The sequence below is a fragment of the Eschscholzia californica genome, unplaced genomic scaffold (genome assembly GCF_041429995.1).
Source record: "Eschscholzia californica isolate CP2 unplaced genomic scaffold, dmEscCali1.0.p SCAF_4, whole genome shotgun sequence".
Classification (NCBI taxonomy): Eukaryota; Viridiplantae; Streptophyta; class Magnoliopsida; order Ranunculales; family Papaveraceae; genus Eschscholzia; species Eschscholzia californica.
The window spans coordinates 27,006,747-27,068,313 of record NW_028238461.1 but is presented as its reverse complement, the minus strand read 5'-3'; the positions used below and the strand labels follow the sequence as shown (position 1 = coordinate 27,068,313).

Sequence of the window (61,567 nt, the reverse complement as noted above, 5' to 3'; positions counted from 1 at the left end):
TATACGCGGGATACGGCCAGCACCTTACTGCGTTCAGGTGATGGCTAGCAGCTTGTCGTCCTAACTTGAATGGATTATGAATCCTAAGTTATACACGGGATACGGCTAGCACCTTACTGTGTTCAGGTGACGGCCAGCTGCTTGTTGTCCCAACTTGAATGCTAATTTACATACGGGATACGGCCAGCACCTTACTGTGTTCAGGTGACGGCTAGTTACTTGTTGTCCCGTCTTGGATGGGTTTCCAATCTTTACAAGTGATACCACCGACACTTTATTGTGTTTTGGGATCGTCTAGCGACCTACTGTTTCTCTCCAGACAAGTAATTAGATGCCCTTGTAGTGAAATGACATTGATATTGATAAAGTTTAAAACACAAGTAATTGCTGGATAAATACTTGAGATTTTATTTCTAAATTTTTGTTTACATCGGAAGTGATATCTTAGATTTAAGAACATTACATTGAACTTGAGGAATAAGTGCGGGACTTTGTTCCTTCTAAATTAATTTTGATGAACAGTACGTTGAACTTGTTGTTGTCAAATGAAGAAATGTTCGTCATTCAACTTAGGTGCCTGGTGATTTTAGTTGCCTGTTGGACAGGTGAGGGTTGTTTAACCCGTATTGTTCTTCAGTTTCTTCATAGTCTTCTTATAGTATCCTCATGCCCCCCAGTCGAAGTGCGGAACTCTTCTGGTGGTTTGGACTTCGACTCTGACGTCCAGCCTCTTATTGTTTTTGCTACTTTGTTGTGTCTTGGAGACAGTTCCTGTCATCACACGTAGATAGTGAGGGGTGGTTGTTGGCGTAGCCAACAACCCTCCGACGCCCAAGTCAGTAGGTGATCTTTTGGAAAAAAGGCAAAATAGGAGAAGTTTCAAGGTTAGAAGTAGTACCTTCGTAAGTGAATGGCATTCCAGCTATTGCCTATGTTTAGGCCATCTTTTGATTGGAGTTTGTAAGCTCCTTGTCCCACTACCTTGGTAATGAGGTATGGGCCTTCCCAAGTAGGGGCTAACTTGCCGGCTCCTGTTTCTTTAGTATTTTGAAATACTTTCCTCAGAACCCAGTCGCCAACTTTGAATGTACGAACCCTGACGTTCTTGTTGTAATGTTTGGCTGCTTTCTGTTGGTATGCGGCATTCCTGATTGCCGCCATGTCCCTTACCTCGTCTACTGTATCCAGGTTATGGTTAAGTAGTTCCCAATTGCTCTCTTCTGTGGTCCACTGGTATCGGGCAGAGGGAACTCCTGTTTCAGCTGGTATTACCGCCTCACAACCGTATGCAAGGGAAAATGGGGTTTCCCCAGTTGGGGTCTTCGAAGTGGTTCTGTATGACCACAACACTCCTGGTAGTTCATCTGCCCATGCCCCTTTAGCTTTCTTGAGTCGTTTTTTCAGTGAGTTCATTATCGTTTTGTTTGACGATTCTGCTTGCCCATTGGATTGAGGGTATCTAGGAGTCGAAAAACTTAGTTTGATTCCCCACTCTTTGCAAAAGTCTTGGAAATCGAAGCTGATAAACTGTGAACCATTATCTGTGACAATCTCCTTGGGAACTCCAAACCTGCAAATGACATGTTTCCAAACAAAACTTTTTACCTCGCGGTCTCTGATTTGGTGGTAGGCTTCGGCTTCCACCCACTATATCCATCCCCCATTTCATGAAAGGCCATGGGGATAGAATTGAACTTAACTTCTCTGGAGGGAGGTGGGAAGTTTGGGCGAACCTCTGGCAGCTGTCGCAACGTCTAGCATAGTCAGTAGAGTCTGCTCTCATAGTCGGCCAGTAGTAACCTGCAGTCAGTGCTCTGTTGGCCAGGCTGCGACCGCCATAGTGGTTACCGCATTCCCCCTCATGTAATTCCTTGAGGACATACTTGGATTCCTCTTGGGTGATGCATTTCAAGTAAGGCCCAGAGTATGATCTCTTAAGGAGCTGGCCGTCCATGATGCAAAACCTTGCAGCTTTGACTTTGAGCCTTCTAGCTTCATTTCGATCCTGTGGCAACTCATCGTTAGTTAAGTACCTGATTATTGGTGTCATCCAGGTCTCTTCTGCATCTGTAACCGCTACCTCTGAAGGTTTTGTTTTCCATACTGCCGGCCACTGAAGTAGCGTTAGGGGTATTGTCTGTGCATCCTTGGTTGGAATTGATAACCCTAAATTGGCCAAGGCATCAGCGTGCCCATTCTCGAGTCTGGGTACCTGTTCAAAACTAACCTCGGTGAACTGACTTTGTAGTTCTTTTACATGCGACACATAGGCTGCCATCTTCACGTCTTTGGCCTGGTAGGTTCCATGCAGCTGGTTAACTACGAGTTGGGAGTCTGATTTTATCACAAGTTTCTGGACTCCCATCTCCTTTGCCAGGTTCATTCCTGCGATTAGGGCCTCGTACTCTGTTTCATTGTTGGTGGCCTTGAATCCACACCTTATTGCTTGTTGGATTAGGTCACCTTCTGGGGAAGTGAGAACAACACCAAGTCCTACTCCATTCATGTTGCTCGAACCATCTACTGATAAGGTCCATTTGAGTTGGCTATGTTCCTGTAGATGGAGCAATTCTCCTTGTGCCTGCACTGAGGTGTTAGGTGTAAAATCAGCAATAAAATCAGCCAGTACCTGAGATTTGATTGCTGTCCTTGGCTGGTAGCTGATGTCATGTTCGCTTAACTCCACTGCCCATTTGGTCAATCTCCCAGACAGCTCTGGTTTGTGAAGAATATTTTTCATTGGGAAAGTTGTAACCACTACAATTGGGTGGCATTGAAAGTAAGGTCTTAGCTTCCTGGCTGCAGTAACAAGGGCAAGGGCAAGCTTCTCCAGCTGACTGTATCGGGTTTCAGCATCTAGCAATGACTTGCTCGTGTAATAAACGGGCAGCTGCTTGCTGTCTTTTTCACGAACAAGTACTGCACTTACCGCTGTCTCTGCAACAGCAAGGTACATGAACAACTTTTCTCCGTCTTTTGGTTTGGAGAGCAGTGGTGGGGATGTGAGGTATTTCTTCAGCTGTTGTAGAGCTTCTTCACATGCGGGTGACCACTCGAAATCTTTCCCCTTTCGCAGAGTGGTGAAGAACAGATAGCATCTCTCGGAAGATTTAGAAATGAATCGGCTAAGTGCCGCCACTCTACCTGCAAGCTTCTGGACGTCCTTGATGCATTTCGGGGAAGGAATACCCATTACCGAATTGATCTGATCTGGGTTAGCTTCGATCCCCCTTTGAGTCACCATATACCCTAAAAATTTTCCAGAGGACACACCAAAAGAACTCTTAGCGGGGTTTAGTTTCATATTATACCTTCTGAGTACCTCAAATGCTTGTTTGAGTTGTTCCAAGTGTTGTTCTGCTATTAATGACTTGACCAACATGTCATCGATGTAGACCTCCATAGTGTCGCCTAGCATGTTGGCGAACATTTTGTTTACGAGCCTCTGGTAGGTGGCACCTGCATTTTTTAGTCCAAAAGGCATGACTTTGTAACAGAATATACCTCTCTCCGTGACGAAGGCGGTTTTCTCCTGGTCGTTTGGATGCATAAGGATCTGATTGTAGCCCGAGAATGCATCCATGAAGCTCAAGAGTTCATGTCCGGCTGTGGCGTCTACTAGCATGTCGATGTGAGGTAGTGGGAAGGAATCCTTCGGGCATGCTTTGTTCAAGTCTGTAAAGTCAATACATACCCGCCACTTACCATTCTTCTTTTTAACGACCACCACATTAGCGAGCCAATCTGGATAGTGCACTTCTCTTACAGATCCGATGTCAAGTAGCTTCTGGATCTCCTCGTTGATTACTTTGTTGCGTTCTGGTGCGAATTTCCTTCTTTTCTGCCTGACCGGGGTATGGGAAGGGTCTACCTGTAATTCATGAACTATTATAGAGGGATCTATCCCTGTCATATCTGCATGAGACCAAGCAAAACAATCAGAGTTATCGGTTAGGAATTCAATAAGTTTTTCTCTGAGAGTAGGACCTAGCTGTGCTCCAATTTGGACTTTGTGCTCTGGGATGTTGGGGTTGATTTGGACTTCGTCTAACTCCTCCATGTTCGGTTGGTTAAGGTTCGAGTTAAGGGGCACTTTGTTTTGTAATTGCTACAAGGGCTTCTTGGGAGCCTTCATTGTATTCTTGTAGCAGTTCCTGGAAGCTCCTTGGTCTCCTTTGATTTCCCGTACTCCCCAAGGTGTTGGAAACCTCAATACTTGGTGGTATGTTGATGGTACTGCCCTCATCTCATGGATCCAAGGTCTTCCAAGGATCATGTTATAAGTTGATGGGCAGTCCAGTACCACAAAAGTGGTGCTAAGGTTAATCCCTCCTGCATATACCGGTAACACGATTTCTCCCAAGGTATACTTCTGTTCTCCACTAAATCCTATAAGGACAGTAGAACGTCGGCAGATGTTTGATTCTTCTAGTCCCATTCCTAGCAAGGCATGAAGAAACAAGACATTAGTGGAGGATCCGTTATCAACAAGTATACGTTTAACTAACACATTCGCAATAGTGAGAGAGAGGACGAGAGCGTCATGATGAGGGTTGACGAGCCCTGAGACTTCGTTGTCAACGAAGCTGATGGTTTGGTTGGTGAAAGTTAGGGTTGACGCCTCTGTCGAGTGGGCAGTTGGATTTGCTACGATTCGTGCACTTCTTTTGGCTACTGAGTGGCTTACTCCACTCACTTCCGAGCCACCTGTGATCATGTTGCAAGTCAATGTTGGGATCGGCTCCTCTGGCTCTTTGGGTCGGGCATCTCCTTGGGACATGGTTTTCTTGCCTTTATCTGTCAGTAAGTCGGTGAGGTGACCCCTCTTTAGGAGCTCAGCAACTTCAAGCCTGAGGGCAATGCAATCTGCAGTAGTGTGCCCATGGTCCGAGTGGAATTCACACCACTTGGAAGTATCCCTCTTGTCGCTTGGCGTCTTTGTCTTCCCTGGCCACCTTACCGTGTTACCCATCCCCTTCATTACAGCAATCACCTCACTTGGTTCAATGTTGAGGTTGTATTCTGGAATCTTGGTACGGATGGGTCCTTGGGGTTTCTCGTTTTGACGATTAGGTGGAGGGTTGAATGGCCTCCTGTTCTCCCTTGGAATCGGTCGTCTGGTTGGGAATGGATCATTGCTCCTGGCTTCTGACCGTCGTTCTATCTTCTAGAGTGACGGTCTCTTGACCTATCTTCCTGTGAATAGTATTTGTTCCTGTGGGCTTCGTCTTCCTCCCACCTAATTTCAACCCAGGCTCTGGAAAGGACATCTTCCATTGTTGTGCAATTGAACTTGGTGAGTTCTTTGTACAACTCCCCGTCTGGCAGTAAACCTTTCCTGAATGCATCAACTGCTGTCTCCTGGTTGCAGTAAGGAATTGAAACCTTCTCCCGATTGAATCTTCCCACATACTCTCTGAGTGGTTCACCTCTTCGTTGTTGGATTCGGTAGAGATCACCAGAGAGTTTCTCCAGCTTCTTACTGCTTGCAAATTGCTTGACAAAGGTGTCTGTGAGCTGGGCAAATGAAGCGATTGAGTTATGGGGGAGGTTAGTGTACCATTGCAGAGCTGGGCCAATCAGACTAGACCAAAAACTCTTGCACATACACGCTTCCCGCAAGTCCCTTGGAATCGCAGCAGTAAACATCCTCTGTTTGTAAGAGGCTATGTGATCGTCCGGGTCAGAGGTGCCGTCATACATCTTCATGTTGGGAAAAGTGAACTTTCTGGGCATCTCTACCAGAGCAATTGCATCGACGAACGGAGAATCGGCATAGCTTTGAGGAAGGCTCTTCTTGAAGGGGGTCGGGACTCCTGGAATTCTAGTGATCAAAGCCTCCATTTCAGCTAGCCTCTTTGCTAAAGCTTGCTCTAAAGGGGTACCTGTATGTGAAAACAGTAAGGTATTAGAAGCCATGGTGGGTTGAGTAGGCATAGGGAAGATAGTAGGCATAGCAATAGTAGAAGAAGAGTAAAGAGGAGCAGCCATGGTCTGCTGTGGAGTGAGAGTTTGTTGAAAGGTATGTGTTGGAGCTATGAATGGAGCACTTGCGGATCCTGTCCCTACTTGGCTGGTGGTGAAGCCTGCAGTAGTGTTGTGAGGGGGTGTTGGGCGATTGGATGGTCCTCCTACTTCAGAACCGTTGGGAGGTGGTCGATTGTCCCCTAAACTTTGTCTTCTTGGAACCACCAACTCGGTAATTCTTTCTTGCAGTAGCATGTTCTCTGCCCGGACAGTAGAGTTCTCCTCCTCCAAAGCTCTTAATCTTTCGGCGTTTTCTTGCAGCTGGGCAGTGAGTGCAGCAAGTTGTGATGAGAAATCCACAGAAGCATTGGACATGTCTCCTTCCATGGTACTTGTCTTTTCGGTAGTTAGTGGCTGGCCCCCTCCTTCTAGCGCCAAATTGTAGACTGTAAAATGTCTACGGGTCGGAAAGTCTGACAGTCAACGGGTCAACGGTCAAAGTCTTGTCGGGTCGGGTCGGATGCTTCGGGGACCGGCTACGTGTCGAAAAGAACCTGCACACAAAAAGAGAGAAGAGATCATGAAGCCTCTGGGACACCGGGATGGTGCCGGCCTAAGGGGGCTCCGACGGTCAAGTCAGATACTCGGTCAAATATAAATAAGAAAGTCAAAGTGAGCAATAGAAGGGTAACCGTCGTCGGAGTGCTTAGGTATCGCGGCTCGTGAAGTTGTCGGAACAGATCCCCACGGTAGTGATTTACTTACGGTAATTAAGAGGGTGATGGTAATGAAGTATTGTCGTTAACTCGCTGGTCGTAAAGGAGACTTGCAATAAGGTGCTGGTCGTAAAGGGATCCGCAATAGAGTGCTGGTCGTAAGTGGATCGGACGGTGAGGATGAATGAGGTTGATACGCCTAGCGTCTTATCGCTAGATGAATGATGCGATAAGGAGGTGGTGGTATTAGGATGGTGATACCGCCAGCTAGTTACTGTTGGGTGTTACCGTCAGCTCCTTAATGTTGGATGGGAGATACTCCAGACCAGAGGGCTCTTATGCAACAAGGTGGTGGTCGTAGGGTGTTGATACGGTTAGCTAGTTGTCGTTTGAATTGTGACTATCAGACCCCTATCTCCCGATTTCTAAGACAATGAGTCAGAGACTTTGAGAGGATTAGAAGATCTTTGAGATGCTTATGAGAGAGCAAGTGAGTAGAGAGAATGGATTAGGTTACTCGAGTACTGTTGTCGAATATTGGATGCCTTGGTCTGGTTGTAGCCTCTTGTATTTATAGTGGTAGAGGAAGGTCGTCTTGATGACGGTCAGCTCGTAACCGATGTAATTATTCTGTGACATTACTCATGGAAGTACGTTAAGAGATAGGGGATCTGACGTATCGACCGTCAGATGAGTATTCGAATCTCTTGGGGGACGGTCAGGATGTTACCGCGTGTGCGATAAGCTACTGGCCGGTAACGTCCATCTTCAAGTGGAAGATACGGAATATTCACCATTAATGCGGTTATGGATTGCGCGATAACCTTCTAGCCGTCCGATAGCTTAGTACTTGGAGGTGGTTATCGCGCGACACGTGTTAGATATGCTTAGTGTTAAGCGGGTATGGATCTGGTGATCATGCTAGCGTCTTGGGCCGTTACCGGGCCTCCTTATCAAGCCTCGCGGATTTTATCCTTACGAAGCGGTTGTTCATAAATTCTGCGGGCACCTCGTGGGGCGGATATTTGCCCATACAGCGTTATTGATATCATATTCATCAGGGATTGCATTCAGATTAGAGTTCTGCTGAGGGGAAATAGAATGCTGAAAGAGATTAAGAATATCCGTTGCAGTAGTAGTATTATCCGTAATGTTGATGTTCAGGAGATGTGAGGTGAAGATAGAGTGAATGTTATTAATCTCTTCTTGCCATTCACCATTATTATCTTTAATAGCCCTGATTTTGTTATTACGATTACGTTGAATGGCCTGTGAATGAAAGAATTTGGTGTTCTTGTCCCCCACCGAAATAAAATTATTTCTGGATTTCTCCTTCCAGAGATTGTCTTGGTGCAAATACAATTGCTCTAGCTGTTCATACAGATTTGATAGATCTTCTTTATTACTATTAGTCTGAATTCTATCTGTAATAGTCTTGATATTTCTCTCGATATTACCAAACACTTTTTTATTCCATTGAGTGAGGTGTCTACTTAGCTTCTTTAGCTCCCCTTGGATATTCGGATTAGAATTCCATTTGCCCGCGATGAAGTCATGGCAGTCCGGATGGTTCATCCAAGTACGCAGGAATTTGAACGGCTTGGGCTTACTATTATTATTATTATTAATATTAGCCAACAAGATGGGAAGGTGGTCTGATCCTACAGTCTAGGTGAGTTATACTAGAGAATTGATAGAGCGTCAGCTAATTAAGATTAGAAAGAGCTCTATCTAGTCTCTCTTGAATCAAATTCTCACCATATTGCTTATTGCTCCAGGTGTAGGGACTCCCCTGATAACCCATATCCATCAACTCCAGCTGACTAATAATAGATAGAATACTCGACATATGGGAGTCAGTAGCTTGGGACCCACCCTGCTTCTCTTGCTTATCTAGAATGTTATTTAGGTCACCTATTACCATCCAGGGCATATCCGCATCCACCTCAAGGGTCTTCAGGGTTTTTCACGGTTTAAGTTTATTCTTGTGGTAGGGGCAACAATAAAAACCCGTAATAAAATTGTAGCTATTATTATGAGGGTTGAAGATTTTGGCATGGATCATATTATTATCCGAGTGCAGAATAGACGTATTTAAGCGATGCTTCCAGTACATAACAAGACCACCCGCTTTGTTTATAGGATCCACGAAGTGACTACTGTAATGTTTCTGTATTTTTATATTCTTATTAATAATATTAGCCCTATTCTTAGTTTCAGTTAAGAAAATGATTTTTGGGTTATGTCTATTAATTAGAGTCAAAAGATGTTTTTTCGTAAGATACCGGCCAATTCCTCTAACATTCCAGCTAAGGATGGAGGGACAAGGGTACTGTTGGTTAGTCATAGAGTCCTAGTTAATCTTAAGGGCAACCCCTACAGAAAGACTCACACTAGCACCCAAGCTAATAACACTCCCAATAGAACAGCCCACTCTGATAGAAACGGAAACCCACAGACCTATTCTAAAGGCGCTCTCCTCCCACTACTGAGAGGAAGAAAATAAAGCTATTGCTAACAAAGTCTACAAGCTAAAAAAGACAGAGAATAAAGACACTAAATAGATAGAATAACCACTCAATTGGCAAGACAACTACTGATATTCAAGTATTTTAGTTTTATATGGTTATTAGATCATATAGAAATCCTTAACAAAAAATATTAGATCTTATAGAAGTAAAATGACACCACCCAAGCTCAGATTTTTTTCTCACACTTACAGACTGATCATCTCCATTTTCTTAGCAATTACATGAATTTGATCTCAAAAGTCTCCATCTCACAACACAATTAACTTTAATAGACTATTGGGTAAGATAGTGTACTTTTTTTTAGCTAGAAATGACGAATAAGTGGTGGAAATAAAATTTTAGTTACTAACAAGCCTCATGAAGTCTGAAAGACTAATAATCATCAAAAGACATAATATGTAGAGAGAAAAATATGTTTATGAAGAAATTTAATCAACCACTTATTTCCTCCCAATGTGCTCATAGGTGTCAGAGCCGTGTGTCTGGGACTTTGGGGGTCCGGGGCCAAATTTTTGCTAAGTGTATAAACAAAATATAAAAATATTATACGTAAAATAGAAAGAATACTAAAAATAATTCAGCCTTAAAAAGATAACAAATAATTTAGTAATTAATTAACAATGTATCTTGGAAAATATTTAAAGCTATTAAACATGGTACTGAAAATTTGATGAAAAAGTAACTAATAAAATACATACTTGGGTGATTGAATTCGTTATGAATGAATATCGAAAGAAAAAACTCGAACAAATTAAAGTGGATTGTGGCTGCGAAATAGCCAAAAAAGAATTTCTCAATTAGTTTCAAAGATGAAGTCTGAAAGAAGAGAATTTTTTCTAATGGTTATATCGATTAAAACCTATAAATATATAACAATATAGTCCTCGATCAACTCAAAAAAGGAAATATTTAAAGAAGGAAAATAAGATGATTTGGGAAAGATGCCATCCTAAATTTTTTTTTTTTTGAACTAGACATTCATTAATTAGTGAAAACGTTATTACAATATTTATCAACTAAAATACAAGGAACATTCTTCCACTTCTTGCTTAAATTCTTTTTCCTCGCCCATTTAGCTAATTTGTCTGCATTCGAGTTGAGTTCTCTTTTGGTGTAATTGAATTTAATCGTCTGGGAATCTTTCCTGCATTTCTGAATTCTCTTGATGTGGATGAGTGATTTCCATTGCACTACATGCTTATTGTTCTGAAGGTGTTTGATGAGATTCATGTTGTCACTTTCTATTATGATAGACGTAAGATTCCTTTCTATTACCCATTCTATTCCGAGAAGGATTGCCATAGCCTCGCTTTCTTCACTATTTCTTGCTCTAGCTAATTTCACCCGAGCTTCGATAAATTTAGATTCTGCATTATGAGCAATTAAGCTAATTCCCATATTAGATTTTATATTCATAAACGATGCATCTACGTTAATTTTGACAAAAAATATTAGAAGGGGGTTGCCATTTATCATTCTTTTTGTGTTTGTTTTTCTCCGATTTTTTGTTGATTCTCGGAAAGCTTTCAATCATTTTGATGATTTTATTAAGATCATTGATTTCGTGTTGAAAGCAGTGGTCGCATCTAGCTTTCCATAAAATCCAGAGAATACTCGAAAAGTGAATATTCTCCTTCGTATAACAGAGATGAGCATTTTCTTCCCACAAGAAAATCCAATCCGATATGGAAGTAATATTCTCTGAGATGATATTAAAATAGAACCATATGTTTTTAGCTAAAACGCAATGTAAAAGCGCATGTTCGATGGATTCGATATTAATACAGTTCGGGCAAGTAGTGTTGTTGTCTATGTATTTTCCGATTCTCTCTCTAACAGGGAGAGCTTTGGTACAGATTTTCCAGATAAAGTTCTTGATTCTAGGAATGGTCGGAGGCGACCATATGAACTTTCAGTTATGAGTGTTAGGATTCTGGCGAATGGTATTGGTGATTAAGTGTTGGTACATAGAGGCGACCGTAAATTTACCCGTTTTGGTGAGCTTCCATTTAAGTTGATCTTTTCCTTCACTGTTCACTGGGATAGCTTTAATAAGTTCCTGAGTGTTGGCATCAAAGTTTGCATTGAGGGCTTCATTATTCCAAGTGTTGTTTGTGATAAGCTATGCTACTTTTGTCAGATTGGAGTTGTTGTTATTTGGAACCGTGCCATTTATCTATGGGATCTAATTATCGGTCTAAATGTTAATTTCATTTCCGGAGTTCACCTCCCAAGTGGAAAGGTCTTCGATGAAGTTGAAGTGCTTTCTTATGGTTTTCCAGTTCCAAGAGTGATGAGCTTTCGCCGGGCCAGGGGTATCAGATTGGGGGTAGTATTTAGCTTTGAGTAGTTTAACCCACATCGCATCTGGTTCAGTTTTGAGTCTCTAGGCCATCTTGGAAAGTAAAGCGGTGTAGTCGTATGTATTAATTGCTAGAGAGAGAGAGATAGAGAGATTAAATAGGAAGCCTACTAGTCTGTTGGAAAGTCCCTTGATTCACGTGCCTAAAAGTCTTAGAGGAAAGTCCTTAATTCATGCCACATGTACAAAGCAACCGGAGAGAGAAAAAAACTAACCTATCTAGTGTATAAAAAATATGCGGAGTGGGCCCCATTATGGTGGGGGGCCAGAGCGGAAGCCTTGCCAGCCCCCCCCCCCCCCCCCCCCCCCTCAAGACACGGCTCTGATGGGTGTGTCCAACTATATGCATTTTTATGACAAATACATATATCAATAGGCTATAAGAAAATTGTATGAAGGCTATTGAAACGTAGTGTGAGTTGATTCATCGAAAAATTGTTCTACATTAAATACTCATAAAGATGATATAATGGGAAAAAATTATAAAAGGTGGAGTTCAACCTTGTCTAACAAATTTAGTATGAAAAACAAGTGTTTACACTATGTTCCTTTAAGACACTATTTTTAGTCCCGCATCTCTCAAAGAGATAAATAGGTATTGGTTTGGAGTTTTAAGTCCTTAACCAAATACACTATAAAGTAAAAGAAACTTTGGAAAAAGTAGGCTTTGAATCAACAAAAAAAAACCAGGTTTTCAATCAAAAGTTGGGTTTAAGTAAACCTATCCCAATTTTTTTGTCGTGGCAAATTTGCAAGAATTGGTCGTGCACGTTGTCCCCCTGTTTGACTTATGTCGTTTGATGGACCTGTGTTGTGCACGAATCGTGGCGAGGCGTGTCCTCGGTTATAATGGATCGGGGGCTGACGAGTCTGGGATCTCCAAATCCCAAGCCCGCCAAGCCTCAGCAGCCCCATCACGGGTCAACAAGACACAACCCGTGACAGACCTTGTGGTGTCGTGTCTTGTTTGAAATGGGTCATCCTGATCCATTTTAGGTCGTTACGGCCTGTTCGCCACCACTATTGTAAAACGAGACTTGTGGCACAAGATTTCTTGCAAAAACCTGAAATCGAAAAAACATATTCTCCTGTCATGGGTACAATTACATTTAGGTACTTGATAAGTTTGATTGTTCTATAAATTTTTTATGCATCTAATGGATGTGGTTACTGCATATTTATATGGGATCTAGATACTAATTATTTACAAGAGAGTACTTGATGGGTTTAAGTTACCTGCAGAAAAACCATGTACTATGTATTCACTTAAGGTAAATCGTGTTTTATATGGATTAAAGCAATCTGGAGTGGTACAATCGCCTCAGTGAATACTTAATCAAAGAAGAATGTATAAATTATCCTATCTGCGATGTGTTTTTATTAAGAAGTCATGTACTAGATTTGCTAGCATAGCGATATATGATGTACAAAACTCAAAATGAAAGATCTCAGAAAAACAAAATTCTTCGTTGGTTTGCAAATTGAGAAAAGTTGTTGTTATATACTTGTTCACTAAAAGTTATATACTGAGAAAGTTTTGAGACAATTTAACACGGACGACAATGCACATCCTCTCAATACTCCTACGGTTGTCCGAACACTTGATATTATGAAAGACCCATTTCGTCCAAAAGAAGAGGATGTACCATTACTTGGTCTAGAAATACCATATTTAAGTGCAATTGATGTCTTATTATATTCAGCTCAATGTACAAGACCTGACATACATTTGCAGTAAACCTGTTAGTTGGGTTCAGTTTTTTTTTTTTGTTGAGAGATTTGTTGGGTTCAGTTTAGCACCAACAAAGAGACCTTTGAAGAACTACTCAAAGATACCAGATATCTGCACGTCGTATTCTTTATCTTTTCTCCACGTTTTGCCCCACTAGATTTTTCTAGTAAGATTATAATGTGAAAACCAGTATATCTCAAATTTTGCCCCGAGATTTAGAAATGTTCTTTTCTCGCATTCAGTTACTCCCACTCTTCTCCTTGACAACATTTTATCGAAGTGTCACGAGATGATGCGGTTGACCATGATTTGGTCAAGCACAACAGGAGATAAGAGACTTATGAAGTAAGAAACAAAACAAACATGAGGTAGTTATTTGGTGGTGCCCTAAAAAATATAGAATAGTAAGAGATTCACACCTCACCCATACAAACAAATAATGTATTTGTTTTTTTTTTTTTTTTTTTTTTCTGTTGAAAGAAATAATGTATTTCTTAGTAAGGGTATTTGATGTGATATATATATATATATATACCATGTTTTGTATACTTTTCAATACTACTTTGAATAGAAGAACGAACTGAAAAGAAAAGTCAATAAACTTTCTTAATTACCAACACCTGATAGCTATCTTTCATCAAAAAAAAAAAACACCTGATAGCTAGTTGATAGTGCACTAACTCCAAAACTCTAGAGGATTCAAGTTTGATTTTCAGAGGAAATGAAAGTCATGACTATTGAATTTAGATTATTAAGGATATAAATAAAGTAAACTAATTAGACTTTAGTCTATTAGGTAACTTAGTTAGGCTTTAAATTTCTTTGGTAACTTAGTTGGGTTTGTAAGGATTCAACTAAAACGTTTATTGTGTTTATCACGTCTTGATGATGTACCAAAGTCTTTTAAGTCTATCCCCACACAAAATTTTTCTTAATTATTATCTCACTTTCATCTACCCTCTTCTCACCTACAGGATTTAGGAAGAAATAAATTCACTGAATTTGATAGTTCAAAAAAGAAAAAAAGACTGAATTTGATATTATTTACTTGGAGAGTTTTTTTTTTCTAATTAAAAAAACGAAAACACAAACAGAAGATATATCTAAATCCTACAGGCGAGAAGAGGGGAATTTGATTTTCACTGGCCAAAATGAAACGTGTCCTATTATCCATGCATGGAGATTAATAAAATTTCCAAACTCTAGGAACACGAGACACCTCCCTATCATTTAACTGATTAACTATCGACACATGACACCCACGTGTCTTGCAGTTCGACACGTGTTATCATAACTTACTCAAACTCAACTATAAATAAGTGTTCAAAATCCTTGAATTTTCACCTACCACATTTTATCTTCAACTGTTCAAAAAAAGTTAAAAGATAGCAAATCGATCTATACACACAGTTCTCACATACTGGAAACTTTGTTAAGTTATAGAAAATGGCATCTCACAATCAGAGCTACAAACTAGGTGAAACTAAGGGACGTACTCAGGTATGTTTGCTTCTCTTTCTAGTAGATCCATCTCTCTCGTATTAGTGGTTGTGCACAATTTTGACTAAAAAGTTTTTATTACGATTAAAGTTTGACTACAATTGAAACTGTTTTTGTACATTATAAATTAATGTAAGATCTTTTGTATATTTAGTATTTCTCTTATTTGATTTTATTTTTTATTTACAAGATTTTTTATATATTTAGCATTTTTCTGGAACTTAACTTATTGTTGGAATTAAAACAGGAGAAGACAGAAAATGCAATGGATACCTTGAAAGACAAGGCACACCAAGCTGCAGACAAGGCATCCGAAACAACCCAATCCGCTCGAGACCATGCTCAAGGTACCAAGAACAGTACAGGCACCTACATGAAAGAGAAGACGGAGGCGGCGAAAGACAAGGCATCAGAAACAAAGGACAAGGCATCGGAAACAAAGGACGCCACCGGAAGTTACATCAAGGATGGTGCTGTCTACGCGAAAGAGACTGCTCAAGCAGGGATGGAGAAAACAGGGAACATACTCTTAGCAGCTGGGGCTCAAGTGAAGAGCATGGGACAAGGTGCTACTGATGCTGTTAAACATACTTTTGGGATGGCAGGTGCTGGTGATGATCCTACTATTGATAGGGATTGAAAGTAGTCTAACTAAATAAAATAAGTAAAGGCATGCCATGGAGGACAAGGTTTTTATTGTTATGTTACGTTTGAAGAAGTTTTTATTTTAGGGAGGGGACTAGGGTTGTAATTAACCAAAAAAATATTTTTTGGTTATATTCATCATAAGTTCGGGATTATATGGTTTCCTTTAAAATACTTCCACTTGCTAGTCGATTACAGTTTAAATTAACTCTTATTGGGTTACATGTTTTTAGTTGAGATATTCCAAAATTAGGGATTGTTTTCTTTATTGCATGGTTGGGCCCATTTCATGTCCGGGCCCACTAGCAACTAAAAATTAATTGAGTGCGAGTCTCATCCACGAGTGCGAGTCTCATCCACGAGTGCGAGTCTCATCCACGAGTGCGAGTCTCATCCACGAGTGCGAGTCTCATCCACGAGTGCGAGTCTCATCCAATTACTATTAGTCAAGACTATCTTTTCTTTTAGCTAGCACATGGATAGGGTCCACCTCTAACGAGAAGATAGGCATTCAAAACTTTTTTGTGTTTTAGACAATTATCCTGCATTTCTCAACTAGAGAAACTGTTTTATGATAAGTTGTTTGACAACTCAGAGTAGAACACACGGTGGAGTAAAGAAGGTTCCCACATGCGAGGCAATTGGGCTTATAGTCATTTGGTTCTTTGGTATTTGGGCTTTTGGGTTACTTGGGCCTTTGGACACTTCGGGTCTTTGGGCACTTGGGCTACTGAGCTTGGGGGCTTGCTCAAACTGATTTCGTGGGGTTAATTTAATTGGTTTCCGAGTTTATCTCCTCACTTCTTTACCACGTTTCCTAGGGGGTCAGGTTTTCTCTAAAGCTATACATATGGTTCGCGACTCAATTTCGGCTTCCTCTTTTGGTCTGCTCAAGTTTCGAGTTCTGCAATCTCCATTACTATCTTTGTTAGTGCAGACAGATGAAGTAAGTTGTGGCCAATTCTTGGGGAGTGAACGCAAATAAGTAATTAGCATCAAGGTTACTCCAACATTACTTTCCAGGCAGTGGCTTCCATATCACGACACAACGAAGAAAATTATCACCTATTTACTGAATTCATTGAACTGCCCCAAATTTCCAACAATTTGAAAGTGATTATTTGATCAATGGCTGCTGTTAACATTAAAACTCTACCGGATTTGTCTAAGATGATCCTCTTGATGGAACTAACTAGAAGAGATGGTCACAGAAGCTGTTTATCTTTTTTTTTTGTTGAAACAGAAGCTGTTTATCTTCTTCGAACAACTGGAAGTAAATTATATTTTGTTCGAAACTTTATCTATTGGTTATACAATCGACATCGACATTACCCTTATCAAGGATAGGTCTGCTGCTTTGAATGGTGAGTTGTCAAACAACATAAAGACAACAAAATCGTTCGAGGTCACCTTCTGAATCACGTGGACAACAGGTTATTCGGCTTGTTTGTCAACTACAAGTCTGCTAAGGATATTTGGGATACCCTTCAAAAGAAATATGTAGCTGATGACGCTGGAAGGAAGAAATACATCGTAGGAAAGTGGTTGCAGTTCCAGATCAACGATGAATCTTAAATCATGGATCAGGTTCATCTCATATTAGATGTTAGATTTCAATGAAATTTATAGATTAAAAGAACTCTCGTAATCTTTTTAGCACGGTCCAATTTAAGAATAAAAACATAAAAATTATTTATGTTTTTCATCTTTTGCAAACTAAAGTTTGCATTTTTTTTTTCGGGTAACTGTTTGTAGAAATTGAAATCGTGCAAGAAACTGTTTTACAAATTTGGAACTCAGAAATCAAAACCTTATTAAAATCTGGCTACTTATAGCCTCAGATTTGGCTACTTAAAGTATTAGAATACATAGTCCCACATTGTGTAAATGTTTAAACTTCTCTGTTGTACTACTTTTTATAAGGATCTTATGTAATAGCTAGGAAATCAATACAATCAATATCATTTCTCTTTTCTTACATGGTATATGAGTTTCTATGTTTCTTTCTTGGGTTAGTCAATAGAGTCTTCCGCTTGCCGGCGGCGGTAGTCCCATTAATGGCTACCGTCTGCCGGACTTTTATCGGTTTTTAGCTTTTATGCTTCAAGTTTAGTATTTTTTTTTTTCAAATAAGAGCAGTTCTCTTCTATTGTTCAAATCTAATCATTCTTCAATACTTTTCTCAATAGTATTTGAAGATGATGAAGATTAACGAGAAGATGAAAGATCCAAACAAGAGTGATTTGTTGAAGAAATCACATGATATACTCTTCAATGATCTCAAGAATTTCAAATGTCAAGTTCTCCACAACATCAAATCTATGTGTATCCATGATCCATGAAGTTCTATTTTGAGAAAAATTGGAAAGCTATTAAAGAGGGGGAAAAGAATTCATGTATTTCTTCATTAAAATAGTTATATATGATGGGCCTAGAAGGTTACCCTAAATAGGTCACCACCCGCAAGTATACGGGCGTCAAGTAATAATTTCGGTAAGACCGGTTCGTTCCTCAGAGACTAAGTGAAACCTATTCTAAGACTTGGAAGTAACTCGGTTTTTGGTTCTAAAATAAAATTTTAAAACGATTAAAAAGGTGAACTCAAATGGGGGGAGATGACCTAGGGTTTTTGGAATCCATCTTAACATGTATTAATGATGATCTAATCAAGCATATCTTCTTTATCACTCAAGTTTTGGTAACCAAATGTACCAAACCCCGGAAAATGTTCTAGTAAAGCCGAATAACACTAAAGTCTAAACTCGAAGTTTTAAAATAAAAAGTCGCAACTATTAACTATCAATTTATAAGCATGACTCATTAAAGAACTTAACCTAAACATGAGCCATCAAATCAAAAGCATAGCTAATGAAGAAATCTTCTTATGTCAACACTTAGAATTTAATATTACAACGACTAAGGCATTTAAGATATTAAGCCATGAAAATGATCATCATAAAAATATTTTCAGACTTCATCAAGAACCCTAAGTCAGAGAGAGTTAGCTAATCATGATCAAGTATTGAAATAAATATGAAGAATAAGAAGAGAGAATGGAAGAAAACTTAACTTTTTCTGCTATTTTCAAACCAAACAGGTCCTTAGGGAAGTGATTTCCTTCTGTTTTTCCCAGAATTCTACCAAACGCACCCTCAGGGAAAACGATTTTCTCGTCTTCCCGCAAACGGGATTCCCTGTGAGAAAATTATTTTTCCACTCTCTTTTCTCTCTCTCTCTTTCTTCTATAACTCTTTATAATCTCTTTCTCTTTAAGTATTCTATCTCTCTCTCACCAAGGAAACAGAAACAAAAAGAAAAAAAAAATCAAAAACAGAATGGAGATTTTTATCAAAACTGAATTTTGATGTCTCTCTCTCTCTCTCTAACTTTGTAACATCAATCTCTCTACAATCTCTCTCTGTTCTTTTGTAATCTCTTTCTCTCTCACTAAGAAATAGAAATAAAAAGAATACAAGTAAAATTGAAAACAAAATGAATGATCAAACAAAGCTATATAGATGATGATGATGAACTCTAAAACCGTGTGTCTCCTTCTCTCTCTCTAATATTTTTTTTTCTTGAGCTTTTGACCCCAAAGATGAGATGCCCTTTTGATGCTCACTGTCTCTGTATTTATAAGAGAAAAAGAGAAAAACAAGTCCTCTCATTCCCGCTATCTCTACTTTGAAATATAACATACCAAATCCCAACCAACCGAATCCTTTCATAAATCTTTCAATTTCCTCTAATATGTTTCTCTCTCTAACTTGAACAACCGAGAATGCTAGAGAGAAGATATCTCTCTCTCTATGCTGTTGATCTTCTTCAATCTCTTTGAATATATACAGCCGGATCAACCTTGCTCGATTTTTTCCTTCTATGTATTCAGTCGAGATCTTCTTCCATCTTGATGTTGCCTCTCTTAGCCGAATCTCCATCAATCTTTCTATCTCAGTTTTCATTCTCTCTCTAGATTTATCTCTAACAGAGATTATTCCAGCCGAGTTCCTCTCTCTCAATCTCTTAACCTCTCTTTCCTTCTGTTAATAGATAGAGATGAAATAGAGAGAGAATCCTCTAATTTGGAAAGGGGATATATACATGTTTCCAATTTAGTTGGAGGGCAACGGCTGGGAATAAGGAGGTGATCTGGTGCTTCGCGGAAATGGTGGAGGAAGGTTTGACGCAGCTTCAGAGATGACGCCACGTGTCTAAGAGTAACATCCACCGTTGGGTCGCGCGGGCCTATCCTGGGAAACTGAAACCAGCACACTGGATCAGCAGCGCACAATTTCCTTTGTGTGCCTAAAGTTGGGCCCGAGAGAATCCCGCTACCGTCCAGATTGTCCGGGTACCCCATCCGATTCCTGCCACGTGCCATCTGGTTGATTAGGTCGACCCTCTTTCACTCCAAATCTTTGACTTAAGCTAACTCGCTCGTCCGGACTCTGATTCGACTTCCGTTTTCGCCCACGAGTTCGTCATGAACTCTAGTTTCATCCAAGTATCAATATTTGCCAAAATTCTCAGAGTACCAAATGACCAGAATGCCCTCAACACGTCTTTCTCTCAATTTATCTGATTTTCGCGTTGAACTCCGTAAAAGACACCTGAGTAAGAGAAACAACCAAGTTATTAGAGTAACGACTCGAAATGGATTAACTAATCCAAATTAAGAGATTCAAATGAGTCATTTTCATGACTCATCAATATACCCCAATTTTATCTTGAAGTTATACTTATAGTTGTCTAAAATCTTGATTACAATAGAGTTAATTCCTATTTAGCCCCCTATTTTGTGACCAGCTTCTTTTATGGCCCCCTATTTTCTGTAAATTCAAATTTGGCCCCCTATTTTCATGTAAATGCCATAACTACCCCTCCCATTAATATATTTTCAAAATAAATTTAATTAGTAAATATCTCTCTCCACCTCATATCCCTCTCCACCACACATGTCTCTCCACCTCACCTCTCTCTTCTCCGACAAGGTCGCCGGCCGGAAAATTCTCCGGCCAGCGACCTTTAACATAAAAAAAAAATCTCTCTCTCCTTTCTTCCATGGCGAAAAAAAATCCCGATCGGCGGCCGAGTTTTAATCCCTACTGTCTATGGGTTTGCACAAATTTGTTCTTCCATGAAGATACTAGGTAATTCATGGATTCTGGGTGTCCGTTCTGTCTGAATTCATTTAAGTCAGGTTCAGGGTTTTAGGTCAAATTAGGTTTCCATCTAGTAGTAATATTTAAATTCAATCTCGATTTTGAATCTTGGGTTCTGTAATTCTTTCATTAATAAATGAAGATTTTGCATTTGATCTTCATAGGGTTCTTGAGATTGGGTATTAAAACTAGGGTTTTTCTTCAATTACTATATAAAATTTAGTAGAACTGTAGAAGCAAGTAGATCAGATCTTTAATGGCTATTAGGGTCAAAAAAGTAAATATCAAAATAGGGTGGAAGATCAACAATGAAAAAACGATTTGCCTATTTTTTCGCCATTAACACCGGCTTTATAATAATTAATATGCAAAAAAAAAAAATTGCACACGTCTTTTTTTTTAGATCCTAATGGCAACAAAACTATCTTCATTTCCCATTCCACTACCACCACCACCACCTAACATTATCATTCCTGGTTCTTCCATTTCTTTCTTTAATCAAAACACCCAAACTCTCTTCTACGGTTCTACCCGAAATCACAAATGATTTTATAGAGAGAAAATCTAGTGAGAGAAAGTGTACAGAGGACGAAGTGAGATGGTGGTATAGTAGTAATACTAGGTTAAGGACCACGGATCCACTATGAAGAGAAAGTTATGTTCTTTTGTGGGGGTAGAAAAGAAGGGCTGCAATTAAGTACTACTAGTTTTCTTGTTAAATGTGGATGATGAACACTGCAATTAAGGAGAGAGAGTTTTTTTTTTTTTATGTTGAAGGTCGCCGGCCGGAAAATTTTCCGGCCGGCGACCTTGTCGGAGAAGAAAGAGGTGAGGTGGAGAGACATGTGTGGTGGAGAGGGATGTGAGGTGGAAGTGAGGTGGAGAGAGATATTTACTAATTAAATTTATTTTGAAAATATATTAATGGGAGGGGTTAGTTATGGCATTTACATGAAAATAGGAGGCCAAATTTGAATTTACAAAAAAGCAGGGGGCCATAAAAAAAGCTGGTCACAAAGTAGGGGGCCAAATAAGAATTAACTCATTACAATATCATGCACATTAAGTGTTTGATAGAATGCATCAAAGAAATCTTGCTTATTCTCAAAGATGGTTTTCTTTTGATGTTTTGAAAACATGTTTGTGGGTTCTTTTATGGCAAAAGAGTTAATTCTCTTAGTTGATTTGCTCATACTTCTTAGTTGAGAACCCTCATACTACTTAGTTGAGAACCCTCATACTATTGTTTCTTAGTTTCCATAAGATCAAATGAAGAGGAGATGAGTGCAAAAGTATAAAAAGGAATTCAAGTGGGAAAGACCAAGACTAGTGATTGCTAGTGTTTGAAAAAGTATAAAATCATAAGATTAAGGTTTTGCATTTTATAGTATTGATGATGGGGTAATAATCATGTGTGAGAGCTATTAAAAACCAATGGAGGAAGATCTCCAACAAAACCTTGACAATGAGTTATAATTGTCAAATTTCTCTTTGAATAGAGAACCACAATCATTCTCTTTAAATAGAGAACATACCTAGGCTATGGTGCCAACTTCTCTTCAAATAGAGAAGAAGAACAACAACAACAACAACAACAACAACAACAAACCTTGCAATGGTGCCCGCACCTGGCAATGGTGCCCGCACCTGGCAATGGTGCCCGCACCTGGCAATGGTGCCCGCACCTGGCAATGGTGCCAACTTTTCTTCAATTGGAGAGAAGAAACAACAACAACAACAACAAAATACCTAAGCAATGGTGCCAACTTTTCTTCCAATGGAGAAGGGAGAAAAGACATTCAACAATATTCAACAACAACATTCAACAGTATTCAACAATATTCAACAACATTCAACAATATTCAACAACATTCAACATCAACTTAGCAACCTCACAATGAAATCTCCACATAAAAAAAAAACGAGTCCAAAATCTACAATTTGTTTAGCAAACTCATGAATTTTTCACTAGCAAAAGTCATTCGTTTGAAGGGGAATATTAGAATATATGGTCCCACATTGTGTAAATGTTTAAACTTCTCTCTTGTACTACTCTTTATAAGTATCTTATGTAATAGCTAGGAAATCAATAAAATCAATACAATTTCTCTTTTCTTACATAACGAGAGAGAAAGTTAGTTAAAAATCTGTTAAACTCATTCTGATAGACATTGCACCACTATTTTGTAACAGATTATTAACTAACATTTGAATTCATTTTGTGCTTATAAAGAGAAGGTTAGTTAGAAATCCGCTAGACGTTGTACCACTAATTTGTAAGGTTAGTTAGAAATCTGTATAATTAGTTTCTCCTTTATGAAAGATCCTTAACTAACATTTGCACCACTTCGGTAGCCAAACTTGTAACAGATTCTTAACTAACATTTGCACAACTTACTTGAATCTATAACGGCACCTCAGTTATAAAATTATATCCACACCTCAATTATAAAATTATATCGACACCTCTTTTTTATTCTTTACATACTTACACTTTGTATACACTATCTTCAACTTCTCGCATTACGTCAACAGTTGGTAGCCCAAGTGGTTCCAAGGTGTTGACATAAACTCCAGAAATCCCTGGAGGTCCCAAGTTCGAATCACCAGAGAAGGTGGAATCTTTGGTTATTTGAGTTGGGGTTATTAGGGTGTAAATAATGTTGTTGGGCTTTAGGCCATGTCTTGTTGGGCTATAGGCCTGGTTCTGTTAGTGTTTGAGTGGGCGGTTATCGAGCTTATCACATCTATGATGTATCAAGTGCCAAATGTAACGACATACGTAGATCGTAGTCGACTTCCCAAAAAAAAAACTTCTCTCATTACACACGTTCGCTGCTTATTTCTCTCTTAGACGAACTAAAAAGATAACGAAATGTCAGTAAAAAACTAGACACAGAAGCGGCAGAAGAACAGACCAGAGAGAGAAATCGAAGAAAATCTAGGGTTTCTTTTGCTTAAACAAATCGTCTGTACTAGTTCAATAACTCGAGGTGGATCTTATCTCCTACCCATTCCATGTTTTCATCTTTTCTAAATTCTAATATAATTGCTTGAACATCTCCCTCTCTCTCTCTCTCTCATCATGCCACCACCATAGGAAAGACCTATATGAGAATGTGGTACTTCCATTTCTTCGCCCTAATTTAGCAATTGATCCTCGTGTATTCATTATTACATTCTGACCTAGGAATAAGACGGCCTGAGGTAGTAGTAGTAGTAGTAGTATAATTAGTTTCTCCTTTATGATGTTTTATACACAATTTGGCTACTTAAAGGATTATAGCCTCAGATTTGTAGCACTCTAACTTCTATTAAATTCATTCTGATAAACATTGAAAAACGTATTCCGATTCTTCACGATTTAATTGAAAGAATTGATCAGGTTTTAGTATGAACTCTAGTATAACTTTGTCTGTACTTGTTTTTTAGTCTTCTATGACAATTGAAATCAATCATGGGTCGTCATACTCTTGTAAATTTGTTTTGGTTCTTCCTTCTTACTTGTGGTTATATAACTTTCTTATCAGGTTAAAGCAAGGTCAAACGATCGAGAAGTAGAGATGCTGAGTGGTGTGCCTAAACCATTTCGTGCAGTCGGTGCTGCTGCTGCTATTTTCTTTGGTGGAATGTTCACTGTTTCAATGGCTTCTTCTGTAACCATTCGAATGCTACAAACTGCTGCAGAAGCTAAGAGGGTAATTTACTGATTTTGTGAGACTTTGCGATTCGTCCAGCTAGAAATAGGAGCGAAATACTTAATTTGACTCGCACATGTGGTGTCACTTTCACCATGTTGAATTTGTTAATCAGTAGGATGTTTCGAAATTTTGATGTCCGAGTGGCTGAATATATGTTGCAAACCTAACTAAGGATGTAATAGGGTGTTCACTGTTGTTACCTTGAAGAGAAAGTAGAACATTCCATTATAATGGTTGCCCATATATTCGTTATGTTTAACATGAATTTCACACTATTACCACTTCCAACAACTCTAAGAACGTGATTTGTGGGCTTCTCTCGCCTTTGTCTTGCTGAGCATGCATATTCTTTTGCACTATGTAGAAAAAAGTCGCTTCACCATGTGGAACTTGTCGAGCTAAAGGTTTTTACGTCTGCAAATTATGCCAAGGAAACTCTACAATAGAGTGGTCACCACTCTATGATCCTGTTGCTATAAATCCTTGTCTCTGCCCTACATGTGAAGGAAACAGGTCAGGTTTATCCCATTTCTCATGTTCATTATGTAAGAATTACATGTTAACTTTATAGTTATGAAGAGGTTGATAAGCTAAGACTATAACATTACTTATTTTTTGATATTTATAAATCTCGTTACCATATACAGTATTGACACTAAGAGCAACTTAACACATATGTATGTATACACGTATGTCTGAATTTGAACCGCAAGATGGGATTTCTTTGAAAATCTCATCATTATTAATGGTTTTCTCTGTCTTATAGGGTTCAGCGTTGTCTAAACTGTCTCGGGAAAGGCTACTTTTAACTTTTAAGAGGTATGACTCGTTCTGATGCATTAATAAGTTACATAATCTTTTGTTATTTAAATGGAAACTCTGTTCATCTTGTAAATTTCTTGGTCCGTTGATAGAGTTAGGAAATGCTTTCGGTTTATCAGACAACAAGTACTTCAGGAAACTTGTCTGTAATTAGGCCCCAACTTCGCTTGCAACACCAGATTTGCTTCAGTGCACAACGTTGGGACTGTAAGACTTTAATGAGAATAACTGATCTGTCACTCAAAGAAAATTGTTGATTTTTGGGAGGCCTTAAAACCAACTATTTTATTAGGTCCCATTCCAAATTATCTGAATCTCGTCAAGCTTAAATTTCCGTTGATCTTGGGGATAGAAGAATATTAGATACCCTAAAGATAACGCTCTTGGGCCCCTCTTTAAGGTCTTTCTGTTGACAACTTATTCTTTTCGTAACTACCGTGGACATAATCATAAATAATGTTCTCTGGTCCTTAGAAGGGTTTTGGGAGCATGCAGGATTCATTTGAATAATAAGTGTTCGCTTATAAGCATCGTTCTAACATATGTAGTGAGAAGGAGATTGTAGTAACTTTCGTTTTACTATCCATCCCTTCACCCCAAAATGGAAGTTCTTTTTGTTAGTTATCCCGAAGTTTAATACTTTGTGCATCTTTATTTGTTGAGCGACTACCATCGAGGGTAAATGTTTTCTTTAATAATCAATACTAATTTTTTACTCGTCAAACCTTTTTTGGTTTCCTTTGAAGTGGGGAAGAAAATTCGTGTTAGTTTTATAGGCTCTAAAAGAACTCTCGAGTTATATTGAGCAACTTATCATTAGCCTCGGGGGCCTAGATCGACAAAGTAACCACATTTCGACTTTGTTTAAGGGTATACAGATCGTGCAACTCATTGTATTGAGTAACTTTAGTTGTAATCGACCTTAGAGAACTTGTTTTTGCTCCACGGCATCTTCTTCAAGTCTCTAATTTCACTTCTGCAGAAGGATTGCTAGGAGGAAATTCCACCACCGACTTTCAAGCTTCTGGGATAACTTCGAGGTAATCAGCTGTGCATGAGGGTAAGAGTGTTGGTTTTAATAGCAACCAACTTTGTTGTAAATTCCTAACAAAGTATCTCCAAACACATCAGGTATCTATAAATTGAAAAGACAACTCTTCCTTGAGAATGTTTAGTCTGTTCTTTCTGGCTTTTTGATGTCTAGTTTTAACTCTTATCCTGTATTATACTGTATGAAACAACCATAATGTGTAGTTTAGATCAATTGAAAACATTTGCCCTCTCTCTCTTTCTTTAAACATGGTCGATATTTTGGGGAAATAAGACAAATTTCCGGCGAATAAAATATCAAGTGTGGAAAATTAAAAATATTCCCCAAAACAAACTCTCTATTTAATGACGTACTTATAATTTTACCGGAAAGTAAAAAACACGGAATTTTCTTCAATGGCAAATCTGAAATATTGTATAAAGGACACCTAATTTTGTAACTTTCATTTTTTTTAACTTACAGGAAACCTGCATTGCATGTGGACCTCCATTAGTGGGGCGTTTGCCCAATCCCCCACTTAACTTTGATTCTGGGCAGCATCATAAGAAATAAATTATTTTTACCTTAAAAAGATGAGGAAATATAAAAAATCCCCTAAGAATTGGATCAAATGCGTCAAAGCCTAAATATAGTAATAGATGGATACAAAATTCTCACTTCCTGTTGTGCCATGGCATATGCAACACGGCACAACCACTTGTGATACGATACGCCTAGTCGTGCCAAATTGTCATGACATATTTTCATTCAGGAGCTGGACATTAAAATAATATGTATTTTTAGGGTGCCTCTATAGGCGTCTCCCCGGATAACTTTAGGGACCTCCCACTGTTAGCGCCTCCCATATATATATATATATATATATAAAATAATGGTGATATTGCATCCCTCAATCCGAGACCTAATGTGTTGTTTCGGACTGGACAGTCCGGTCCTTTCGGACTGGACAGTCCGACTCATTTCGGCTGGCCCAGTCCGAGACGTGGCTTTGGGGCTTAGACTGATCAGCCCGAGGAGAGTCGCATGTAGTTGTCGGGCAGTTGACCCCGGTCAACCCCTATGAGGAGGCGCCTACATCAATTTGGGGAGGCCCCTTTAGACGTGAACTATTTGCCTTTTTTGTGCTTTTTTTCTATGTTAATCATCCATAAATAACTTCCTACCATCTAAGTTAAGTAAACCCATTACTTATCACCCAAATTTAATTGCCCATGGAACTCCAATATCATCTCTTTATCACCTAAGTATTCTTACAACTCGAAGAAATAAGGTAACATATACATCACAAAAAGTAAGGTTGTAATACATGTATGAACTAGTTAAAATACATCACCTAAAAACAGCACAGAAAAAAAAGTTTCTGAAATATAATCCAAACCCTCTCCACAAAAATACACACAAATTGGAGCTCACTTAGCAAGTGTTCTCCATTATATCAATAAAATGACAGTGACTAAGAATACCCATCCAACATGATATACACAATACCATGCTCTGTGGAAGTTCTCCTACAAACATTGACATGAGAAAAAGGATCATGAAGTCATCTCTATCGGAAAGCTTAAACACTAACTGAAACAAAAATGCAAATAACTCTTGTGCTGGGGAACAAACAATGATAGAAAAATGATAAAGAATCCGCCTTGCTCACTCCCTCGTCTACTTGGCGAATAAGAGAAGGGGTATTTGGTCTTTTCCGGTCATGAATGGTGAAAAGACAAAATGCCCCATGTCTTATTCTAAAACGGTAAGCAATGGAGTGACCCAGACAGGTTCCTATTAGGGTATAAACTAATTCATTAAAAGATTAAGATTTTATTAATGGTCTGTTTTGATGAAGGAAAATGAAATATGAACTACAGAACACGAAAATTCCATAATATTTTGCTAGAATTAAGACTTAATTTCAGCCCACCAAAAAGCTTTGCTGGTTTCCGTAATATTCTCTAGGATTTCGAATTCCTTGTGGTTAGAGAATAGACCAACGAAAGTTTAAAGGAATCATTTTTCATATCATTTTAGTTTCCAAAGAATTTATTAGAACAAACTTTTTCAATGAAGTTTCAAATTCATAAGATTAAACTTTTCTGATCAGCATATGGTAATAGATCAGAAAAATACTATTGGTCGTTCGGAATAGATGAGTAGACAACTTGACAACATACCTCGTGTATAAAGTATATCCTGCGAATCCAAGAGCACCAACTGCTGCAACGCTAACAAGAATAAGCAACATAACAATCCATCTCGACATACCACTTTGTTTGCTGCTTCCGAGAAAGTCTTTGTCGTTGAACTCCTCACATTTTCTCAGATTACAGGGCTCCTGTCTGACAGGCTATCACGCAAACGAGTAAATAAGAGAACAACCTCGTATATGCAATAATTGGTAACACTACTTAGTAGTACTTATAAAATTCCTCAGAAGGAAATGATAACAATTAACTAGCATGAGGGGGACAACAGCTCCATGCTTAGTACAAGCATGCATGTATCTCATTTTCTTTGCTTATGCTGAAATAAATGCTCCTTACGGAAACCCCTACAACTTCAGAGAATAGCGTCGTATTAGCTGTTTCAAAAACCTTCAAATTTTGCACTAGAAACCTGACTGTGACACCTCTGATATATCAGTGTAATCTCTCTTTGAAGTATTTGTTATTTTTTTCTAAATTGACTACAAAGAGTTTCAGGAGCTCAACGAAGGAGAATGGTGTTCTAGCGGTACCATCTATCTTATTTGTTCTCGCAAATGTACTAAATCTAGCCTGGCACTTCTCATTCACAACTTTCTGATAAACCCAAAAGTAACGGCTTAACCATATGCTTCAACCATCTTTTCTTCTAGCTAGGGGATTGATAGAACATCAACTTTATTTGGAATTGGACTAACTCAGGCGGAAGTTCATAGCATCACTTTGGACTATAACAACCCGGATTTGTTGAGATATTTAAACTCTTGGTGCACAAGCGACTCATTGCCCGAGTCATCTAAGCTATCAAACTTACGGAAATGCGGTTTGTACTTGAGAAATGCTTACCTAGGTTGACATTGTAACTTTGATAGTCTGAAATGTAAAACTGAAATAATTTATGTACAACTAATTATTTTGCATGCTCTTATATCTTAACTGCTGGATTTAAGAACAGATCTTGCTCTTTAGTGCAACATGTTTTCAGCTCAAAAAATTAAGTCTGAATATGGAAACAAGACCTAGTTTCGGTCAGGAGTACCAAATCATAATCATTGAGATCCATTACTAAAATTTGTGATAAAAAGAAAAAAAGAATCACACAAATTGATACTCCAACTAAGGTTTCACAATTTCAAGAACATTCATCAAGCATTACAAACTCACCATTTCTTTGCCTGAACATTTACTTTCCTCAACAGGATAATGTGGAATAAACATATCCTCCATTTCTCCGTAACAATCCACATCCCTATACCGAACCCCTCCATCACAAGGAGATGAACATGGCATCCATGGACCAGAAACCCAGTTAAAAGTTTCTGAAAGTCCAAGAATCCAATGTATCAGAAAGATTGATAAATTTAAGGATCCATGTGCTTAACCCAGCAATTGCCGTAAGAATCGCAATCATTTCAAGAAATATTTGGCAAGTACCTTGTAGTTTTAGCTGCACACCTAGTTCCACACCAGTCTTACAGTAACCATATTTGGTAGTTTTATCAGTGATTGAGGGGTTTGAGCAATCCATACAACATACGTATTCATCACCGAAGTCAATCTTATTCTTGCATTTGGTACACTTATCTGTTACCTTCGGACTTTCTGCAAAGAGGAAAACGAATTAGGTGTTCTTTCCACAGAGAAGAATATAGTTTCTTTTTAGATGTGCCAAATCATCAACGATTTACTAACCTGGTTTGCAACAATAGAAATGTGTATAGAAAGGAAGACATGGGTGATATTTTGGCTCTGAGCAAAGCCCGTAACAATCATCTGACTGATCTATTAAAAGATGATTAGCACCACATCCCCCAACCCATTTGTTCTGACAGGAATCCGTCCAGAAGCATCCTGGATTATTTCAAATCAAAAGTTAATAGTTAAGAAACATAATTAAAAGAAATCAAAACAATCAGGAAAACTGATAGAGCTTATAATTGAGCAGCACTAAACAATTTCCTAAAGCATAAAGGACCCAGCAGCAAACTCTACCAGGATTGCATGATCTGTATCTGTGAAAGAAGCCGTACGATGCTTCTGATTTTATATCACGTAAAATATAGAGAAACTACTTTGCAGTGATAGCTAACTTATTGTTCAGACTATAATTGCTATTATGAATGACTAATGAAATCAAGTAGCTAAAAGATTCTATCAAAGAACTCAGGATTTTTACAAAAGTGCTTTCAAAATCCAAAACCTTCATCTCATGACCTTAGAGGACTTTCACTTAAGTCAGAGACTTCCAAATAAGAGTCGCCTCGACCCATATACTCGATCACATCATGACTAGACAAGTAAACTAGAAACCCAGCTTCTGTGATCTCTCTTACCAATACCAACTTGCGATTGACAACTAAGGTACCAAGCTCTCAAGATAGGTTTGGTCAGGAAGGAGTCTTCTCCTTATCATACCATCACTAAGAAAGCTATAACAATCTTTTCCTGAAATCTCCATCAACGTCACTCATCTTCTCACCATTGAATTTTCTCTTCCTAAAGAACCATTAAGAGCAATTAACTAATGTATAGAGATAAAGAAAAACAAAACAGAAGGAAAGAGATCAGAAGAAGCAACCAAGGGGATGAAGATGGAGAGGATTACATTTGTAAGGCCCAAGCCTATCGATATTGTTGCTGCTTTTGACACATATGCCCAAGCCTAACGGGTACGAGATTTTTGTTCCTTGAGAAGGCTCTATGAACCCACCAAAAGAGCTCCACGCTTACTACGCTTGACCATGCCCCTATAACCCAAGCTCCAGAGGGGGTTTTGTTCGTTGAGAAGGCTCCACGTACCCACCAAAAGGCCTCGATACTAAGCTTGAGCGCGGACCTATAGCCCAAGCCCCAGACGTTCTCAAATGCGATGCGGGATTATTTCATCACCCCACCCTTGGAGACAAGCCATCCTTGGCTATGATGTCATCTGTATCACCTCAAGCCTTAGCAGTTATCGATATTGTCTCCGCTTTTGACACCGAAACCCAACAGGGCAACAGATACAAGGTTTTGTTCCTAGTGATGGCTCCACAAACCCACCTCAAAGACCTTGATATATATTAAGCTTGAGCATGCCCTTATAGCACAGGCTCCACAACTCTCTTAAGCTACGCTGACTATTACATCGAGGCATGAAGAGTTGCTTAAGAACTCTGTGGGTGCTGGTATTAATAATCTCTTCCAGGTCTGCAACTGCCTTTTCTTTCTTATTTTCATTTATTCGAAATTGTCATCATTTAATGTTTAGATAAAAGATAAATGTTTTGATGTTTATGTTAGACCTGTCTCAATACCAGCCATATTCACTTGTTTTATTCACCACCAAGAACCAAGACTGGAAGTTCTACTTAAGCAATGTAGGACTAAGTGCCTTGCACATGAAACTTTAGTTTCACATTAGATATCCGCTTAACCATCAAAATCTTCCTTGTCTCTTTGTCGGTCTAATTCGCCGAATGAAGGTTACTCCTAATGATGAATTTTGACTCCCCACGTCGCTTTCTTATGAAGTACATACCCCTTTTCCATAAAGGTATCTTCCATTTTACTAGATTATAAATACCCATTTTTTGTTGAAATGTCTGCGTACTTCAAGAGGTATGGATCCGTGTCTCGAACCCGAGATTATATATATTGTACCTACTTGCAAGGAAGGATCCACATGGGGGGCTTGGTAGGGCAAGAGCCTTAGTGCATATGTTTTATGTTTATAAATAATCAATTATATTCACAAGATCTTAAAGACTGTAAAAAAGGTTTTGTACTCTTGTTATAAAAAAAAGTTATTGTTTGTTGACCTCAATTTACGATGTGTCTTTACGTCGATTCTGACTTCGCCCCTAGTTGAGACTGATGCTCTTGCAAGAATAATAGTACTTTGTTTATTATTGTGTTAAACCATGTTTTAGTCATTTTGGTATGCAATCCAGCCCACTTGTGAGAATGATGTGAATAACAATTGAAATATAAACATCTTTTTAGTTTCATCAAGATTTTGGGCTACTCAATTTACAAACAATGTCTGAAAAGAAAATGATCCTATAACTCATTTCGCATGAGTTTATCTTAAGATCTTCAAACAAATCTTTTATATCCTATTCCTATGTTTTCAGCTTTCAAAATAAGTCTGAATTTGAGAAAGAGACTTGTTTAATGGTCTGAATTGATTACAGTAAACACATTCAAATACTCGAACTATACTAGTAAAGTATAAATTTTTTATTTCAGATGCATTTAACAAAAAACCAGACAGCACCTAAATTTCTGCCAAATAGGTATATCAGTAGCTAAAATTTCAATAAAATTTGAAATACAATCATATACACCAGAAATAAAACTTAATCGAATTGACGAAATAAATATCACAAATCTATGGTATTTTACTGTTTACAGGAAACAGAAAGATAGTGTGTCAAAATCGTTTCGTTTACAACTTCTGAATGAAATTAGGGCTTTACCGTGAGATGGGAGATCGGAAGAGAAAGTTGAAGAGAAGTATGAGACAAGAACAAGCAGAAGCAGCGTCAGAGTGCCTGCCTCCATCTACTTCCTTCGCATTTCTTTCTTGAAGTTCATGACGAATAAGCTTAAAAAGGCATGATCATAGAAAGGTTATGGCTTCTATCTAAAATACGCCGATTGTATTAACAACTCCGAGGTCAACTAGTTAGGTGGTGCATATTAGCTAGGTGGGATAAAAAGTTGGTTCCGGTTCGAGTATCTTACCATCTAGTGAAGATTGATATCAGGGATAGGTAGGGGTGGGAATTGGGCGGGTATGGACGTCTATGGGCACTTGAAGCATCGGGCTGGGCGGGTCGGGCACAAAATTTCAATGGCTGTTAGGGTAAGCGGGTTAATTGGGCGGGCAATTTTAAAATTCGCCTTGCTCATTACCCGCCCAAGCCCATTAAGAAGTTCGGGTAATTCGGGTATGGGCGGGCGGGCGGGTAGCGGGTAATCTCATGACTTGAAAAAAAAAAATCATTTTTTTCTTTTTTTTATATAATCTGGAAACATCTTTCCTGATTCTAAAGAGACAATGTGAGATTAAAACTAGACGTTATTTGTGTTGTTCCTTTTAGGAATTTAATCTCACATTGAAAACTAATGAAGAATTCTCATGAGATATAATATAAACTTACCCCACTCTTTGTCCCCTCAAAGCCAAAGACTACTTCAGTATTCTACTAATAATTCTCTTGGGCCATTGCAAAGCAATATATTGGGTTCGTGTGATTTCCCTTAAGCATATTGTTTACCATCTCAACTAAGCCTAGCAACATAGACAGCTGGGGCTTCATCAACCCATAAAGTTGATGTAATTTGGTTGGTTATCATTGGGTGAGGTTAAGTGGGTGCGGGCATGGGCGGGTGCGCGGGTAGAGGTTTTAACCCATGTCCGCCCACTAAAATTTGGCGGGCTGGGCGGGTTGCGCCCGAGACGGGCGCGGGCGTCCATGGTCATCGTTGGGCTCGGGTGCCCGTGGGCGGGTTCGGGCTCGTGGGCAAAATTCGCACGCCTAGGGATAGGAGAGCAAAGGGACCAACAAAGGGTATGCTCTAGCGCCCAACGACTTTTTGAGGGGAGTCGTACCTTTTGGCTTCGACTTGATCATCCAACTCCAACACGTAGACATTGTTTCGTAAAATCAATTTTTAAAAAATTACGTTTCCGATTCCTTACAGTTTCGGATCTAGTTTTATAATGTAAGAATCCAAAATCAAAACCTATTAAAAAGCAGGTAATGTTAGGTATCGACTAATTATTCGGGTTTTCTAAGACTTGTTTTGTAATCACATTTATTATATTTTGGGTTTATGGTCCAAAAACCTACCCTTAAGTACAGATTTAGTCCTCTCTAATCCTAAAATGAGTTTGTAAACTAAAATATTAATGTAAATGGATATGTAGTCCATTTGTATCCATCTCGAGAGAAAACACAAACCCCTAGAATATATATTAAATCATAATACCTAAACTAACCTTCTTTATATATAAAAACTGATGTTCCTTCGAAATCCCTAAATATCCGTTTCCATTTTTATCTCCCACCTTCTTTCTCCAATCACGATTATATTAAAAGCAACCATTATCTTCATTCTTCTCCAAAACAGAAACCATTAATATTCTCTCACTAAAACAGAATCCTATTTTCAACCTCCATTATTGAGTCTCGAAATCTGCTTCATCTTCATTAGACCAGCTGAAAACTTCATTGTTTATTTCGATTTCCATCATCAAAGATTCGGGTTCGTACCTTGGTTAAGATCTACAGTTGCTTATGAGGTTAAAGTAACAAGTTTAATCTTTCTTTGTAATGATTTTCGTCATCATCTTTAAAGATATTTATGATTTTCATTATAATCGATTTCATCTCTGTATCATCTTTTCAGATATTCATCATTATTCATGATTTTCTCTCTCTAAGGTCTTCATAACTGATTTATGATGTTAATGTTAAAACCTTCTTTACAAATTCATTATCTTCGATTATGTTATGTTTGTATCCATGTATTATTTTATTTTTCATTAGATTTAGGTTACAGATCTTGATGTTCAGAACATTTCTTGATATCAGATCCAGTAACGATACCATTTCTGATCCAGAGAAGATTTTGTACGTTTTTTTGTAACAAAATGTAAACGATGTGTAATTTATACGAAACTATGTGTACGTTATTGAACATGACACATTTTAACCAAAGAACATTTCGTACAATGTTATTGTAACAGAATGTAAACGATGCATAATTTACATGAAAGTATGTGCACTTATTGAACATCACACATTTGAACCACTGAAGATTTCGTACAATGTTACTGTAACAGAATATAAACAATGTGTATTGTGAAAAAAATTATAGGTAATTTATTGCACATTATACATATTTTTTCACATAAGAATGGCCTTGTGATTCAAACTAAAGTTTTGTTTGTCTCCCAACATATTATGAAGTCTAACAAACAGTATGCATAATTTACTCCATTATACATGTCGTTTCTAGTAAATTATATGTTTTGTTGACAAATGTATATGTTATTCTTTTTGTAGTTTTGTTGTTACTTATGGAATTTCCTACAGAATTATCCAATCTAAGTAAGACCACAAAACTAAAATCTGATGGCTGGGATAAAATCTTTACTGAAGTTGGTCAGTTGTTTCCTGGTGGTGCAAAAGCATTTCGATATGCTCTTCGACAATATAGTATAAGCACAATGCATGGTTTCAAATTCATAAAAAATGATTTAAAACGTGTAACTGATGTTTGTCTTGTTCAAGACTGCAAATGGAGATTACATGGATGGGCACCAATTCTGAAACATAGAAGATTCTTTATGTTTTTTTCGTAACAGAATGTAAATGATGTGTAATTTAAAACAAATTATGTGTAATTTATTGAACATGACACATATACATTTGATAAATTACGTTGTATACATGACAAATGATGGTTTCCTCGTCATAAATAACACATAATTTACGAACTTGTTTCATTATTTGTATTCGATGTGTGGTTATGTATGAGTAAAAATGAAAACAAATGCTGTTGTAATGTTCCCAGAAAAATATACTATTTCCATATCTAAAAGTTAAGTGAGAGAAAGTGATATATACGTGTTGTATATTAACCCCCAAATCACGCTAAATTGATTCCAGAAAATATACTCTTTCCAAATCTAAAAGTTAAGTGAGAGAAAGTGATATATATACGTTTTGTATATTAACCCCCAAATCACGCTAATTGATCTAAAAAAATATACTCTTTCCAAATCTGAAAGTTAAGTGGGAGAAAGTGATATATATGTTTTGTATATTAGCCCCCAAATCACGCTAAATTGATCCTAGAAAAGTTTAGTTCTTGATCTGTTTTGGAAAGAGGGAGATTCGATTTGATTTCCAAATCTGAAAGAATGAGAGAGAAATTTAGTTTTGGAAAATATCCGTTTTCCTAATTCCTATTTAATTCCCCAAAATCACGCTAGAATGTTGTTGTTTCAAATTTGGTTCGGTCCCAATTTGAATTAGCAGGAAATCTGTTAGGGACTTGGACGGAAATGTTTATATATAGTAAGGGTTTTTAGGTCCATAGTGCAAAAGGACTAAAAACTCATTTTTTTGGGAAGATTGGACCGTAAACCCTTTTTGAACATTATTTTGGGCCTTATACCCATGGACTCTTTTTAATACTAATTAGGAAGGTTAGATATAGTCTAAAAACTCAAATATTTTATTAAAACCTATTTAGTTGAGAAAGATGACTAACCTGTTATACTAAGTGAGAAACTTCTCTTTTCCATTTTCAAATATGTTTTTATTATCAATCAAAAATGTTGTACTAAGTGAGAAACTCAAACGACGTAATAAATATTATTAATATATAATAAGTAATTGAGACATTAAACTTTGCACAAGAATAAATTTATCACCTATTGAAGTCGGGTATCGGATACCCATTGAGTACCGATAGGGTATACCCAATTGGTATTGATATCTTATCGGTTTCAATCGGACAACAACCATTGGGTACAAAAGTTTTAACTGATAGGAGGATGAGGATCTAAAATCGCCATAAATAGCTCTGGTTCAATTTCGAGTAACCAGGTACCTGTTGTCACCCCTAATATTAGTCTTAGGGAAATGTCGGGTAGTACAGGTTCTACAAATAATACAAACCATCCCTCTGTGACTTGGTTCCAAGACTTGGATCAAGCCTTTGTTAAGCCGAAGAGTTTATTTATCGTTCATCAAGGAAATAGTGGAGAGAGAAAGAGTTACGAAGAGATAATGGGAGAGCTCCTATCAGAGACAGAAAGTCGGAGAGGAAGAGAAAGATAAAGAGGATAGCCAAGGAGTAAAAAAAATAGTACGAGGGATGTAAATTGTAGTTAAAGAGTGAACGGGGTAGAGATGGATAGCGTGTGACCTTACATTGTTAGAGAGATAAAAGTCTTTACGCGAAGGGTTTTATCTAATAGACTGGTTAGTCTACTAGGTGTGTAACCTTATTGATACGATGATACCATCCTGCTGAGCCAAATATTGGTCAGCTTTGACCAAGCTAAAACGTCAACGGATTGATTGAGAGATACATAGCTTGACCCATATCCAAGTCACCAGGAAGGCGGATCCAACGCAGCCCTTCCACCTGAGCCCTAACATGGGAGACCGACACGAGTTTCCTAGATGCCTTGAGCCTTACTCTTACTTCGAGATAAATTAGGTCAACCCTGGTAAAATTTTTGCTATAGATCTTAAAACAGCAAGAGGGTTTGAGAAAGTTAGCTTGACACCTTGAACCTCGTCTTGCCTCGAGGGACAAGAAGGGAGTGAACAATCAATTAAGTATGCTCTGCCCCAGCATCAAGAACAACTTGGAGTGAACATGAGATATATGACAGGGAAGGGTAAAGTACGCCTAGAACCCACTTCCTATACAGAAACCGTTAACTATCATTAGATCTGTCAATGTCATAAGATACGACAATAGCTAAGTTAGAGCAGAGGCCTTGATACTGTTCCCCATGATGATAACAGAAAATGAATATAAAAGAAGAGTGATACTAGAGATCATTGATGCACCCGAAAGGTTGCAAACCCAAGCGGAGGTATCAAGTAGTAATCCGGCAAAGCCGGGATCGATCCAAGGATAGGAATGTAGCTTGGATATCGAATGGTCTTATTCGTCAGTTTAGATATCAAAGGCTTACTTAGACAAAAGCGGAAATAAACGAAGATAATGTGAGGTTTATAATCGAATAAGTAGTAAGAAAATAAAGTAAGTAAAACAAACTAAAATATCAATGTAAGAGGGCGAGAGAGATTTGAGATAAGAGTTCGGAGGAACAAGAGTCGGAAACAACAAGTGAGAGAAGTGTCGAGGTCCGGGAATCCGATGTGGTGAACCTACAACCATGTACGGTCTAATCGAATAGATTGATACAAACCTAGTCTCGATTCCTAAGGTGGATGTTCATAAGCACTACGTATGTCCGGAGATAATACTTAGTCAAACAAACTTCCTAAACGATTAAAACCGAGTGCCCCATAGCAGAATATAGATTCCCATTAGAATTGCAAATTGGGTGTCCCCAAGCAAAATCAGAGTGCCCCATAGCCTTAATCATCTTCTTCCTCTCAAACTCCATCCACCATTAAAGCTTAGTTCAAGCTTTCTCTCTACAGATTTTAGCTCAAATCACAAGCAAGCATAAGGGAAATCATCAAGAGACACAAGCAAGAAGAACCCTAAACAAAACCCTAGGTTTCCGGCCAAATTAATGGCCGGAATAACCTAACCAAATCCGGCAGAATGGAGCTCGGTCTAGGGCTTCACAAACCGAGCTGCTTCAAGTGCATCCTGTGCCGGCTGAAGGTTGTTCTGCACCGATGCTAGAAGACCCGAGCACTTGCTGCCATGAAAGCTTAAGTCCCGAGCTGCTACTTTCTCTGCCCGTGCTTGAAGGTCGAACCAGCAGGTGCTGTTCGTTCTCGGCCCGAGCTGCTCCTGTGCCGGCCTAGCTCTGGCCGGTCCAAGTTTGGCCGGCCAAGCTATGGCCGGCACTACTCCTTCTCTTTCCCTCTCTCTATCCAAGCTCTTAAACTTGAAGAACTAAAAACCCTAGAGAACCCTGCTCTTTCTCTCTCCAAAATCAGACTTGTTAGAGAAGATAGAAGATGCCCCCCAAAGACTTTCCAACCACTCTCTTCAAACCCTTGACTTGACTAAGTCTCCAAGACTTGACTTGACTAAGTCTCCAAGACTTGACTTAGTCTTCATTAAAACTAGGGGAGTGCTCATAAGTTCTATATCTTTTCTTCTTCTTTGGACTTGGGCTTTGATTGAGACCAAGGAGGTGCCTTCATCATATGTCTACAACTCTACCTTCTATTTTCCATAACTTCCACGTTCGAACTCGGAATTGACTTCCGTTTTCACCATTGAACTCGCCATTGACTGCACTTGTCATTTGATCTCTGATTTTGACCAAAATACCCCTGGTGCTCTTTTCTTTCCTTTGGTCGCATGAGATGAAAATGTGATAATTCGCTATTTTTATTCCGAATCACACGCCAAACCCCAAATAAACTACCTAGCAATAAAAACACATAAATAATTAGAAATAAAACCCGAAAAGAACTAACTCATCAAAGTTAAGTAACCTAAATGTCGCATTTTCACGCCACATCAATCATCGTGGTGCATGTACCTCTTGCCTATAATACCATACTAGGGTAACATTTTGTCCAAGCCTCAGGATGTATCTGATGATGCATAAAATGTCCAGACGTTGACCAACGCTTGAAGAGTCAAAGATCAGACCAGAAGTCTCTCTGAACAGCTCGGCTTAAGGTAGCAGGACAGCTAAAACCCCTGATGGTCCACCATACATTCCCATAACCGGGAGGTCGGCCAGAAGAAACCAGCTCTGCAAAAAATACCCTTGGCATGGAAAGATCAGTCCTGTGATCTCTAAAGCAATAAGGGGGTCTCCACAGGTTCCGCCCATATCTTACACCCAGAACTGGGAAGATATCAGCGCTACGCAACCTAATGACTTAATCCCGAACCTTCCAGAAAGATCTCAATCGGTTACACATCCCGAAGTGCTTAAGCCCGGTTGGACTTGATGGGCCTAGAAGGTTACCCTAATTAGGTCACCACCCGCAAGTATACGGGCGTCAAGTGATAATTCCGGTAAGACCGGTTCGTTCCTCAGAGACTAAGTGAAACCTATTCTAAAACTTGAAAGTAACTCGGTTTTGAAATTGATTTTGGTTTTGGTTTTGAAAATAAATAAATAAATAAAATATTAAAACGATTAAAAAGGTGAAACTCAAATGGGGAGAAGTCAAATGGGAGAGAGTCTAGGTTTTCTGAATTCATCCATATAATCAGTTCTAACGACAATTTAATTTGGTCTAATTCGATTGTTCTTTGTATAACTCAGATTTTCAGTCCATGGATGGTCTAAAAACCCGGAAGATATTATCGTTAAAATAATAAAAACTGTAATAAATTAATCATTAGAATAATTATTGAAACTTCATCTAAAACCCTAGATAGAGAATTAATTACTCATGGACATTAAATAAAAGAAATTGGAAAATAAAGTAAAGAGAGGGAGAAGAAAACTTAACTTTTTCATCATTTCAGAACCAAACAGGGCCTTAGGGAAAGATTTTCCTTCTGTTTTCCCAAAATTCTGCCAAACAGACCCTTAGAGAAAATTATTTTCTCATCTTCCCGGAAACGATTTCCAGGTGAGAAAATAATTTTCCTTCCCTGGTTTTTCTTCTCCTTCTCTGTTTTCTCTTTATTTATCTTTCCAAACTTCTCTCTTTCTCTCTCTAATTAATACAGAAACTCTCTCTAATAATTATAACCGAGTGATGATAAAGAAAGAAGAAGAAGAAGATGATAATGAAGTTTATAAATTTGATTCAATCTTTCTCTCTCTACAATATCTCTCTCTCTCTCTCTCAACTCTTTCTATCTAGCTCTCTCTTTCTCACTAAGAGAGGAATTAAAAGAAGAAGAAGAAAAGAAAAACAGAAACTTGAAGATTTCTCTCTCTCTCTCTAGCTCTCGGCTATAACATCAATGGGCGAGAGATGATGAATGATGTTTTCCGTTTCTCCTCTCTCTCTTTCTATAATATATGTAATGAAGCTCAAGAGAAAAGAGGGAGAAGTATGAAGAACTCTGCTCCCCAGCCGAGATGATATTAATTTTGTTCTTTCTCTGTTTTATAATAGCCCAACCAGTCGACTACCCCTCCTTCATTCTTTCCTTCTTTATCAATATCTCTCTCTCTCTATGTCATTCGAATCTCTTCCTGGATATAGCAATGGAGATAAATCTCCATATATCTCCAGCCTTCATCTCTCTGTTCTTTCCATCTTTGATGAAGCAGCCATGTCTTTCTATTGTAACCGAGATAGGAAAGACGGGAGAGAGAAAGAATCAAAGATAAGTTCCAAAATTCTCCTTTTCCATCTCTCGGTCTGATTTCTCTCTAGATACGCTTCACAATTCTTTCCTTCTCTGTCTCTATATGCTTCTATGTTTCCTCTCTCTATATTCTCCTTCTCTCGGTTATCTTCCTCTCTCTCTGTTATCTTCCAGCCGAGAGCTTTCTATTCTCGTTTTGTGCCTTAAAAGAAAGAAAGTATCTTTCTAAGATAACAGCAGCCAATCCCGTGTTGCCTTGGTGGTGATTAGCTGGCCAGTAGATTCGGTGCTTCATGGTGGAGACAAGAATTATAAAACACACATTCAGATGGACGTCATGTGCTCGGGGTTATTTCAGCCGTTAGATGGATCCGGATTGATGGTAGTATGTTGCGTCAGGTTACATGATATCAAAGACTCTCTAAATTCCGAAATGCACCGGCCTTGTGACAGAAGCTAACCCACACTCGAGCTGCTCTGTACACGTGTCCATCTTAGGTTTTGACCTATTGACTTTGACCACATCTTTGACTTGCTATAATCTCCTCATCCGGACTCCGATTTCGCTTCCGTTTTAGGCCATGAGCTCGTCATGAACTCCACTTTCACCTGAGCACTAATATTGACTAGAATACTCTTGTCATTAAAATGACCAAATTGCCCCTCAAGTATGTTTGTATCACGATGTTTTCGCATCGAACTCCGTAAATGAGACCTGAGAAAGAAAATCAAACAAATCATCACAGTAACCGCTCGAACTGGACTAACTAACCCGAGTTAAGAGATTCAGATGGGACATTTTCATGTCTCATCAAACATCCCCAAACTTAGATTATGCTAGTCCTCGAGCAAAACAGAAAAATAAAACTAAGCCCAGTTCACCACTTTCGTAGGGAATCACGATTGCACTTAGCTCGTGCAACAAGCCGTTAAACCTCTAGGTTGCCCTAGAGGACGAGTTTTGTCTCGTGAGGGTTTGCAGTGAATATACCCACAAAATTCAAAGATCTCAAAAATCCAGAAGGGTCTAAATATGACATGGACTAAAAATGCTTATCTGAGATAAGTTTTTGAAAGCTAATAGAAATAAAATCTAAGTCAACCAGACCATACAAATGCTAAAAATCTCTTCACTAGTAATCAAGACTCGAAGTGCACGTGACCAGCCAATATGAGTATCATTTCGGTTCTGAAAAGACAAGACCTTGATTACCGTCTCGATACATTTCGCCTCGACTACTGCCTCACGGTCATACACTCAAAAATTAAAGTCACTCAGAAATGGCTCACTCAATGTGCGAGTATGAGTATGAAAGAAAACTCAACACATTACAAAAGATGGACTAAATTTCTTTATGAACGACTGATCTCATCGGAAGGAAACAACCACTAATACGGAATGGGGAAGCTTACCAACTCTTCTCACCTTATCTACTTTCTAACAATGCTTCCTAGAGGTCAATAGACATTAAGGATGTGACTAGAACTCCTGAGAACTCGACGTCTTCAAATCTTCAAGAACTACTTCAGGGAATAAACACTTAAACACAACTAAACACTTTTTTTTTTCTTTTTTTTTTTTTCTTCTTCTTTTTTTTTTTTTTTTTTTTTTTTTTTTTTTTTTTTTTCATAGTACTTTTTTTTTGGTAATCAAACTCGAATACACAAAGAACTTTCTTGACACTTTCCTTGGGTATAATTCTCTCTACTTTGCTTCATGCCTTATTCTCAGGGTTCTAACAAATGGATTTCTATCTTCCTCTAGTTGACACTGTTTTCAAGTTTCTCAGACTACAAGAGAAAGGTTTACTTCCTGATGACATCCCTAGTGGTTGTAAAATTCGAACTCAAGAGATCAACTGAGCTCTAATGAATGTTGCGAGGTTGAGTAGCTCTTCACTCTACTCGGAGTTAGCTCAGAAGAGATCACTCAAAACAATAAGAAAGGCTCAGAATCTCACATGGGTTAAGTCTCCACTAATGATCAATTAAGTTCTCTCAGAAAAGTCTACTCTTCACCTATCTAACACTCACATAGCTAGTGCACAGACAACTTCAAGACTCGAAATTCATGGAAAAACCTTTAGCAAACGGATAGTCTGACAAACTAGACTCTATAACTATTAACAAGCAAAAACAACTAAACTCACATTTTCAATCCAAAATTTTTAAAATTTTGAAAATTTTTTGAACCCTTTTGAATTTTTGAAATAAGGACTTAGCAAAAAATTCATTCCCCTATCCCCAAACTTAAACCGAACATTGTCCTCAATGTTCTGAAGACTATGCAAAAAATAACAGGATGAGGGAAAGATATTACCTGATTCCAAGGTCCTATGCATGGGTTGCCTCCCAGAAAGCGCTAAGTTTAACGTCTTCAGCCAGACGAAACAGATGACTCGAACAAATAGAAAGAATTAACCTACTGGATTACAGATATGTGATTAACTGTAAACCAATATTCGATACATCTGTGGGTCCACCCAAAACACAAATTTTTCAGTGAACGATAGTCTCACATTTTTGTGAATTGTAGAGAGTGCATGTGAGACTATCAGATAAGAAGGGCAATCCCCAAACTTAGTGGATGCACAGTCCACTAAGTAACTATAAATACTAGGACCAATGACTAGAAAGTCATCAAAAGGATCGACATAACAATGAAGGGCCAATATATCCGTCGAAGGCAGAAAGTCATCTGCAAGCTTAGTGGATAGAATATCCACTATTTCCATAGACGTTCTAGAGGAGACATCTGAAGTGTCCCAAAAGGGATCAACAACCGAGTCTGAGACCATGTGAAAGGTCAAACTAGACTCTAAGGGTAAGGCAATATGCTCGGGGACCAGGTCAAGGTCCATGGTTTCCTTAGGTACACAGTCTGACAAAGTATCTAACATGTCTCTAACGTTATCAATGTCCTCAAAGACATCTGAAGCCTCACAGTCAGGTATAATATCATGCCTTCCTAGAATTTCATCTAAGGCTGACTCCTTACAAATCTCAAATGTCGGAAAGTTCAGAATAGTGTCATTCCCAAACTTGCTCATAGAGCCATCATCTTGAATATCAATGTCTAGTGTAGTCCTATCATGGTGAGATGACATAGGTGGAGGAAGCAAGACAACAAGGTCATCAGACCTTTCAGGCTCTAGGGTATTATCAGTAAATTCATCGACATTTAACTTAGTACTAGGGTTAGACGTATTAACCTCGTCATCGTACCTAGTACCTTCCTGAGTTTGGGGTGGTGAACCCCCTTCCTCGTCGGCGAATAACTGTGACTTAAACATTTTCATCTGTTGAGCCAAGGACTCAGTATCCTGCTGCATTTGAGTCGCAAATTGTGACATAATCTCAATAAGACGACTCTCGGACTCTGATCGAGATCTATCTTCAAGAGTCTCCTCATAATAAGGTTCGCTAGTGTAATTAAACGTAGACTCTTGATAATAACTTCCTCCGTACATATTAGGATCATACCTGTCTCTAAAGTCATTGGTCTCAGAATAGTGTGGACAATAAGGTCTCTCATATATATTTGGCGTCGGACCATATCCATCGCTAATCGGACCATCTCTACACATTTGCTGATAATCTCCTAATGTCATATGAGATCGATCAGGCTCATATGGTCTACTCCACTCACTAATCGGACTGTTTCTAGACATTCGTTTATAATCCTGAAATGTCATACCCGGTCGGTTAGGCTCGTCTCTACACATCTGTTGGTACTCTCCTAGGGTCATACCAGTTCGGTTAGGCTCAACTAGCCTATTCCCCTCGTTAAGTCGTTGACAATCTCTTAGAGTCGTACCACGTTGGTTAAGCCAGTCTTTACGCAACTGTTGGTATTCTCTTAAGGTTATATCAGTTCGGTTGATGACGGGTCCCTTTAGATCAAGGTCATCATCATCAACAGGGTACGTCCAACCATTAGAAAAATGCGCCATGATGATCCGGCACGATCACAAGATGAGAATTGACACTTATGTAACTAAACTTGACTCCTTTATTTTGGTCCAAAACTTCTTTTTTTTTTTTCCTTTTTTTTTTTTTTTTAAAAAAAAAAAAAAAAAAAATTTAACACGAAAACCGAGGAAGCACTACTAAGATCTTATAAAAAGTACCCACTAACAGGGGATTCGTGGGTGATTAGAGAAAGTTACCTCCCGTTCGAGACGGGCGACGACCTTCGCAGACGACTCGGGCCACTCTCCCCGCGAGTGTTCGAACCCGAGGCTTCGTTTTGGTTTTTCGGTTACAATTTATGCCCTTTAAATTAGGGTCAAAACTTAAATCCAAAAATAAAGTCTAGAAAGTCTAAAGTCTCTCTCTCACCAAAAATAAAATAAAATAAAACTGTAAATTTCTTCTTTTCGACTCCTCCTCCTTGTTTGCGCCTTCTCTTTCGCTCCTTAATGCCCTGCACACCAAAAATAGAGAAGCAAGTCAAAGTGGCCAAAAATAAAAACTTACCAAAAATAAAAACTTTCCAAGTTTAGAAAAAATTTTGAACTTAGTCCCCGGCAGCGGCGCCAAAAACTTGATGGGCCTAGAAGGTTACCCTAATTAGGTCACCACCCGCAAGTATACGGGCGTCAAGTGATAATTCCGGTAAGACCGGTTCGTTCCTCAGAGACTAAGTGAAACCTATTCTAAAACTTGAAAGTAACTCGGTTTTGAAATTGATTTTGGTTTTGGTTTTGAAAATAAATAAATAAATAAAATATTAAAACGATTAAAAAGGTGAAACTCAAATGGGGAGAAGTCAAATGGGAGAGAGTCTAGGTTTTCTGAATTCATCCATATAATCAGTTCTAACGACAATTTAATTTGGTCTAATTCGATTGTTCTTTGTATAACTCAGATTTTCAGTCCATGGATGGTCTAAAAACCCGGAAGATATTATCGTTAAAATAATAAAAACTGTAATAAATTAATCATTAGAATAATTATTGAAACTTCATCTAAAACCCTAGATAGAGAATTAATTACTCATGGACATTAAATAAAAGAAATTGGAAAATAAAGTAAAGAGAGGGAGAAGAAAACTTAACTTTTTCATCATTTCAGAACCAAACAGGGCCTTAGGGAAAGATTTTCCTTCTGTTTTCCCAAAATTCTGCCAAACAGACCCTTAGAGAAAATTATTTTCTCATCTTCCCGGAAACGATTTCCAGGTGAGAAAATAATTTTCCTTCCCTGGTTTTTCTTCTCCTTCTCTGTTTTCTCTTTATTTATCTTTCCAAACTTCTCTCTTTCTCTCTCTAATTAATACAGAAACTCTCTCTAATAATTATAACCGAGTGATGATAAAGAAAGAAGAAGAAGAAGATGATAATGAAGTTTATAAATTTGATTCAATCTTTCTCTCTCTACAATATCTCTCTCTCTCTCTCTCAACTCTTTCTATCTAGCTCTCTCTTTCTCACTAAGAGAGGAATTAAAAGAAGAAGAAGAAAAGAAAAACAGAAACTTGAAGATTTCTCTCTCTCTCTCTAGCTCTCGGCTATAACATCAATGGGCGAGAGATGATGAATGATGTTTTCCGTTTCTCCTCTCTCTCTTTCTATAATATATGTAATGAAGCTCAAGAGAAAAGAGGGAGAAGTATGAAGAACTCTGCTCCCCAGCCGAGATGATATTAATTTTGTTCTTTCTCTGTTTTATAATAGCCCAACCAGTCGACTACCCCTCCTTCATTCTTTCCTTCTTTATCAATATCTCTCTCTCTCTATGTCATTCGAATCTCTTCCTGGATATAGCAATGGAGATAAATCTCCATATATCTCCAGCCTTCATCTCTCTGTTCTTTCCATCTTTGATGAAGCAGCCATGTCTTTCTATTGTAACCGAGATAGGAAAGACGGGAGAGAGAAAGAATCAAAGATAAGTTCCAAAATTCTCCTTTTCCATCTCTCGGTCTGATTTCTCTCTAGATACGCTTCACAATTCTTTCCTTCTCTGTCTCTATATGCTTCTATGTTTCCTCTCTCTATATTCTCCTTCTCTCGGTTATCTTCCTCTCTCTCTGTTATCTTCCAGCCGAGAGCTTTCTATTCTCGTTTTGTGCCTTAAAAGAAAGAAAGTATCTTTCTAAGATAACAGCAGCCAATCCCGTGTTGCCTTGGTGGTGATTAGCTGGCCAGTAGATTCGGTGCTTCATGGTGGAGACAAGAATTATAAAACACACATTCAGATGGACGTCATGTGCTCGGGGTTATTTCAGCCGTTAGATGGATCCGGATTGATGGTAGTATGTTGCGTCAGGTTACATGATATCAAAGACTCTCTAAATTCCGAAATGCACCGGCCTTGTGACAGAAGCTAACCCACACTCGAGCTGCTCTGTACACGTGTCCATCTTAGGTTTTGACCTATTGACTTTGACCACATCTTTGACTTGCTATAATCTCCTCATCCGGACTCCGATTTCGCTTCCGTTTTAGGCCATGAGCTCGTCATGAACTCCACTTTCACCTGAGCACTAATATTGACTAGAATACTCTTGTCATTAAAATGACCAAATTGCCCCTCAAGTATGTTTGTATCACGATGTTTTCGCATCGAACTCCGTAAATGAGACCTGAGAAAGAAAATCAAACAAATCATCACAGTAACCGCTCGAACTGGACTAACTAACCCGAGTTAAGAGATTCAGATGGGACATTTTCATGTCTCATCAAACTCCACGTATCTAAAGGAGGAAACTTCTCCTTTAAAGTCTATCACTCCGGCAAGATATCAACGAAGTATCTTTGAACTTAAGAACTTTCACTTATCAAAGATCCGGGATAGACTCGAAGAGAAACCCTAGATATGCAAAAGAGGTATCTTCTATTACGATCTGGTGGCCACCGCCTCACCACCGCCACTAAGGACAGTGCCTACCTTCGCCTATAAAAGGCCCCCCCACATCGTCCTTCAAACAGGACGACCTCTGGCGAACAACTCCACCATCTCTCCTAAACATAAGATCTCTTCATACCAGAAGGATCACCCCTAAAACAGAGTTCACACAACTCACCCCCCAAAAGGATCAATCAATATTCATTCTTTTACTGCAAAGAGCACCCTGACTGTCTTGAGCGTCGGAGCGGTTTTCGAACCCTTTGCAGGTTTTCCCTCCTCGGGAACAGACGAACAGGAGCAAGGAATCAAGAGCTGGAGCAAGGAGGCAGGAGCAGAACAGAGGGGCGGAGCAGAATAGAGAAGCAGAGCAGAACAGAGGAATCTCCCCTCTCTAAACAGAATATACCATCATAATGGAGGCTGTCATGCATTAACTCCCTTTTTCATGCTGATTTAACCGGGAGCCAATTTTCGACATCAACATTTGGCGCTAGAAGGAGGGGAACTCTCCAGTAGATCACCACATTCGGTAACCCGAATCCTACTTAATATTTTTCAAAACTAACTCTCCTCTATAAAGATCCACCAGGAAAACAGAATGGCGGGACTAGAAGAGGCCACCAATCCAGCGGTAAAGCCACCTCCTCCAAAAGGGCCAATACACGAAACAGAGGCACCGACAGGTGAAAAAATTCAAGAAGAAGAGGAAATAACAGCAGATTAACCATACCTGTACAAATTGGAGAAAGGGACAGTGAAGTGACTTATGTTGGGAGTACGTTGGATGACGACGAGAAGGCGGAATTAACCAGTTTCTTGAGGGACCACCGCCATGTCTTTGCGTTTGGGACAGACGAGGTACCCGGGATAAACCCGGGGATCATCACCCATAAATTGAATATCAGAGAGGGAAGCAAGCCAGTGTAGCAAAAGAAAATGAATTTTTCAGTAGACAAGCAGGTTGAGATAGCCGAGCAGGTCGAGAAACTCCTGGCATCAGGAGTTATAAGGGAAGCCCGATATCCGGAGTGGCTGGCCAATGTGGTCTTAGTCAAGAAGAAGAATGGAACGTGGAGAATGTGCATAGATTTCACCGACTTAAACAAGGCTTGCCCAAAAGATAGTTTCCCGCTACCGTCCATAGATCATCTAGTAGACTCCACGGCTAGCCACGAACTACTAAGCTTCATGGATGCCTTCGCGGGATATCACCAGATCGCCATGCACTGGGCCGACCAAGAGAATACAGCATTCCTGATAGATTGATGGCTATACTGCTATCAACAAATGCCCTTCGATCTCAAGAATGCCGGAGCAACATATCAATGTCTAGTTAACGGGATATTCGGGGATCAGCTCGGCAAAGCAGTCGAATGTTACGTGGATAACATGATCGTAAAAAGCAAAGCTCGCCGAGACCTGATCACCAACCTTAAGACCGCATTCGACAAACTCCAAGCCTACAATATGAAACTAAACCCAGAAAAGTGCGCGTTTGGCGTAACGTCGGGAAAGTTTCTGGGGTTCATGGTCAGCCACAGAAGAATAGAAGCCAACCCCGCCAAGATCACAGCCATACGAGATATGCCCAGCCCGCAAAATCGGAAAGACGTTCAGCGACTAACTGGGAGATTGGCATCGCTCTCCAGATTCTTCAGTAAGATGGGGGACAAGGCTCTACCTTTCTTCAAAACCCTCCGAAAGGTACCCGACTTCACCTGGACCGGCGAGGCTGAAAAGGCGTTTCAGGAGTTGAAAGCACACCTCATGAAACTGCCACTACTGGTCAGTCCAAGCCGTGGGACGAGCTCATTATTTATCTTGCGACTTCTGGAGAAGCCGTTTCAGCAGCGATAATTAAAACAATAGAAGGAGTCATGCACCCCGTATACTTTGTTAGCAAAGTATTAGGTGGGGCAGAACTGAACTACCCGACTATAGAGAAGGTTTACGCGCTAATTCTGTCTGCTAGGAAGCTGCGCCTATACTTCCAAGCTCACACAATAGTGGTTTAGACGGACCAACCACTCAGGAATATACTCCAAAAGATGGATTTCTCGGGACGATTGACGAAATGGGAAGTGGAGCTAAGTGAATTCGACATCAGTTACGAGCCCCGAACCGTTATAAAAGGGCAAGCGTTGGAGGATTTCGTAACGGAATGCTCGATGACAGCAACAAATCTTGGCCCAAAGCAGATTTGGACTCTCTTCGTGGACGGAGCGTCAAGCGAATCCTTGAAAGGAGCAGGGGCGGTGCTAATCAGCCCTGAGGAGGAAAAGACTTTTCAGACCACCTCGTTCAAATTCGCGGTAACAAACAACGAGGCCGAATACGAAGCTTTACTGGCGGGACTCAAATTAGCTCTGAAGGCCAGAGCTGCGAGTGTCCGGGTTTTCAGGTATTCTCAACTGATAGTCAACCACGTCAACGGTGACTATGAGGCGAAAGGAATGGATATGATTATGTATCTAAAGAAGGTAAAAGAACTGGTCGGTTCCTTCTAGAAGTTCACCATCACCAGAATATTCCGCGTGGAGAATACTCTGGCTGATGCACTGTCAAAAATGATCAACGGACAAACCGCAGTCCTCGGTGTAATCCTTCACACCCTAGAAGAGAGAAGCATCGACAAAGCACAGGAAGTTATGGCAATCAGAGTAAACCAGGGGGATACCTGGATGAGACCATACGTCGAGTATCTGTTAACACAAAAATTGCCTGAAAATACCAGCGAAGCTAGAAGGGTACGTAGAAACGCCGCGAGATATACCCTGCTAGAAGGACTGCTATATCGGAAATCCCTGGTTCACCCTTTACGACGTTGCTTGGAGAAGGACGAACAAGAATGCGTGATGAAGGAGATGCACGGAGGAGCAGCTGGAAGCCACGCCGGACCCAGAACTCTGAACAGACAGCTTACCCTGGCTAGGTATTATTGGCCAGGGATGCTAGGAGATTGCATAAGCCACACCAGGAACTGCACACCATGTCAGGTATACGCTAACGATTATCGTTTACATCCCACAGAGCTAACACCTATCGTCAGTCCCCGCCCCATCGCACAATGGGGAATCGACTTGGTAGGGCCGTTCCCTGCTGGCACAGGAGGAAAGAAGATGTTGCTGGTCATGTTAGATTATTTCACCAAGTGGGCGGAAGCAGTAGCACTGATCCGAACCCGCACTAAGGAGATTGTCAGTATATTATGGACGAACATAATATCCCGATCCGGAATCCCGAGGATCTTGGTCATAGACAACGGGCCGCAGTTCAACAATGATGCTATGAAGGAGTTCCTCACAGAGTACGGGATCAAGTCGGCTTACGTGAGCCCAGCACACCCCGTCGGAAACGGACAAGTAGAGGTAACCAACAAAACTCTGGTCAAGTATATTAAAACTAAGTGCTATAGAAACAAAAACTGGGTGGACGAACTCCCCAACGTGTTGTGGACCTACCGCATCACACCCCGGAGAGCTACGGGGGAGACGCCTTTTTGAATGGTGTACGGCATGGACGCCATGCTACCCGTAGAAATAGGTAAACCGAGTCTAAGAGTAAGACACTTCGATCCTGAAACCAACGAACAACTAATGTTAGAACACTTAGACTTAGTCGACGAAGTTCGAGACCGGGCGGAGCTGCGAAATCTTTCCTTCAAAGACACTATGACTAAACAGCATAGGTCCCACATGAAGATAAAAAAGTTTGACGTCGGAGACATGGTATGGAGGAACTCTAAATTCACTCAGAAACCATCAGCGGCCAAACTGTTTCCCACATGGGAAGGGCCTTATAAGATAGTAGAAGTTGTAAGACCTGACACCTATAGGGTAAAGAATACGTCAGGTCACATCCTTACACACCCCTGGAACGCGAAACATCTCAGATTCGCATTCCAGAAGAAGGACACCGATACATCCTAGAACACCGAAGGATGAACCAGACTCAAGAAGATGAAGCGTAGATCTACTTGTATGATAATGAGTCAAGTAAGAGAAGTATAGAGGATTTTGGCCATGTTTAGCAAACTTAGAAGCTTTGCTAGTATAACACTGCCTATCATAGAACCTAGAGGAGGAGTCCTAATTAAACTCATCTCGCTCTGAATCGAGCAGGTATCCCTGACAGCGAAAGCAATGACCAGGGGACCTAAAGGCAGCCTTGGTAGGTGAAAGCAGCGACCAAGGGCCCTAATTTAAACAACCCTGCTAAGCGAAAGCCACGATCAGGGACAGGATAGCCTTCGTAGCTACGGCGACAACCAAGGGCCCTAAGGAGCAATCCTAGTTAAATTGAACTTTGCTCGAGTAAGAACCGACCCCTCACCAAGGTTCTAAGGAGAAGTCCTAGTTACACTGATCGGCTCAAGCCGGCTAAGGAGGTAGCTCCGGTAGCTATGGCTGCGACCCGAGGCCTCACAAGGAGGAGCCCTAGCTAAACTCAACCCTTTACTCGAGTGAAACGTGGTCCCTGTGGATCCCCAAAGAGAAGTCCTAGTTAAACTACCGCCCCGATGAAGGTGACTTGGGGTATAAGGAGAAGTCCTTGCGAAACCATTCATGCTTAAGATGAGGAAGACGACCCTGGTAGCCCAAGCAACGACCAGGGCACGGGAGGAGTCCTGACGAAAACTAGTCATGATCACACCGACGTAACCAACTCTGGTAGCCCAAGCTACGACCAGAGATCTAAGGAGAAGACTTAGTTAAACTAGCCAAGCTCAAGCTGGCGAAACCAGCTCTGGTAGCGAAAGCCATGACCAGAGGTCTAAGGAGCAGTCCTAGATAAACTAGCCAAGCTCAAGCTGGCGAAACCAGCTCTGGTAGCAAAAGCCACGACCAGAGGTTCAATGAGAAGTCCTAGTTAAACTAGCTAAGCTCAAGCTGGCGAAACCAGCTCTAGTAGCGAAAGCCACGACCAGAGGTCTAAGGAGCAGTCCTAGTTAAACTAGCCAAGCTCAAACTGGCAAAACCAGCTCTGGTAGCGAAAGCCACGACCAGAGGTTCAAGGAGAAGTCTTAGTTAAACTAGCCAAGCTCAAGCTGGCGAAACCAGCTCTGGTAGCGAAAGCCACGACCAGAGGTTCAAGGAGAAGTCCTAGTTAAACTAGCCTAGCTCAAGCTGGAGAAACCAGCTCTGGTAGCGAAAGCAGAGGTTTAAGGAGAAGTCCTAGCAAAACTAGTTGCGCTCAAGCCAACGAAACCAGATTTGGTAGCGAAAGCCACGACCAGAGGTTTAAGGAGAAGTCCTAGCAAAACTAGTTGCGCTTAAGCCAACGAAACCAGCTTTGGCAGCGAAAGCCAGGACCAGAGATATAAGGAGAAGCCCTAACGAAACTAGTTCCGCTCAAGCCAACGAAACCAGCTCTGGTAGCGAAAGCCACAACCAGAGGTCTAAGGAGGAGTCCTGGTGAAACTAGTCATGCAAAGACAACTTTGGAATAGACAACCGGAGGCAGAGCTAAGAACTCTAACACCATTCAAAACTTTTTACACAGGGCTAATTCGGGTTCTATTTTGCAGAAGGAAATAATAAGCTTAAGGCATGCTAGATTAGGTCTGAAATTATTTCCCTTGCAGATGCGATCATTCGAAGCATGCGTAGTAAGCCTAAGAAAATGCATTAGTAAGTTAGGATTCGTACTAACATCGACTTTGCAGAATCGGTCCGCGGTATCAGTGTCAGACTTCAACAAAGTGATCTAGAACAGGAAAAGAGGGTTTTTATTCAAGACTATTACAGAAGAAATTACAATCAAGACAACATGAAGAAATCAACAAAGATTCGGTATTAATCGAGGCAGGGAAACCACTTGCCGAAGCGTGGACGGAGCTCAACACCTTGTTTCTTCTCCCGACTGATCGACATAGTGGCCACCCGAGGAAGAAAATCGCAGGCAAGAGCTATCTTCTAAAGAATGGGATCTTACAACTCCAAAGGAACTTCGGCCAAAGAGAAGAAGTATGCGAAACCGGGAGTGCACCGCCCCGGAAACACCCTCCCTTGGGAAAGACCCAAACCGACAACTGGGTAACTATCCCCATTGCCGGAAAAGCTGTCCCTAACTATCCCCATTGACGGAAAAAGGTTTATTCAGGCAGGCAATAGGTACGAACTCAAACAGAGGCTTCATCTCGAATCCTTAGCGAGAAAAGGAAGAAACCACTAGGATCGTTCTTTCCAACCTCTGATGAAGGAGCAGGCTGAAGAATCAAAGCGGGCATTTATAGCAGAAAAAAGTGATCAAAGAAATGGATAAAAAGCGTTGAAAACAAAGACCGAACGCATCCTGGGAGCATGCGAGAAAATTAAATTGTTGAGAAACACGCCTTATTTCCAATAACAGAGCTCCACGTGTCCTTGCGTGACCAAGTGAGTTGTCGTGTGCAATAACCCAAACGATGAGCGCCGAGAGCACATAATCAGAGAACCGAATCTATGACGTCATGAAATCACGCATGGAAAAGAATTAATTACTTGCGCAGAAGGCGAAACGTGTCTTGGAATAATAAACCACGCGTTAGAACACAGCTGGATGAGCCCTGGCAAAGATAACACTTGGTCAAAGAAAATCTCAAAGTCATGAACATCAATCATCTCTGAAGTACTAAAAGTAACCAGGAGCTTCATCAAACAGCTACAGTCCACGTAAAGCCCGAAGAGCTTTACGATACAGCTCTGGGATAGATAAGATTTTCGACTTCTGGCCTTCAAAGTAAAACCCGCGAGTTACTTCTACTCCTTAGTCTCTCTACTTTCGACTAAGGAGTGACGGGACTTATGATGATGCATAAAATGTCCGGACGTTGACCAACGTCTGAAGAGTCAAAGATCACACCAGAAGTCTCTCGGAACAGCTCGGCTTAAGGCAGCAAGACAACTAAAACCCCTGATGGTCCACCACACATTCCCATAACCGGGAGGTCAACCAGAAGAAACCAGCTCTGCACAAAATACCCTTGCCATGGAAAGATCAGCCCTATGATCTCTAAAGGAATAAGGGGGGTCTCCACAGGTTCAGCCCATATCTTACACCCAGAACTGGGAAGATATCAGCGCTGTGCAACCTAATGACTTAATTCCGAACCTTCCAGAAAGATCTCAGTCGGTTACACATCCCGAAGTGCTTAAGCCCGGTTGGACTCTACGTATCTAAAGGAGGAAACTTCTCCTTTAAAGTCTATCACTCCGGCAAGATATCAACGAAGTATTCTTGAACTTAGGAACTTTCACTTATCAAAGATCCGGGATAGACTCGAAGAGAAACCCTAGATACGAAAAAAAGGTACCTTCTATTACGATCTGGCGGCCACCGCCTCACCACCGCCACTAAGGACAGTTGGCCTACCTTCGCCTATAAAAGGCCCCCTACATCGTCCTTCAAACAGGACGACCTCTGGAGAACAAACACACCATCTCTCCTAAACATAAGATCTCTTCATACCAGAAGGATCACCCCCAAAACAGAGTTCACACAACTCGCCCCCCAAAAGGATCAATCAATATTCATTCTTTTACTGCAAAGAGCACCCTGACTGTCTTGAGCGTCGGAGCGGTTTTCGAACCCTTTGCAGGTTTTCCCCCCTCGGGAACAGATGAACAGGAGCAAGGAATCAGGAGCTGGAGCAAGGAGTCAAGAACAGGAGTAGAACAGAGGGGCGGAGCAGAATAGAGAAGCAGAGCAGATTAGAGGAATATCCCCTCTCTAAACAGAATATACCATCATAATGGAGGTTGTCATGCATCAACTCCTTTTTTCATGTTGATTTAACTCGGAGCCAATTTTTGACATCAGGAGTATCATTCACCCTACTTGAAGGAAAAGTACCTTCTCTTGGAAACGAATTTAGTGGGAAAGCTCCGCAGAGGTTAGTGAGCAACCCGAGAGTGTTACATGTTATTGGCCAAAGAATGCCAGACAATTGCGATAACGAAGCTCAACCTTACAAGCGTAATCAAGAAGAACCAAGGTGAAAAAGGGATGGAGAGAAAAGATGAAGCCGACCTCCTCACAAAGGACAAAAAAGTGATAGAGTCCACAATCTTCGGGCAGAGGTCCAAAGTTGACAATAATGGGTTGAGCTAAGAGGATATTTAAATTACATTAAAGAATAAATCCTCTAAAAGGAGGTCTAAGTTATAAGCCCTGATCTGGCAAACCCCTAGAGTATAAGCTTGACCTGCTTTGGCAGGCGGTGCACCCGAAAAGTTTGCACACCCAAGCGGAGGTATCAAGTAGTAATCGGTAAATTCGGAGTCGATCCAAGGATAGGTTGGTAATCCGGGTATCGGGAGAGTCTAGCCCACTGGTCTACGAGTCACTGACTATCTTAGACTAAAAGGAAAAGGAACAAAGATAAATGGGGGGTTTTTAATGATTGATTTAAGAGGAAATAAAGAAAACAAATAAAACTACTAAACAGTACTCAAAGTAAATGGGCAAGAGAGATTCAAGAGAAGAGTCGAAGGAAACAAAAGTCGGGAGGCAACAAGAGTCGGGAGACAAATAAGTGAGCGAGGTGTCGAAGTCCGGGAATCCATATTGATAAACCTACGACTATATGTAGCCCGATCTAATGTTTTAAAGTATAATCGATGTTCGACTCCTATAGTAGATGTCTCTAAGTACTATGTATATCTAGAGATCATACTTAGTCAAACAAACGTCTAAATCGGTTGATCCCGAGTCAACGAAAGTGTTGTCTAGTCGCCTAACTATGTGAAGTGCATGACAAGACACATGAATTATGACTTAGACTACGATCGATATCGAATACTTCGTTTCGTCTATTAACTATGTGAAGTGCTTGACAAGACACATGAAAATATGATCAAAACGATAATCGAAATAAATTAACATCAATTTATAATCAAAACATCAAATCATATAAAACATAATCACGAATTCATCACATTTCATCTCATATAATCGACACACTAAAGTTAGCTAAACATGGTGATTGAATAAGAAATAGAAAGAAAATGATGAGAGAATCCCCCTTTTTCGATGTGGTTCGAGGCTAAGATCGTCGGAAAATATGAGTCTCTAAGGTGCAGCCGATCTCCCCTTAGCAATTTTCTGGGTTCCCCATAGCGACCACCATCATCTTCTCCATTTAGAACATAACCTCCATTAAAGCTAAACCCTAGCTTTCTCTCTCTAGCAATCTTCAACCAAAACCAAATCAAACCACATGGGAAGCAAGATAAAGACATGGAAAGTAAAAGCCCTAAGGTTTCCGGCCGAGAAAGTGGCCGGAAAACCTAGATAAATCCGGCCAAAGAAGACATGAAATCCGGCCAAAAGATGCTTGAATCGGCTAAGAACAACTCTGCCCGAGCCAAGATGCGTCCTTCCCGTGTCATCCCGAGCTACCCCATGGCCGTTTCGAGCAACTGTGTGCGTGCTAAGCTCATCCCGAGCTGCTGCTCGTCAACACTATTGCTGCCCGATGCTGCTGCTGTCCCAAACTTTGTCGGCCAAGAGAAGACCCGAGATGGTGATGAAGCTTCCATGGTTGTCCGTCCCGAGCTGTTGTGGTACCGGCCTTGCTTGGCTGGCCTAGTGCTGGCTGGCCAAGCTTAGGCCGGTTCCTCCTTCCTCTTTTTCTCTCTTCCACTCAAACCAAGAGCTTGAAACCCTATAAAAACTTCCAACCCTCAAACCCTAGCCTCCTTTTTCTCTCTACTTTCCAATGTTTATTGGTTGCTTAATCATAAAATGAAGAAGGTGAATAGTAGATAACTTGATTAAAACCCTTGATTTAGTCAACTTGACTAAGTCTTTAGACTACTTTGACTTGGGCCCAAAAGTGGGTGCTCATAAAATCTCTACATCTAAGCCCAAGTTCAAGAATACCCAAAGAAGAAGGGAGGTGTAGAGATTTTATGAGCACCCACTTTTGGGCCCAAGTCAAAGTAGTCTAAAGACTTAGTCAAGTTGACTAAGTCTAGGGTTTTAATCAAGTTATCTACTATTCATCTTCTTCTTCATTTTATGAATGAATCAACCAAGCAACAAGCAAGAGAGATAAAAAGAAGGGGGCTAAAGGTGTTCTAGGGTTCTTGAGTTGGAAGGCTTGAGAGAGAGAGAAAAATGTAGAGCACGAAGAAGGAGGATCCGGCCAAAGCATAGGCCGACCAGCACACTAGGCCGGCCTAGCTTTGGTCGGTCGAGCTGCTGCTCGGGCTGCAACACGAGCAGCAGCTACACGGGACAGCAAAGGGGCGGCCATGTTAGCAGCTGGGGTTGGTGCTCATATGCTCAGGACAGCAGCTACACGGGAGCAGCAGCAAGGGAAGCTTTCACGGGCGCACCAGCAGCAGCTCCGGGACGCAAGGAGAGCAACTCTGACCAGATCGCAGGGAAACTTGCTCAGCTGCTCGGATGTGCACGACTGCAGCTCGGGACGTACGTGAGTGCAAGGGACGGCCGCGACTTGCTCGAATCTGGCCGGACTTTCTTGGACAGCCACTTCCTTCAACTTGGCCAAATTTTCCTAGGTTTTCCAGCCACTTTCTTGACCGGAAACCTTAGGGCTTTTACTCCCCAAGTCCTTGGCTAACTTCCCATGTGATTTGATTTGGTTTTGAGCTATAATTTTTAGAGAGAGAAAGCTAGGGTTTAGCTTTAATGGAGGTTGTGTTCTAAATGGAGAAGATGATAGTGGTCGCTATGGGGAACCCAAAAATTTGCTAAGGGGAGATCGGTTGCACCTTAAAGATTCATATTTTCCGACGATCTTAGCCTCGAACCACATCGAAAAAGGGGGATTCTCTAATCATTTTCTTTCCATTTCTTATTCAATCACCATGTTTAGCTAACTTTAGTGTGTCGATTATATGAGATGAAATGTGATGAATTCGTGATTATGTTTAATATGATTTGATGTTTTGATTATAAATTGATGTTCATTTATTTCGATTATCGTTCTAAGTCATAATTTCATGTGTCTTGTCATGCACTTCACATAGTTAGGCGACTAGACAATACTGTCGTTGACTCGGGATAAAACCGATTATGACGTTTCTTTGACTAAGTATGATCTCCGGATATACGTAGTGCTTATAGACATCACCTTAGGAGTCGAACATCGATTATACTTTGGAACATTGGACCATACATAGTTGTAGAGTTATCATTATGGATTCCCAGACTTCGACACCTTACTCTTGTATTCGGATACTCTTGAAGCATGATTTGAATGTGATGAATGACTTATTATTTCTTGAAATGTGAGTTTAATTAACTTCGTCTAGTTTTATAAACTAGAAGCCTTGATCTTAATCGTCTATTGACACAAAGTTTGATAATGCGTACGTAGTTTGATAATCGATATTTACTAACCTTTGATCGATTATACTTAGTTCGACGTATTATATTTCTTAGTGTCATACTTGTTCATTTGCAATTCATTAGATGGTGTGTATAAGTTTGATTGTCGATGCTTAGTGACGTTTGATCGATAATGGTTAGTTAGACACATGATGCTTAGGATTGTTAATGTGGGTGAAGTTAATTACATTTTCATGCAAGTAGATACTTAGTGTTTGTTACTTTCAATCTTGTGGATCGAAGTATCCCTCTCGATTGATGATTGCCCGAATCGAGTTCTTACCGTCTCCCGACTCCTGTTCCTCCGACTCTTCTCTCGAATCTCTCTCGCCCGTTTTACTTATATTGTTTAGTTAGTTTTGCTTGTTCTCTTGTTTTGTTACTCATTCAATCTAAACCCCTCTATTTATCTTTGTTTCCTTTCCTTTTTAGTCTAAATTAGCTTGAAATATGTAGACCGTGGATAAGACCCTTCGACATCCAAACTACCTTCATATCCTTGGATCGACTCCGGTTTTACCGGTTACTACTTGATACCTCCGTTTGGGTGTGCAACCTTTTCGGGTGCATCAAGTTTTTGGCACCGCTACCGGGGATATGACCATAACCAATGCATGACCATGGGTTTCAAAGACAAAGGGGTTCAAATTTTGGCTAATTTGAACCCCTTTGTCTTTGAAACCCATGGTCATGCATTGGTTATGGTCATATCCCCGCATCCCCAAACTTAAAACTAACATTGTCCTCAATGTTTAAAGCATACACTCACCAAAAGATAAAGAGGCATATCAATTTAAAGAGAAGAGTGGAGAGATATTACCATAACCGAAGGAGATAAAAGATGATACTACCAAGACTCATGTATAAAGAGGTTCCAAGTTGATGCCAAGCTCGCGCCATCCCCAAAATTGGAACAAACCACGCCTTAGATGTAAAACATATAAGAAATGCTCCTATAATATCCAAAACATAATGAGAATGAAGAACATAAAAGACATGACCATATAAAGTCTACCACTAACGCGGGTATACACGATTGCATTGAGCTAAGCAATTAGCCTTTGATTCTCTTGTTTTCACACAAGAGCACGAGTTATGTCTCGCGGAGGGTTTCCAGAGATGTTACCCACAAACATCAAGGCCCATCTTAATCGGCTAACGAAAGAATATTAAACGAAAGAAGTGCAAGTGAGACTAAAAGCGAAAAGAAGCCATCCCCAAACTTAGTGGATGCACAGTCCACTAAGTGCACATAAATGCTAGGGGCGACGACTAAACAGTCGTGAAAAGGCTCGACATACAAATGAAGGGTCAGGAAGTCAGTCGAAGGTAAAAAGTCATCCTCAAGCTTAGTGGATAGAACATCCACTAAGTCCCTAGACATGCTAGGGAAGACGTCCAAAGTGTCCCAGAAGGAGTCAACAACCGAGACTGAGATCATGTGGAAGGTTGAACGAGATTCTAAGGATAAGGCAATAGGCTCGGGGACCAAGTCAAGGTAAATAATCCAACAAGCTATCTGTGATCTCTCTAACTTCTACGTTATCGACGACCTTAAAGGCATCGGGAGCCTCAAAGTTGGTTGCAACACCTTCACTTCTACATAACTCATCCAAGTAATCACAATTGCTAAAAATTGGAAAGTTCAACATCGTGTGATCCCCAAACTTGCTCATAGAGCTATATCCTGAACATTAAAATCTAATGTAGTCTGATCATGGTGAGATGACAATGGTCGAGGGATTGAGCAATAAGGTTCATCGGTCAGTTCATGCTCTAAGGGGCTATCAAGAGCTTCTTCGACATTTAACTTAAAACTAGAGTTAGGTGTATTACCCTCACCATCATTCATAGTCTCTTCTTGAGTTTGGGGTGCGCAGAATCCTTCCTCGTCGATGATAGGCTCCGACTCAATTCTATCAACAATATTGAGAATCCAATCCGTGATCTCTTTTATATCTCGATTGAATCTAGTTTTATACTCTAAAAATCCTTGGAGAGTATCTTCAGACATCTCCTCGTAATAAG

At 39.9% G+C, this 61,567-nt stretch overlaps 4 protein-coding genes across 5 annotated transcripts; 2 read left to right on the top strand and 2 right to left on the bottom strand.

The window, feature by feature from the left end:
- Positions 1-885: 885 nt before the first annotated feature.
- Positions 886-4,060, bottom strand: LOC147543943 (uncharacterized). The gene is made up of 4 exons (XM_086635545.1): positions 3,706-4,060; positions 1,734-3,249; positions 1,493-1,570; positions 886-1,333 (listed from the first exon to the last, which is right to left on the bottom strand). Exons 1-4 carry the CDS (start codon positions 4,058-4,060, stop codon positions 886-888), a joined length of 2,397 nt encoding a protein of 798 aa, XP_086491671.1.
- Positions 4,061-14,650: 10,590 nt separating this feature from the next.
- LOC147543942 (uncharacterized) lies at positions 14,651-15,625 on the top strand. Its single transcript, XM_086634815.1, has 2 exons — positions 14,651-14,808; positions 15,056-15,625. The coding sequence occupies exons 1-2, from the start codon at positions 14,755-14,757 to the stop codon at positions 15,446-15,448; spliced, it is 447 nt and encodes a 148-aa protein (XP_086490941.1). The 5' UTR covers positions 14,651-14,754; the 3' UTR covers positions 15,449-15,625.
- A 7,811-nt stretch (positions 15,626-23,436) lies between these two features.
- Positions 23,437-26,420, top strand: LOC147543941 (plastid transcriptionally active protein). Of its 2 annotated transcripts, none has more exons than XM_086632794.1 (5): positions 23,437-23,608; positions 24,146-24,313; positions 24,681-24,829; positions 25,083-25,135; positions 26,121-26,420. In XM_086632794.1, exons 2-4 carry the CDS (start codon positions 24,179-24,181, stop codon positions 25,123-25,125), a joined length of 327 nt encoding a protein of 108 aa, XP_086488920.1. In that variant the 5' UTR covers positions 23,437-23,608; positions 24,146-24,178; the 3' UTR covers positions 25,126-25,135; positions 26,121-26,420. The 2 variants fall into 2 exon arrangements, with proteins under 2 accessions (XP_086488920.1, XP_086488921.1); XM_086632795.1 differs by having other exon boundaries at positions 23,472-23,608; positions 25,915-26,420.
- Positions 26,421-27,380: 960 nt separating this feature from the next.
- LOC147543940 (uncharacterized) lies at positions 27,381-33,118 on the bottom strand. Its single transcript, XM_086632793.1, has 6 exons — positions 32,845-33,118; positions 30,077-30,235; positions 29,819-29,986; positions 29,549-29,703; positions 28,355-28,527; positions 27,381-27,697 (listed from the first exon to the last, which is right to left on the bottom strand). The coding sequence occupies exons 1-6, from the start codon at positions 32,927-32,929 to the stop codon at positions 27,643-27,645; spliced, it is 795 nt and encodes a 264-aa protein (XP_086488919.1). The 5' UTR covers positions 32,930-33,118; the 3' UTR covers positions 27,381-27,642.
- Positions 33,119-61,567: the final 28,449 nt, after the last annotated feature.

What these genes read in the sequence shown, in the direction of transcription:
- LOC147543943 (XM_086635545.1), bottom strand. Translation starts at nt 4,060, where the DNA reads ATGGAGGAGTTAGACGAAGTCCAAATCAACCCCAACATCCCAGAGCAC. An exon ending in GGTCGTTAAAAAGAAGAATG is followed by an intron (nt 3,250 to 3,705) that starts GTAAGTGGCGGG and finishes GAAAATTTTTAG; the next exon opens with GGTATATGGTGACTCAAAGG. An exon ending in CGTTGCGACAGCTGCCAGAG is followed by an intron (nt 1,571 to 1,733) that starts GTTCGCCCAAAC and finishes TGTCATTTGCAG; the next exon opens with GTTTGGAGTTCCCAAGGAGA.
- LOC147543942 (XM_086634815.1), top strand. Translation starts at nt 14,755, where the DNA reads ATGGCATCTCACAATCAGAGCTACAAACTAGGTGAAACTAAGGGACGT. An exon ending in AAACTAAGGGACGTACTCAG is followed by an intron (nt 14,809 to 15,055) that starts GTATGTTTGCTT and finishes GAATTAAAACAG; the next exon opens with GAGAAGACAGAAAATGCAAT.
- LOC147543941 (XM_086632794.1), top strand. Translation starts at nt 24,179, where the DNA reads ATGCTGAGTGGTGTGCCTAAACCATTTCGTGCAGTCGGTGCTGCTGCT. An exon ending in CTGCTGCAGAAGCTAAGAGG is followed by an intron (nt 24,314 to 24,680) that starts GTAATTTACTGA and finishes TGCACTATGTAG; the next exon opens with AAAAAAGTCGCTTCACCATG. An exon ending in CCTACATGTGAAGGAAACAG is followed by an intron (nt 24,830 to 25,082) that starts GTCAGGTTTATC and finishes TCTGTCTTATAG; the next exon opens with GGTTCAGCGTTGTCTAAACT.
- LOC147543940 (XM_086632793.1), bottom strand. Translation starts at nt 32,929, where the DNA reads ATGGAGGCAGGCACTCTGACGCTGCTTCTGCTTGTTCTTGTCTCATAC. An exon ending in TTTCTATTGTTGCAAACCAG is followed by an intron (nt 29,987 to 30,076) that starts GTTAGTAAATCG and finishes TCCTCTTTGCAG; the next exon opens with AAAGTCCGAAGGTAACAGAT. An exon ending in TGTGCAGCTAAAACTACAAG is followed by an intron (nt 29,704 to 29,818) that starts GTACTTGCCAAA and finishes TTGGACTTTCAG; the next exon opens with AAACTTTTAACTGGGTTTCT.